This window comes from Adiantum capillus-veneris, chromosome 27, assembly GCF_014529385.1.
Source record: "Adiantum capillus-veneris isolate H3 chromosome 27, ASM1452938v2, whole genome shotgun sequence".
NCBI classification, from domain to species: Eukaryota; Viridiplantae; Streptophyta; class Polypodiopsida; order Polypodiales; family Pteridaceae; genus Adiantum; species Adiantum capillus-veneris.
In genome coordinates this window covers 124,396,576-124,468,664 of record NC_140957.1, presented here as the reverse complement: position 1 = coordinate 124,468,664, position 72,089 = coordinate 124,396,576, and the positions used below count along the sequence as shown (strand labels likewise).

At 43.3% G+C, this 72,089-nt stretch overlaps 1 protein-coding gene across 1 annotated transcript; it reads left to right on the top strand.

Moving 5' to 3' along the window:
• The first annotated feature begins 26,584 nt into the window (after window positions 1-26,584).
• PPDK (pyruvate orthophosphate dikinase) lies at window positions 26,585-61,901 on the top strand. Its single transcript, XM_086502486.1, has 20 exons — window positions 26,585-26,860; window positions 26,985-27,041; window positions 27,142-27,375; window positions 27,516-27,653; window positions 28,367-28,529; window positions 28,612-28,847; window positions 28,996-29,124; window positions 29,781-29,960; window positions 30,120-30,257; window positions 30,347-30,511; window positions 31,090-31,251; window positions 31,367-31,456; window positions 31,540-31,678; window positions 31,759-31,936; window positions 56,593-56,722; window positions 59,586-59,714; window positions 59,891-60,028; window positions 60,171-60,248; window positions 60,659-60,750; window positions 61,586-61,901. Exons 1-20 carry the CDS (start codon window positions 26,588-26,590, stop codon window positions 61,629-61,631), a joined length of 2,895 nt encoding a protein of 964 aa, XP_086358612.1. The 5' UTR covers window positions 26,585-26,587; the 3' UTR covers window positions 61,632-61,901.
• The last annotated feature ends 10,188 nt before the right edge of the window (window positions 61,902-72,089 follow it).

Genomic DNA, 72,089 nt, shown 5'->3' with positions numbered 1-72,089 from the left:
CCTAAAGTTTCACAAGTATGAACTTTGGATGTAAAGAAAAGTCATAGAGTTCCTTTCAAAGGTAGTCATAGAAGTACCATGATAGTAAAAAGGCTTTTTAGGTACAATGTATCTTTGAAAGAGTCTAGAATACCTCGCAAGGGTAGTCTTGAAAGTACCATGCAAGTCTAAATGGGTTCTCTAGGTACTTTGGAGGTACTTTGGAGGTAGAAAAAGTTCATAGAGTTCCTTTCAAAGGTAGTCATGGAAGTACCGTGACAGTAAAGAGGCTCTTTAGGTACTCTGGACCTTTGAAAGAGTGTAGAATACCTCGCAAAGATAGTCTTGAAAGTACCATAGAGTTCTTTTTAAAGGTAGTTATTTACCATGAGAGTGAAGAGGTTCTCTAGGAACTTTGGAGGTAGAGAAAAGTCATAGAGTTCCTTTCAAAAGTAGTCATGGAAGTACCATGATAGTATAAAGTCTCTTTAGGTACTCTGGATCTTTGAAAGAGTCTAGAATACCTCGCAAAGGTAGTCTTGAAAGTACCATGCCAGTTTAAATGGGTTCTCTAGGTATTTTGGAGGTAGAAAAAGTTCATAGACTTCCTTTCAAAGGTAGTCATGGAAGTACCATGACAGTAAAGAGGCTCTTTAGGTACTTTGGATCTTTGAAAGAGTCTAGAATACCTTGCAAAGGTAGTCTTGAAAGTACCATAGAGTTATTCTCAAAGATAGTCATGGAAGTACCATGACAATAAAGAGGTTCTCTAGGGACTTTGGAGGTAGAAAAAAGTCATTGAATACCTCACAGAGCTTTTACTTTGATGGGTTTTACTTTGAAAAAAGTATGAGCCTCTCATGGGTTTTATTTTTTCTTGCACAGGAAGAGATTTATAGGAGGTTCCAAATGCAATATCCACACATCAAGATCTCACTCAGATGTATTGAGGGATTGAAACCTTGGTTTGTTCGTAAGTTGAAGGACCGTTACACATGCTAATGTATTGCTCATATTCAGATGATATATCTCAAGGAAGCATTCAATGTAATGTACATGGCCTTTGAACTTTGAGAATAGCGGAATTAAGATAATTAGAGTGAGCATTTTTGTGAGATTACTTTGAGAACTTGGAGGGTGAACTTAATTGATGGTAGCAACATAAACATAGTACTTAATTAACTTGGCATGAACAATACTTTTGCAAGAGAGAGACTATTAGAGAACATGACAATAGATGAGGACCGGATCTACTTGGAGCCGGTCCACCCTTGTATTATATATTCTCCCATCAAGAGAGACTTTGTTACAATACAATCTTTGTGCTCCTTATGACCTTGGTGATGCTATGAAGATGGAAAGCTTCATGCATCACGAGCTTAACATAAACTTTGCAAAAAGCATTAACTATCCCAAGCCTGAATACCAAGGCCTCAAACACCTTCGAAGGTGGAGAGAGCTACCGGGAAATGAGGGTAGGAAAGAGGAAAAAGAAACATTTCATAGGAGAGAAAAATAGTTCCTCACTTATCATCACTCTTCTTGTTTAGCATAGCATAATAGCATAGTAATGAAGATGAAGAAGATGGCAAGCTTAATCATTGAAGCATGGCTCTTGGTTGGATTTGCATTCCATAGCCAAGAGTGTTGGTGTAGGCTCTCCACTTCAACAAACTTGGAGAAGGAGATGGAGCTCTTGCATTTTGCACTCCACACAATGACAGAATGTGTGTGTGTGTGTGTGGGGGAGAGTATACCCCCCCTCTCATACTTGGTCCACCTCTCTCTCTCTCTCTCTCTCTCTCTCTCTCTCTCTCTCTCGCGTATTATTTTATTATTTCATTTGGACATGTGTCCTCTTTTTCCTCTTTGAGAGAAAGAACTTAATTATTTATTTTTATGTATCTAAATTCTCATTGGACCCCTTTAAAACCTATCCAATAGCATTCAAACACATCATGAGGGCCATATGTGAAGGATCATTTGAACATGTGTCTTTTATGCTTATTAAGTCATTTGGTTGAATCGAATACTTCAAAGAGTTAGTCAATCAAGCATGGCGCGTTCATGTCTCTTGAGAGTTATCTTTGAATTGAATACTTCAAGAACTTTAGTCTTTTAAGCATGTGAGAAACACCTCAAGCTTTTGGGTGAAGTTCCCACTAACACTTAGCAAGCCAACAAGCACCTCATGCTTGGGTAGGATTCCCACCTCAAGGTCAACCCTAGCTTGCCTAAGGTCAAAGGACTTTTGAACACTAACTTTTGGAGGTCTTTATATGAAGCTAACCCTATGGTCTTCAAGCTCCATTAGGTAGCATTGCTCTTTAACATACCATCTTTCATTTGGACCCCTTTTATCCTTGGCCCCGTGTTGAGACAAATCCATAAACACACGTCTATATTCTAACCCTTGTTTCTATTTATTCTCCCACATTAAATGATCAGTTTAATATGAAAAAATCATTTGGGTCGGTTAGATATTAGATTTTATGACATTAGCTCTCTCTTGAAATCATGGTCATCCTTGACTATGAGGTAGAAGAGATAAAGTCTTAGTCATTAGTCTACGTTTCTTAGTGGGTAGAGGATCCATTTTTGCCCTGTGATATCATTCCAGAATGGATGACTAGTCCATTTGGTGCTTGGGAGACATAGCTGCCGCAAGCATGTCTGCTCTTTAGTCCATATCATACTCCTAAAGTAGAGTGACGAATTCTACTTGGTGTTTGAGTGACATCGTCATCACACAAACATGATTCTAAGCATGCATACTATTTAAATTTGTGCACAAAAGAGGATTAATCTTATAAGACAAAAAGATTGTTCATTAAGAAAGCATTTATATTTGCTTACTCTAGTACAACATTGTAAGCATTGACAAGGTTCATACTATCCTTAAGATGTATTCCTTGCATCCATCTAGCATCTTCAAATGGATAATTTTTAACTTAATAAGATATCATCGGATAATCTTACCGTGCCATAGTACCTTGTCTTCATGCCGAAGGATAGCTTCGGGTTGTAAAACCTCTTCTTGGTCTTCGATTTCTGGAGGGTCTTCAATAATTGGTTCTATTGAAAGTGGCTCTCCTTGTAGGGCTTAAGTAGGCTCACATGAAAAGCATTGTGTATGAGCCAATGGTTGGGCAACTTGAGTTGATAAGCCATGTCATTGATTGGCTTCAAGATTTGAAAAGGAACATAGTATCTTTTTACTAATTTAGCATAGTTCTTTTGATGGCCCATAGGATTTTTGCCCGTTGTTTGCCTCAATTGAGCCTTGGGAAACTTAAGTAAGACCCAATCACTTTCTTTGAATATTAAGGCCCTTCTGTGCTTGTCAGCAGTAGCCTTTTGCCTTTGTTGAGAGATGGATATAGCCTCCTTAACCTTTTGAAAAGATTCTTGTAGGTCACGGCTATACTCATCAGCAGCGAAGATCTTCCCATGTACTTTAAGTAGCAAGGGACTTTTAGGTCTTCCCTCTATGATCTCAAAAGGTGCTTTCTTGTAGTAGTATGGACAGTATTATTATACACATACTCTTCAAGGGGTAAGTACTTCTCCCATTATGATCGTTGATCTACTTCTATAACATAAGTCTTTAGTAGATCGAGTATCGTAAGATTGGCTATCTCACTTTGGCCATCCGTTTGTGGGTGGTAGGCCGAAAGAGAAATTCAATCTTGTACCTAGATTTTCAAAGAGACCTTTCCAAAAATTACTGGTCATTCTAGGATCTCTATCTGACACGACAAGCGGTAAGTACTTCTCTCATTGTGATCATTGATCTACTTCTGTAACATAAGTCTTTTGTAGATTGAGTATCGTAATATTGGCTATCTTACTTTGGCCATTCGTTTGTGGGTGGTAGGCTGAAGAGAAATTGAATCTTGTACCTATATTTTCAAAGAGACCTTTCCAAAAATTACTGGTCATTCTAGGATCTCCGATCTGACACGAGGGATATTGGTAATCCATGGTGTTTGAAAATATGAGATATGAAGATGGTTGCCATTTGGTGTTCCTTAATAGTCTTTTTGACAGGAATAAAGCGTGCTTGCTTGCTAAACCTGTTGACTATTGTTCATATTCCCGTATTCCTATGGATAGACTTGGGTAATCCAAAGATAAAATCCATGGATATACTCTCCCATGGTGAATTAGGGATGGCAATGGCTGGAGTAATCCAGGTTTCTTCCCTCTATCATATTTAGTCTTTTGGCATACCACACATTTTGAACATACTCTTGTATGTCCACTTTCATGGTAGGCCAATAGAAATATGTCTCTACTCCTAGAAGAGTAGGTTGAATGCCTCTATGCCCCGTATAGGGAGGAGCATGGGATTCATACATGACTTTCTCACGAAGAGAGTGGGTAACAGATAGCCTATTTCCATGGAGAAGATAACCATCCTGTAAGGTGAATGGTTCCTCTTTCTTTCCCAAAGCAAGGGCTGGCATTATGTCTTTAAAGTCAGGGTCAATAGCATGCTCATCTATAATAGAAGATAGATCATTGTAAGTTGCTATAGACACAGCATTAATTTTTGGTCGTTGTGATAGTGCATCAGCCACTTGATTGTGCTTACCAGCAATGTGAGCAATATGAAAATAAAATTGCGAAAGAAAAATTGCCCACCTCATTTATTTGTCAGAAAGCTTTGTTTGCGTCATGAAGTACTTGAGACTTTGATGGTCTGTTCGTAAAATGAATGGAGTCCCCAATAAGTAGTGCTTCCATGTGTCTAAGGCATGTAGAGCAGCTAAATGCTCTTTCTCATAAATGCCCAAGACTTGTTTATCGTATTGAGCCTTCGGCTCTCATATGCTATGGCATGCCCTTCTTGAAGCAAGACTGCTCCAAGGCAATCACCACAAGCATCACCATGGGACCTCAAATGGCTTTGAGAGATCCGAAAGCATGAGGATTGGTTGAGAGGTAAGCTTCTCTTTGAGCTTCTCAAAAGCTTTTTGCTCCTTAGCAGTCCATGAATACTTAACGTTCTTCTTTGTTAAGTCATGTAATGGTCCTGCTATTTGAGAAAATTTTTCTATGAAGCGTCGATAGTATGCACACATACCAATAAAGCTTCTTAGCTCATGTAGATTCCTTGGATTAGACCATGCTTTTATTACCTCTAATTCTGATGGATCCATACGGATACCATCTTGAGAGATAATATGACAAGTATTGAATCTCTTGAAGGAAAAATTTGCTTTTCTTTTGGTTGACAAAAAGCTTGTTCTCCCTCAATTCTTGAAAAATCACTCGGAGATGTTGCTTGTGTTCCTCCAAGGGCTTGGAGTAGATGATGCTATCATCAAAGAACACTCCAGTGAACTTGCGGTGGGGTCTAAATATTTTCACCATCAAACGGTTGAATGTGGCAGGTGCATTGGTCAAGCCAAAAAGCATGACTAGATATTCATAAATACCAAATGTTGTACGAAATGCGATCTTTAGGATATACTCCTCCACTATCCTTATTTGATGATAGCCACTTTTCAAGACAATCCTACTGAAGTAGGTAGAGCCTTGTAGCTTATCAAAGAGAACTTCTACCCGAGGTACGGGAAATCTGTTTTTGATAGTGATATGGTTTAGTGTATGATTGTCCATACACATGTGGTATGTTCCATCTTTCTTTTGCACTAAAAGGACTGGAGAACAAAAGGGAGATGAGCTAGAACTCACCATCCATTTGTCTACCAATTCTTGTACTTGCCTCATAATCTCCTCTTGTTGAGCTTGGGAAAACTCGATAAGGAGGCTTGTTAGGCGGTGAGCTTCTTAATAGGAGCTCAATTCGATGGTCATCATCCCCTCGTTTCGGAGGTAAGTCCATAGGGATATCATGGATGAATACATCTTGGAATCCTTTTAGAAAGTTAGACAAGTCTAACTCTTCTTGATTCCTACCATTTTCATTTTATAAACCATTAGTGTCATTAGTGGATTCTTTCCCAAAAATCATGTACGCAGAAATCGAGCTTTTCATTGACTTATCAAATGCTGGTGAATTTACAAGTGGTATAGTACGACCAGACTCATTAGCATCTATATACATGTTCTTTCCCCTGTAGGTGAAGTAGATTCTCCTCTCAGGGAACTTCATGTTGGCAGCCATGTGATCAAACCATGGCGCCGCTAGGATAGCATCCTCATGTTGGAGAGGAGAGATGAAAAGTCTTCTTTGTCAACATAGCTTTGGACATGAAGCCTCAACTTCCCAATCAAGGGAGTAACGGAGGCTTGCTGTCCCTTGAAAGCTGTGTCAGCCGTTACAATATCTCCCATCTTAAAAGCTTGAATGCCCAACATGGTGGCCAACTCCATTGATATGAAGTTGTGAGTAGAGCCAAGGTCAAACAAGATGAGGGCATCATGCTCCCTTACCTTTTCCCAAGCATAGGAGAGAGATGATCCTTTGCAATGAGCATCCTCTTTTGGAGCTTCGATGGTGGAAGCCCTAGGAGTCTCATTGCGAGCATTTTTCTTAGGGCAAGAACGATAGCCATGTCCTTGCTCCCCACACTTTAAAAACTTATGGTCCTTGCGAAAAGCTTCAAGCTCTTCATGAGAGAGTTTGTTTTTACCTTTGTAAACTCCCTTCTCCTTGGACCTATTGTTGTTGTTGTTGTTGTTGTTGTAGGAAGTGCCTTGGGAAGAATTTTGGGCATTGGTTTTCCCCTTTGCATCATTTTTGTCTTTGTTTTCCATGGGTTTGACATTCTGTCTAGCCCCTTGTTGGAAATTGATGCAAGAAGCAACCATGGTGTGGTCGATTACTTCGGCTATAGAACCAGGCCGTTGGGAGTTGACATACTCGGCCATTTCTTCAGGTAATCCCACACAAAATTTTTGCTTTTGCTTGGCGAAGTCTATCTTTTGGAAGACAGTAGCCTTGAGATGTAAATCCCAAAACTTGTCCACATATTTGTGAATAGACTCATGTGAGAGAATCTTCAAACTGCGCCATTCGATAAGTACTTTGTCGTTTGCATCGCTTGCAAGGAATTGCTTCATGATGGAAACTCGTAGAGTTTTCCATGTCTTTGGGGCTTCACCGTTGCCATGAAGGCTACCCCACCATTGACGAGCTGATTTTTGGAAGTGCAAAGCTACATGGCGTAGCTTGGAGGACTCCGTGAAGCCCTCGTCTCCAAAGGCCGCATCAAATTGTTGGATGAAGGGCCAAGGCCAATACTTTGTTGGTGGCACCAAAGATGCCATCATAGGTGAGAAAGAGATACTCTTTCCTCCCTCTTTGAACTTCTTGAGCTTTTGTGATCTTCGCCATGCAGGGTACGATTTGCTATGTCCTCCCCTCTTGTATTCTCTAGGAGAATATCCATAGATTTCATCAAGAGAGGAAGGTGAAGAAGAGGGAGAAGAGGGTGACCTCTTTCTTGACCTTTTCTTCCTTTGTTTCCTCTCTTCCCTTTTGGAGTGACGAGGGGAAGGACTATGTGTTGACCGTTTCCTCATGGGAGGAGTGTGCGATCGTTTAGACCGCCATCTTCATGGAGCTGCATCTTCAGAGGAACTTAGGGATTCATTACTTTCTTGTTCTTTGGATTCCTCCTCTCGTATGGGAGAGTCTCTTCTTTTGGGGGTCTCATCAAGAGGCCTCCTAAGCTCTCTCTTCTCTTGGAGAGGAAGGAAAATCCCATAAGCACGAAGTTGTTGAGTAACTTCGGCTGCCTAGCTTGATGCAACCTAGTAACAAGATAATTGATAAACATGGGGGCATCATCATTAGCACCTTCATGTGCAAAATCAAAGTTATTAATGTTCATTCTACTCTCTTGGTTATTGTTAGTCATGCTAATTTTTCTTATGTGTTTACTTAGTGTATTATTTGGCAACTCAAAATCTTAGTTGCTACTCCTCTTAGACTTTGAAAATAAGCACTTAAGTATCTACACCCACGGCTCGAATTGGTTAATTATAGAGAGTAGTGGGGTGGGTCTAACATAGCAAAATTGTCGATGGATAGCTCCTTTCAGACTTCTTATGGCTCAATAATGGTGGTAAAGCCGTAGGCAAGTCTAAAAAGACCCAATTATTAAGACCAAAGGTCCCGAGGTGTGCACCATATCCCACATAGTGGGCTCAACAAAATCGATAATAGATCCCAGTCCCACTTACCCTAATATAATTAACAAAATCAACCATGAATAGGCTACTTTTAAGGACCCCTCTTCTTAAGCAAGAAAAGAGAAACCAAATGCTCTGATACCAATGTAATGTAAATGGCCTATGAACTTTGAGAATAGCGGAATTAAGAGAATTAGAGTGAGCATTTTTGTGAGATTACTTTGAGAACTTGGAGGGTGAACTTAATTGATGGTAGCAACATAAACATAGTACTTAATTAACTTGGCATGAACAATACTTTTGCAAGAGAGAGAGTATTAGAGAACATGACAATAGATGAGGACCGGATTTACTTGGAGCCGGTCCCCCCTCCAAAAGGCGTTCGTATTATATATTCTCCCATCAAGAGAGACTTTGTTACAATACAATCTTTGTGTTCCTTGTGACCTTGGTGATGCTATGAAGATGGAAAGCTTCATGCATCATGAGCTTAACATAAACTTTGCAAAACGCATTAACTATCCCAAGCCTCAGTCCCAAGGCCTCAAACACCTTCGAAGGTGGAGAGAGCTAGCGGGGAATGAGGGTAGGGAAGAGGAAGAAGAAACATTCCATAGGAGAAAGAAATAGCTCCTTACTTATCATCACTCTTCTTGCTTAGCATAGCATAATAGCATGTTGAAGATGAAGAAGATGGAAAGATTAAGCATTGAAGCATGGCTCTTGGTTGGATTTACATTCCATAGCCAAGAGTGTTGGTGTAGGCTCTCCACTTCTCAACAAACTTGGAGAAGGAGATGGAGCTCTTGCATTTTGCACTCCACATAATGAGAGAATGTGTGTGTGTGTGTAGGAGAGTATACCCCCCCTCTCATGCTTGGTCCACCTCTCTCTCTCTCTCTCTCTCTCTCTCATATTATTTTATTATTTCATTTGGACATGTGTCCTCTTTTTCCTCTTTGAGAGAAAGAACTTAAGTATTTTGATGTATCTAAATTCTCATTGGACCCCTTTAAAACCTATCCAATAGCATTCAAACACATCATGAGGGCCACATGTGGAGGATCATTTGAACATGTGTCTTTTATGCTTATTAAGTCATTTGGTTGAATTGAATACTTCAAAGACTTAGTCAATCAAGCATGGCAAGTTCATCTCTTGAGAGTTATCTTTGAATTGAATACTTCAAGAACTTTAGTTTTTTAAGCATGTGAGAAACACCTCAAGCTTTTGAATGAAGTTCCCGCTAACACTTAGCAAGCCAATAAGCACCTCATGCTTGGGTAGGATTCCCACCTCAAGGTCAACCCTAGCTTGCCTAAGGTCAAAGGACTTTTGAACACTAACTTTTGGAGATCTTTGATGAAGCTAACCCTACGGTCTTCAAGCTCCATTGGGTAGCATTGCTCTTTAACATACCATGTCTTATTTGGACCCCTTTTACCCTTGGCCCCGTGTTGAGACAGTTCCATAAACACATGTCTATATTCTAACCCTTGTTCTTGTTTATTCTCCCACATTGAATGATCATTTTAATATGAGAAAATCATTTGGGTTGGTTAGATATTAGATTTTATGACATTCAACCACATGAGACATAGTAAGACTGGCATGCACCACAATGGGTGTGGCTGCATGTGTGCTATATGCTTGCCAAAAGAGGCTCTAAGTAAGTGTGAAGCTGCCACGTACACATACACTAGCGTAAGCACATTGACTGAAAGTGTGTTATATGCAAAACCAATGGACTCCGCATTTCATAAGTTGCCTTGCTTGAAGGGAGAATGTCCTCAATGTGGGTAGAAGAGATTAATTCTTTGTCCAAATGAAACACTTGAAAGTGCAGTCCAAATTTTTGTTAAGGTGTTTGAAGACGTTGCCTCAACCAATTCTCAAGGCAAGAAGCGCAAGGATCTTCTGGTGAAGGAAATGGGATGCAAGGATTTCACATCTTTTCTTCAAAAGCATCTAACCACTTACATCCGAAACAATTTTATTGCCCGGTGGCAATCTCAGCAGTTCAAAGATTGCATTCATAGGTTTCCTAGAGATGTAGTGGTCTCTGTTATTGACTTTGCGGAAAATTACTCATTTAAGGAGAAAAATGAAATCCAATCAATGCATTGGTACTCTTCACAAGTCACCATCTTGGTGCACATTACATACACTCAAGATGAGAAAGACCAGGTGTTAAAATATACACATTTTTACATTTCTGATGATAAAGATCATGACACGCTCTTTGTGCAACATTGCTTGCAACTGCATAGTGTTTGGCTTCAAAATCAGGGATTCAACTTCTTGAAGCGGCACTGGGTGTGGTCATCTGAATGTGTTGCTCAATTCAAGTCATATAGACTGTTCTTCTTTGTGTCAAGGTATGCCAAGTTTTATTCCACCTCTAATGAAAAGTTTCCAAAAATTTGTTTCTATCCAGCATTGAAGGTGGGTCATTGTTTTAGGTACTACGGTATTGGCATTGAAATGTTGTGGAGTTTCTTTGCCTCAAGCCATGGTAAAGGGGAGCATGATGGGGCAGCGGCAGTTGTTAAGAGGGCTTTAACACATGAGCAGTTAAAGCCTGATGCATGGCATATGAAGTGTGACAAGGATGTTGTTGGCTTCTTGAAGCATAAATTTAATGATGAAAGTGGTCTCAAAGGGGTGAATCGGATTTTTTGGGAGATCCAAGCAACTGAGGTGCCAAGGGAGAAGAAGTGGAATTGCAAGCGAGTTGAAGGCTCACGATCGATACACTGTGTCAATGGATACTCCAAGAGTGAACTCCGTTGCAAATTTCTATCTTGTTTTTGTGAATTTTGTATGTCCTAGCATTAGAGGTGATGCTTGAACAACACACATGTTGAGAACTGGGAGTATCTAACCCTTGAGGCATTGGATGGTGACAATGCAGAAAGTGAAGATTTCAACGATGACAAAGGATCAGATATGTCGATGTATGGTGGGCACCATGACACAATTAGTGATGCTCTATGCATTGGTGATACCTTTGCCACCAATGCCAATGAAGATGGAGCTGACTTCTACCTTTTGAGGTGCTTAGAGGAGAAATACAAAACAATAAGAGCCTTGAGTGATTCCTAGGGAAACATACTTTCTACAGGGAACTATTTGGTTAAGGGGTACTATTACGAGCTAGTGGAAGGTGCCGAGCATATCTATTACAAGCATGCTAGTCAACCAAAAAGTACTTCTGGCATCACACTTGGTTAGATCGATTAAGATACCCTTGGAACCCTTAGAAGGAGAGCCACATAGTTCAAACTCTCTACAGAGGTATACAAAAATGTGTACAACAGTATGACAATAGTGATATAGGTTGCTGCCCAAGTAACTTGTAGAAGTACCAATAATTAGCTTCAAAGTACCATGCAGCTATTCCATAGGTGGTTTTTTTAGGAGCCTATCATAGGTTTCAAAACCTCTTGCAAGCCAGTCCAAACAAGAACTTGTAAACATTTTTGTCTACTTGAGTAACAAAAATAGCATTTCAATTATGGAACACAAAGTACCAGTCTGCCAGCTTAAAGTACCTTACAGGTAGTTCACAAGCACTTTTGTCAAAATCTGTAGGAAACAAGCACTTCTAAAAGTTTGTCTATCAGCCCAAAGTACCTTTTAAGGTAGTCCTCATGTGGTTTCTATATGTTAAGACAAGCACTTATACAACTTTTTGTATGCCGTCCCAAAGTACCTCAAAGGTACTTTATAGGTCTGTCAGCACAAAGTACCTTAAAGAAAGTCTACAGATGATTTGTGTAGAAAACTGTCTGTGAGCTTATGAAGGAAAGAGGCACATCTAAAAGTTTTTTGTATGCCAGCCCAAAGTGCCTTATAGGTAGTCCTCAGGTGGTTTCTGTAGGAAACTATCTGTTAAAATATGTAGGAAATAAGCACTCAAAAAAGTTTTGGTTTGCCAACCCAAAGTTTCTTACAGGTAGTTCACAGGTGGAAACTGTCTTAAACTATGTAGGAAACAAGGACTTGTAAAAGTTTGTGTAAGCCAGCCCAAAGTACCTTATAGGTAGTCCTCAGGTGGTTTCTGTACATACCAATCTGTTAAGTTTTTGTATGCCAACCCAAAGTAACTTACAGGTATCCACAGGTGGTTTCTTTAGGATATTGCCTTAAACTGGGAAACAATAACAGAATCAGAAAAATAACACTTCAATGCTAGAACATTTCAACAGTTTTAAACTACTTGAATAAAAAAAATAACATTCCAATGGTGGGATACAAAGACAACACATCCAACCAAAAGGAATATATTTCATCTTCATCAATTTGACATCAAGTCATTACATGAGTTACAATGGCAATCAAAATGAAGCCAAAAAATTGGTCTCCACATGGAAAGTAGCATATAAATATACCAGGTTCTGCCTCGGGTTTAGTTTAGTTACAAAAGGTACATAAAGGAGAAGATCATCCAAAAAAAAGCAATGGATGTCATCGTCGTTTGCACTCTATGGGCATGAGCTGCGGCCCACATAAGTACGCATCATACGATGTCTTTTCAAATCCTTTTGCAATTGCTATGAATACATACTTGTCGTCATCAGTAGGTTTTGATTTGCTGAATGTGTCCGCCAAGGCACGGCGATCTGTAGCATGTTGCCACCCTTCCAGCCAGGCCTTTAGATCTTTTGATAAGTATTGGTTGTAGCGGTGCTCAAAACCAGGCACTATGATGTAAGTACCACAGGGATTATAATGACATTTATAGGAACTGTTGTCAATTAAAAGGACATTGCAGGTATCATAGCACTGCAACTTCACCAAAAGAATTTGCAATACCTTGAAAAATGTTAGTCTTCCACCACCAAAACAGTAACTGTCCACATCACATAATTGTTGTCCAGCCCATCCACTAATATAGCTGTGAACCTGGGAAAACATCTTTGAATTCTTGAGCCCACTATGTTGAGCATTGCACTGCTCCATATGTAGACTTTTGTCCATGTCATAGTCAATGCAATAAAATCCTATGCATCTTTCGGAACAAACAGGTACCTGCCATCCGCCTCCTCATGCTTGACAAATGATGTAGCCTCAATATCGAGGACAGACGAAGGGTCACACTTATCAGGTGTACATGTAAGACAAATTACACCATTAAGATCTAATATGAGGGCTGGTCGGTTTGGATCATCAAATGGCAAGGAGGAGATAGCTGGGGGAATGTACGTTGGGGGATCTCTGATGATGATGATTTCCTCTACGGGCAGCTTGAGGGTCCCCTTTTCCTTTGGACACTCTGTAAAAGACAACATTCAACATTGAAAAAATAAACACGAGGTAATATTTGACATAAAAGCGACAAAAACATAGAGGCCGATAAAAACATAGACATTGCACTTATGAAACATAAACGCAACAAAAACATAGAGGCTGACAAAAAAGTTTCTTTTTCATTCAAAATCAAGAATCACAGATTCTTGTATTACAATTGAAGAGTCACAATTTCTTGCAAACTCGAGGCTTGGGAGGGTGGGAAACATTAGAAGGATTGCGGAGGGGAGCACTCTTTCTGGGAGTCTTCTTCACGGTAGGAGGTGATTTGGGTGCTTCCCTCTCTCCCATATCTCCATGTGCATGTTGAGCATGCTGCTTTGAACATGTGGACTCCGAAGGTCTATTCTTTTTGGAAGGTCCACCTATGTCATAAAACAACACATCAGCCCCATGCAGACATTGCCTAGAAGTTGACAAGTCCAATACCATTACCACTTACCATCACCGTTTTTCTTGTGCTTCTTTGACACCCTCACCATGTCACTCAGATTGATGGGAGAATCTGGATTCTCATCACTAGCTTGCATGCGCTGTACTGCATCCACTCCCTCTTGCGCTATTGCCTCCGCATCATCAACCATTGCATCTTCCTTTGGACTGCTTTCTCTTGGTTGTGGCTCAACTACTACTGTCCTTACGGGGGGGTCTACCTTCACAGCTGGAATCCACACTATGGGCTTCAGGGGTAGCTTGTAGCACAACCTTTGGCACGTCATCCTGTATCGGTGCCACACAAGGAATATGGCCAGAACCTGAAAGCACATCAGTGAAGTTCAGACTTGTGCAATCAGTAAATACTTGAAGGCAACCTGAACATTTCTTGGATTTATATGAGATTTGGAGCAATGGCAACCAACCTATATGCAAGAGCATTGATTTAAGTGAATCTAGAATACTCCTCTTGCAAGAGGCGTCCGCACATACCGTCTATGATCCAAGCCAGGCAGCAAAACACCCACAGAGCATGGTATACATGACCACATGCTAGTGTGTATACACAAACCACATGGGAAGCCATAAATGCAAGACCACATGTGGCACATAGTCCTAGAACAGAGATTGTAGCCTGCAAGTGGCTCAAGTGCTGGCCAGCTGTCGAAAGCAGTAACATTGTGTCACCAGCCTTCACCTCTCTAGCTTGGGTTAATTGAACCTTTGACATCGTTATCTCCATATATTGTTCGTTTTGCAGGTCAAATTTGTCTATTATATATGCTCTCACAAAAGTTGATCTGTTGCACACACGTACTCGCTGATGCTTCCAAGTTAGTCACTTCTTTTTGCATGAAAAATGAAGAACAAAAAGCCCACAGGGATCAGATCTCAGAAGCACCATTATAACCCAAAATACAATAACAAGTACCTTTAAGTGAAAAAACTACCATAAAAAAGTACTTTGGACACTCCCACGTAACAAAATATCTGGCACTGCAAAAAAACCACCAAGGCAATGAAAAATACCATGGCAAGTAGAAAAGTACCTTGGACACTACCACCATAACAGAAAACTACCATTCCATTAAAAACATTAGGGCAAAGGCTATTACCATAACATGAAAGACTGTCATGATAAAAATGCCACCATGACAAAAAACAAAGCACAATGACAGGTACCTTGGGCACTACACAATAATCGGCAATGACCTTACAACCACCTTGGTAGAAAAAACTACCTTTACAAGTACCTTGGGCACAACCACCATAGCAAACAAACTTCCTTAAAGAAACAATCAACCATAACAGAAAAAACCCATGAAAAAGTACCTTGGGCACTGCCACCATAACAAAGATGGCTTTCCATGAAACCTCTAAGGTAATGACATATACCATGGAAAGTAGAAAAGTACCTTGGGCACTACAACCATAGCAAAAGAAAAGTACCATAACAGGAAATATTGCCATGAAAAAAACACCACCATGATCAAAAGAAGTACCATGACAAGCATTTTGGCCATTACATGACACCTGGAAATATAGCCATGACCCTTGCACCTGTCATGGTAGAAAAAACTATCATGACAAGTACCACAATAACAGACAAACTTCCATGGAAAAAACAAACACCCATAGCAAAAAAAACCACCATGGAAAAGTACTTGGTCAATGTCACCGTAACAAAAAGAGAGCCATGTTAAAAGAAACTACCATGCCAAGTACCTTGGGCACTATTACAATGATAGAACTAAACAAGAGTGCAAAACCAAAGTATAAAAAAAGAAAAAACTACCATATAAAGTACCTTGGATTCTACCACCTAACATAAAAATAGCCATGTCACAAAAGAACCCCACAATAGAAAAAGCTACCTTGTCAAGTAGGTTGGGCACTTGGCACCATAACAGAAATAACTGGCATGACAAAAACAACCACCTAAATAAAGAGAGTACCATTTCAAGTACTAGGGTATTACCACATAAACAGAAATAACTGGCATGACAAAAACAACCACCTAAATAGAAGAGAGTACCATGTCAAGTACCTAGGGCATTACAATATAAACAAAAATCCTGCCTTGACTTAGTCGACACATACCTTGAGACAATCCACCTCATCTCTTATGTTCGAGCTGCTTGCATCGGCCCCAAGAGCTGTGAGTGCACTAGTTAGAGCAGCCATCTTTCCTTCAATCATAAAAAAATCAGGGTCGGTATCGATAGCTCCCTTCATGCTGAACCGCAATATATGGAGCTCCTGCAATTGCTCCTGAAGCACTGCCGCAACTGAAGATGTCCCTTGTATCTTCCACACATTTTGGTTCCTATCTTGTAGCTCTACTCTCACATTATCCAATGATGTGTTCAAAACCGTTAATGCATCCCTTTTTGCATCTAGAAACTGCTCCACGTGTGCTTTTACTTACTAGTTTATGAAGGAGGCACTAATTAGAGAAGTGCTGCCAAAAAACAGAGCATTTTTCCCACTTTTCTGACTTGCCCCGACATTGTCAAGACGAAGGGGCTGCAGTGTTGTCCCCTCATTGTTCTCCAACCAATTCTTTACTTTCTTGTCAATGCCACCCAAAAGCTTCTTGCAATGGTCCAAAACCTGTTCACCAAAAGTAGCCCATGCAACCTTTTGACCTACAGAATCTTGCCGAGCAGTTGGGCATCGCTCGTACACAAACAACCATGCAAACTTGTGTGTGATCTCTTTGGGCTGGCATGCTTTGGTAGACTTTATGAAACAGTACCCTGCATTCGTCTACAAACTCAGGTCGCATCATATGCAGAAAGATTTTAGAGCCCTTCTCCCTTTTCTTCATGAAGACCGACAACCAATCCTGATCTGTGAAATCAGCCTCACGAAGGTGCTGGTAGAGCTTGCCCTCCAAGCTTAAGCCATACTCCTCATGCAACTCCTCTCATGTGTAGCAGAATCGAGTTTGCTTGGGGTATTGAATCTTCCAGGAAGATCTTGCTGCAAACCATATTTGACAGAGTAAACAAGCATAAACAAACATTGAAAATAACATTTCTACAATTGAAGAGACAGAGTTAATATGTACCAATGCTTTTGTTGCCGATAGTTTCAGACTTTATGCCCAATGTTGTGGAACTCCTAGGCTTGCTACTGGATGAAAGCACGGTAGCTAAACCACCATCAGTTGCTGCCATGGTGCACTTTTGCGGTGGAGTCTTCATATCACTATACAAACAAAAAAACACAATCCATGATTCACAATGTCCTCAAACAAACACATTGCTCAACTGCAACAAAAGAGAGAGAGAGAGAGAGAGAGAGAGAGAGAGGGATTACAGTATTCGTTGAAGATTGAGGTCGCACAAAGAGGGCAGGCATCCGTAGTTCTTCCTCGCTCTGTTCATGCAGGGTGCATGAAGATGGAGTAGCGTGTGGGTAGCTTCTTGCTGTGTAGACAGGCATGCAGCAAAAGTCATAATCACCCTCTACCCGTAAACGATGTTCAAAAAATGATGGCATTCTTGAAGTGGAGGCATTTTCCATTTCTTGCAATTTCCATGTCCTCGATACATTATTTGAAGGGAACAAATAAAACCTGAGAACTACTTCAAAAACCACCTAGAAAAGCCCTTAAAACTGACCACCCTTTCATGCTTTTAGCCACATATGTGTGTTGTATCCCTTGTTAATTTGCACACAGACTTTTGTGAGCATAAAATATTTGGCGCCTAGTGCTTAAGTGTGTGGGCACACTTACTCCCCCATTCATGTATATGGATGGAGCAAAGTTTCCAACTATTCAAGTCATCACTTGTCATAGGAGAACCATGTGTAGTTATCCTTTACAAATTTATCTAAGTGAGAGAGATCTCTCCTTTGCATTATACTTCACACCTTAGAACATGATGGATCATGCTTACAGGTGCCCTTAAGAGATTTCAATAGCTCACCAACTGACTAGGTGAGGTTGAGAGCATCATCTCAAATATTCTATTTAGCCTTATATTGTTTTTTAATGTTTATTGTAGCTTAAAATCATGCTCCTTTAGTTGCTCTTTCCATCTAGCTTTCTAACTTCTGATTGTTTGTCTGAAATCATGTGATACTCTCTTGATCAAACATATCTCAAATTGTGCACCATACATAAAGTCGTGTCACTAACATAGAGCATGAATAATAGTTTAGGATCCCTTTCATTCTGGCTCAAAAATTTGGTCGAGCTTTATATAATTTCTTAGTCTCAAAAGACATACGTCTATCCTTTTGAAGTAAATGGCTTAGCATTTGTTTTCAACATAAATAATACGTGGATCAACCAATATCTAGAACAAGATTTGTATCTAAAACTACATAATAGACACAAGAATCTTAGAATAATCCTTGATAAAGTTGCAATAGTAGCCAACCCTCCCAAGGAAAATCTATAGTTCCTACAATAGTAGCCAACCCTCCCGAGGAAAATCTATAATTCCTACAAATTTGTGGGTTGAGACCACTCAAGGATGATGTCATATATGCCAATTTTTATCTCCAAATACACAATTTTATGCAACGTATCATGGAACAAGATTTGCAAGAACTTGTAATGAAAGTCTCACTTGGAGAGTATCACTATGAAACCTGGAGTAGAAGATAGACTTTGCTCTTTATCATGTTTGTTTGGATTGTTTCAAACTTGTCCAAGTTGATAGAAAAGATATCTCGTCCATTCAATTGAACCAAGAGAATCTCGATGGAAACCAAGGGGATTGTACTATTATTGTCCAATGCCATATGAAAATTTCATCATTCTAGCTTTTTGTTTGTCACCAATGGCTTAGAAGCTCCACAAAGAGAAAAGTCATTGGATTTGTAGGAAATGCTTTTAAAATCAACTTGGAAAATGTTTTATGTAGGCAACTTTAAATTGAAGGGAGAGGGAGCGTGAGCTTATTCAACCTATAGTGGGATGACTAGGGTCAGAACACCCCCCCATTCCATTCTTGCAGAATTAAATTCCTACCAAATTTCCAACGTATAGAACTCCCTCATGGATGCTACAAGTCTAATCAATAAAAGAAAGCTTGTAATCAATTGTTAATTCTAATCTAAGGTTTTTTGTTAAAATAACTTACATGCACCATTCCAACGACACATGCATCCACTCATGGTGGCATAAAACCCCTACATGCAAAATATTGAAACAAAACTAATTTTACTAAACTCATCTTTGAAACATTTTTGCTTGCTTTGGAGATGATTTCTCCTTGCATATGATTCTAATTGCGTGCAACTATACCCAATGATTAGGAAAGCAGTAGCAAGAAATTTAATTACGAGTGCAATTGGATAAGAAAAGATAAATAATGATGATTGTTAAGAAAATTAAGAGTATGAATTAAGATTTTTTTAAAGAAATAAGGCCAAATACATGATTAGACATGCATTAATCATATGTCATTCATGTTGCCAAGCCAAATCCTATTTGACGAGTTAGCGAATATGATCCACTAGCACTATTCCATAGTTTTGATACCAGCATGAGGACCCCAAATAGAGATCACCATGGCCGTGACCTTTGAGCGGCTCCCTTGATTCCTCATCCCTAAAACCATTGGCTAGAGTTTGATGAATCACCACTTGCCTAGAACCTCCCCTTAGGGTGTCATCTCCCACATGATGCATGTCTTGACACCATAAATAACAATAAAGGATTGCAACTTAGTTTGATGTCCTTATATCAACATGACAAGGTTGGTGTTGATGCATTTGGTTTTGAAGGCCCTATAATGTGTGGAAGAGGGTGGGAACCTTGATCTATGTCATTATTAGGAAAACGTTTTTTAAATTTCATGATTGGTTAGTGTCTATGTATGCTCCACATAAGCTGCATTCAAGCTATGTGACATTCGTTTGAGACAAGCAAGGACCACCATTATGATCATGCACGTTTGTATGGTTTTTTTTTTCCCAAAAACCATATCGATTAATGGATGCAAATTGGGTTGGTAGAGTTTTTGTGAAACGGCATGCTGATGATTCATCTTGAAAGCATTGCTATTACTAGGAGGAGCCAAATGCAATCCATAATGCATTGGCCTAGCACAAAGATAGAGTATTAAGAAGATGTCATAGCAGCATGTGAGGTCACTTGGCTTTGCAAGCTACTAAGTGATTCCAAGCTTTGAGTTGGAGAAAATTTGTTGAATTCTGGACAACCTTAGCAACAAACAATTAGCTAAGAACCCAATGTACCATGCACAAACCACACACACAAAGGTTTTCTACCATTTCAATCAAGAGAGAGTCTTAGCCAATGCATGAACTTGGTCCATGTTAGCATACAAGGTTAGACATTATTCAACATCTTTAAGAAGGGTGGGAGGTTCGAAGCTTATGGTTTCATTGTGTCCTAGGAGTTTCATCAGGTAGAGTTGAGCTCGAGAGGGAGTGTTCACAGGCCAACTCAAGATGAGTTTCCACTCACAACATGGACATTTGACCATCATATACATTAATGCGATATGCTTCCAACACCAGCATATCTTTAGCAAGATTTCTATACTCTAGAAACATTTAGGTCTATTGACTTACCCACATCTTTCTAGGATGTTCACATTTGGACTGAGTCATACATCTCATTTTTATCTAGTTACTATCCAAGTCAAAATGGAGGAGCAGTTGAATGCTATCTCTAACAGTCTATTTTCATCTTTGCGATTGTGTGTTAGGTATGTGTGTTTGTGTGTTGGAGCTCCCCCCCCCCAAAACAAAAAAAAAATCTTTTCATGGAAAAGGCCATTCAAAACTATAACAACAAAAGAAGTAATATGGAAACCTTGCTTAATCGATTTCATACAAAGCTATAGTGAGAACCCCATTAATAAACTGTAAGCTTTGGTCTATGAGCTTTTATCCTCGAGAGGACCAAATCTGATTACACTCCAATTATAAAGACTAAAGAACCATTCAAAACTATCACATGCTTTGCATAGATCAACCTTGAAGAAGCAAAAGTTATAGTAACTCTTTGGCATAATAGCATATAGGAGGATATTCTTGCTTTGAAGAAAATCTTACAAAATTGACATACTTAATTCAATATTTTCTAAGCCACAAGAATCATTAGTAAAATGCTCACTTTTGTTTTTTCTATCTTGAAAGTGATGTTGCTTAATTGAAAAGCAACATTTACATGCTCTTAGGGCTGGTAAATTAGTATAGGTAGCAAAGTCTCCTTGTTGCTTAGCTTGAACGTGGGCGAGAGTTTAAACATTGAGCAATTTCCTACATCTCACACAGGTTTATTGATTGCCTTTCTTTTTATGTTCTTTAATGACGAGTAGGCGTGTTTGAAGAATTCACAACAACCGATATGAAAAACAAGTGAAGAAGTCACGAGGCTCGTCGATTAGCAAGTAGAGAAATTTCGAACGTGGGTCTTAGGTTACTCTATAGTGGAGTTCCTTACTTCCTATAGTCTGAAGTGATGCATTAAATAAAAGTGATGGTGCCCTTTTATTTGATGAGTGAACACAACAATGTGAATAACAATGGATAGTGGATGCGACTATGTTTTTATTTCTAAGGATGTCCTAATTTTTTAATCTTAAAAATTGGGCCTAAATTTGTGACATGGTGCACTATTTGATGAATGGTTCCGATCTGAATCATTAATTAATTTATTTTTCATTGAAAACAAGGCAAGATACTCTTTTGAAATCCAACAAAACATAAGATTTTAAATGACAATGCATAAAATGTTTTCAACCAATGACATCTTTCTACCAAAACAAATAAAGAAAGGTATTGAAGATTGTGGAAAGAAGAGCATCCATACCTTCCACCACTTTTATATTCATTGCCCACTCTTTTGTGTCCAATCAAAATTTTCTCTTTTTGAAACTCCTTTTAGCAAAAGCCAGAAAGAGTGAAGCAATGCTAAGATTGCGCCAGGCCAAAGATACAAAAAGAAACATATCGCATACATAAACTTGTCAAAAAACAAGTAATATGTTGCGAGCTATGTCTAGTATGCTACATAACACCTTAAAAATTGCTATGCACACTCTCCATTGAAAACATATTCATGTCCTCCTTCCTTAAAATTGCATGGAGGGACAAAACTTGTGTGCAAAAACACACATGATCCATCAGTAACTGCCGTGGTGCAACATAGACAATGTGTGTGTCTTTTAGTTGTGTGGCTTGCGCCTTGCAAGCCTTTGTTGTTGTATTGAAGAGGAGTGGAAACAAATTGCGATATTACCCAAGAGAAATAAATGCGTACAAAGTAATATGTCATCATGATTCTAGAAATCAAGTGTTTAATAGGAATCTACAAAGATACTCTTTGTGAAGGAGAGATGCAAACGAAAAGAGGGAGGCATGTTGCGGGTGAGCATGAGCTAAGATGTAAGGGCAACTAGTGACGTAGGGAAGCAATCCAAGTGGCAAAGCCACGGAGTGCGAGACGAGGACATCTCTATGGTAGCAGATGATGACGGATGCCCTTGCCAGCTGAACGCAGTAGAGCAAAGGGGAGGAGTAGGGCAGGCCACGAAGAGGGGGGATGCCCTAGTATTTTTTTATACTGTGTATGTAGCCAATAGACAACATCGAGGCCATTAGCCCAAATGGCTTAGCCCAACATGTTTGGAGTTGTCCTCCTGGGTCCGCATGAGTTTGATCCCTTAAATCCTTTTACATGGAAAATCTCCTTGACCAAAACATGGGTTCAAATCCCTTCAGTCTTGAGTCCTCATGGGTTCAATACCTTCAGCCCTTTTACAAGGGAAATAGCCTTGACCAAAATAGAATCATTGAAGATTCTATCTAATAAATGTGAAGTGAAGGAAGGTAATATGGTCATAAAAATTTTGGGTTCATTTGTTTTAATAGGAATCTAGCTAGATCCCAATGAAACACTTGAGTAGTAAGCAAAGAAAATGAAAAGAGGGGAGGGATGGGGTGGGTGCAGGTGGCGAGACAGGGAAGGTTTGCATGGTCGCCCCATCAACAACATGATGCAAGGTTTGAGTGAAAGCAAAGGAAATGAACAGAGAAAAGAGTAATTTAAGTCCTGAAAGGGATTGCCCTTTCACCAAAATGTACTTCGACTCTTTGGTCTCAGGCGTAGTAAACTAAATAGAACCATCCTCAAGAAAGGGGAAAAGAGGGGGGGGCGGGGGGGTCATAGGTGGCGAGACATGGAAGGTTTGCATGGTTGCCGTTGACAACACGCTCGAGGTGGCAAGACCCAATAGGCAAAGACATGGAGATGGGTTGGAAGGAGCGAAAGGGGGACTTGTGTCCGAGGAGCCAATGTACCTGGAGGTAGTTGGAGCTCTGTGGTGGAGCTGTGTGCGCGATGGAGCAAGGGAGAAAGTTGATTTTTTAAGAGCTGGTGAAGGTGCTATCGAAGAGCACAAATGGCTCTCGTGCGGGTTGGTTAGCGCAGAGGATGGAAGTTCTTAGCCGCAATGTACTGGTTCAAAATGTCATAAAACTAATATCTAATTCTCGTAAGATGATTTTCTCATGAGGATGGAAGTTCTTAGCCGCAATGTACTGGTTCAAAATGTCATAAAACTAATATCTAATTCTCCTAAAATGATTTTCTCATGTTAAACTGATCATTTAATATGGGAAAGTGCCAGGGGAGAAAAAGCTAGAATATTGGTTAAGTTGGTAGACCGCCGGCCATAGTAGGGATCCAAAAGAGGGAAAATAGGGATCCAAAGGGGAGGCCATCTGCAAAAGAGCCCATTAAGACTTCCAAAATGCTAAGGTTCCAAAATTCAAAGGTTGTGTCCAAAGGTCAAACATTAGGGAAATTGGATGCTTTGTGTGTGTCCCAAAAGTCTTCATGCATCCCTACATAGGAGGGGGCGAGCCCTAGTTGTAGGAGATGAGAGAGAAACTCTCTCTCTCTCTCTCTCACACACACACACACACACAAGCTCCCTTTACACAAAGGGAATGAGGGACACATGCCAACTCCCAAAGATGTACTCAAATCCTATTGGATGACCTTGGAGGTGGACCAATGAGAATTAGGCTAGAGTAAATCTAGTTTAATGAATTTCAAAACACTTAATAAAAGAACCAATAAGAATTAAGCTCTCTAGAAGACTATTGGACAGTCTCCCAAGGGGTCCAATGAGCATTCAACAGCCCAATGGTTTGCTTGATTCCTATTGGCCAGGAGACAAAGGGGTCCAATGAGAGTTTAGTTGCATTTATTAATTACCTAAAGCTCTCACAAAAGGGGAAAGGGGGACACATGTCAGAAGGCTATCACTTATGCTGCTTAATTTCCATTGGCTGAGACTGGGGAGGTCCAATAGGATGTGAGCATGAGCAAACAGCAAGAGGGGTCGACCAAGAGAGAGAGGGGGCTGATTTTTCAAAGGCATTATTGACTTACACACTCACACAATCTATGTATGAAGCAAGAAGACTCTCTCTCTCTCTCCTTCTTAAGATTTAATGGAAAGCTTACCACCTACTCCAAGCTTGTGAGAAGGGAGGCCTACACCAACAACTCTTGGCTTTGTGATGCAAATCCAACCAAGAGCCAAGCTTCAATGCATGCTCATCTCCTCTACCATGATAATTACTAAGCTAAGCTATGCTAATAAGAGTGATTATGTGAGGAGATGTATATCTTTCTCGTAAGAATATTCCTTCTTCCTCTCAATCTACTCTCATACCCCGCTAGCTCTCACCATCTTCGAAGGTGTGTGAGGTCTTGGGTCTGAGAGCGTGAGGGAATTGATGTTGTGTTTAATAAGTGTTGTGCTTAGTGCTTGAAGTTTCCATCTTCATAGCAATAGCTAGTATTGAAGGAAAATTGCTTAATTTTGTTCATGCTATCTAACTCGGTGTTATACTTTTTGTTGCTCTCTCCACCCAAGCACTCTTGTTATTCTCATTAGGAATCTATTCTAATGAAATGCTCACTATGTTCATGCTATTTCGCTACACATAAGTTACTGGGCCATTAAATGTTACACAAAACATGCTACTCAATGCTTGTGATTTTGCTCTCAATTGGAGAGGAAGGGAAAGGTTGTGACATAATTGCGTTTGGAAGTGTGAAAGACAAATTTTCTATCAATAAAAATGGGTGGATAAGGAAATGTGGACGTTTTTGGGGGGGGGGGGGGGGGGGGGGGGGGGGGGGGAGAGAGAGAGAGAGAGAGAGAGAGAGAGAGAGAGAACTTCCCATGCACTTGGAAGGCCATAACCTTTCTATTCCAAAGTTCATTAGGCAACCGATTTCATGAGAGGAAAGGGCATCTAGAAAGCTAGGGAGATGAGAGACAGTGGCGAGACCTTTTCAAAAGGGAAGGGTAGGGAGGCTCCCAAGAGAAGTGAATGATTGACTTTTGTGGAATAGATAATTCTCTTTTTTGTTGCAAGGACCAGCAATGCTCTCCCTTAGCCTTTAATTTCAGTGGCAAAGGGCCTCTCCCTCATCACACAAAGTCCCTTCTCCAAGGCAACACAAAGCATATGAGCTAAGCACTTCCCTCACTTTCAAAGTGGGGACACTATAAGCAACTATGGTCTTACTTTACTATCACTATAAGTAGGATCCACTCACTTGCCATTGCACTCAAATTCTATCATATATATTTGAAATACATTTATTTATGTGCTGGCCATTCCACATGTATTTGCTTGTTAGACATAAATAATCAATAGGAAAGACATGTACTATGTATAGACATTTCTCATTAGCTCTTTCACTATCCCACCCATCCCCATCCGAGTCGACCTGCAAACATGTTGGGTTCAAACTAGGCGGTAGTTGTAGCAAGCTCATAACGAAGAGGAAAATTCTACAATGGTCGAGCAATCCCACCCACCCTCGCAAAAATGTAAAATTGCAATGTAAAAAACTGACACCAACTCACTAAGGGCTAATTCGATTTCGAGTTTTCACATCTGACCATGCTAGCAAGACTCTCAATTGTTTCTTTTGCTGCACCAGTGCACCTTGTGAACATAAAGCTCTTTTTGGCAACAAAAGCCTCCCCTGCACACTCATACTGCAGTCTGCAATCCCTTGAATCCCCAATATTCATTTAGCACACACATATTGCCTTAAGTTCTCTTCCTCTTAGTTGTCCTATGTGCACTCATACTCTTTTAGCACACACATACTGAAGTTCTCTTCCCCTTGGAAACACTGGCTTATAACGCCTGACCTGTGACTACAGGCGGTTACCAGACTCTCATTCCTGGGTTTCATATTCTATTGTGTTGTTTGTCTTCCCTCCTCTCCCTCCAACATCCTGCTCTCTACTACTGTTCATACTTGCCTTTCACCACCCCTTTGAAGAGACATGTCTGTCTTCTGCTCCTGATTGGGTTTGTACGTACTCTTTAGCTGCCATCCCCACTTGGCTTCTCTCTCTCTCTCTCTCTCTCTCTCTCTCTTCAGCTAATTGTGCGCTGCTCTTTTTCTGCTAAAAATTGAAGCTTAGCTCCATTTTAACAAGCCAGGTCCAGCTGCTCTGCTACTGCCCATTTGCTCGATTTTCTGTCTTTGCGATTGCCGATGTGCAGAACTTCACAGCCGTTGATCGCTCATTTGAGGTAAAGCATTGTTATGTACTCGGAGTATTGTGGGTTGGTGCAACACCCACCGCAAAGCCTGAATTGCGCTTCCGAGCTCACTTTCATCACTCACACACACACACACCCCCACGCACACGCACGTACGCAGCTTTTGTTTCTGCACACGCACACCCCCCCTACACCCATGCAGGCGATGGCTGCTGCAGATGCCTTTTCGAGAGCAGTTACTCGTAACCTGCCCTCTTTCCAACAGAAGGGAGGGAAAAATGACACTCTATTGCCAATGGTGCCAACAATGAAGCACTCAAGTGCAAATGGATTAGGTACCACCTTCCTGCCTTCTGTCGAGTCCTTGAAGCTCCCACAGGCACCGCCTCCATCTGTCGCTGCTGCCATTTACAAGCCCGTACCTCAGAAGATCATAAATCAATCTGCTGTTGTGACTCCGCCACTGCTTACAAAGCAGGTCACCTCTATTCTGCTGATCTTTCTCTCTGAGTTCTTGATTGCAGCATTATGTGTATGGATGATAGGCCTATGTTTGCGTTGGAGATGTAAAAACTGCTAATTGTTTCATTAATTTTCCACAGAGAGTGTATATATTCGGAAAAGGCAGGAGCCAGGGAGATAAGAGCATGAAACAACTAGTAAGTCTAAGCCAAACCACCCAAACATGCATGAACGAGAGAGAGAGAGAGAGAGAGAGAGAGAGAGAGAGAGAGAGTTTTGATTAATTCTACTTTGTAGCTGGGAGGTAAAGGAGCAAATCTCGCAGAGATGTCTAGTATTGGCTTGTCAGTACCACCAGGTTTGACGATCACCACAGAGACTTGCCAGGAGTATGAGAACAATGGCAAGAAGTTTCCTAATGGTCTGTGGGAGGAAGTTCGGGATGCACTTCGGATTGTGGAGGAAGATATGCAGGCAAACCTTGGGGACCCATCCAAGCCACTTCTTGTATCCGTACGATCTGGAGCAGCAGTATGTGTTATGGTTTTTACGGATTTTTTGCTTGCAGGCTCTTTTAAAGCATTGTAAGCTGCAGCCTTCGTTATTCAGATTGTGTTCTTAGCAGAGACAGGAAAAAGCTTTGGGGTTGAGTGTGATTTCTATGGTAACAGATTTCGATGCCTGGCATGATGGACACTGTGCTAAACCTTGGACTGAATGATGATGTGGTGGTCGGGCTTGCTGCCAGAAGTGGGGAGCGGTTTGCTTATGATTCTTATCGTCGCTTCTTGGACATGTTTGGAGATGTGGTGAGCTCCAAATCTGAAAATTTCTTGTGATGTTTGATTGCTTACATGCGTACGGAAAGTTCAGTTAAAGCATTACTTTTTACGTGCTTTGAGAGCACGTTCACTGTTTGGACTCTAATGTACATGGAGAATACTGTTTTGCTTTTTACCTGATGTTTCTGGTCCAACATACTGTAACAAGTGAGTTTTCTTGAGAATTTTTCATGAGATACTGTACGTGAAGGGGGGTTTGGTACTCACTGCCAAATTGCACTCAGATCTTGATGGATGAGCACCAATGCTCCCTTTTTTGTTTTGCAAGAAAAGAAGCGCTTGACCCTTTGTATAAGGTAAACAAGTTACAAAACCCATAGGTATCACATCAGCCCATAGGCGACAAGTAAACGGAACTTTTAGTGAAAGAACCTTGAAATTTAACAGTTACAACAAACCATAGGGGAAAAACTACCAGTGATACAGAGTTACAAAAGATGGGTCATACATCATAAACTGGAGACACGGGAAGATAGGAAAACTGTAGCAGAGAGCTGAAGCAGAAACAGGCCTCCTAATCTTTGATGCAGAAGCCGAAAACTCCATCAGAGAATTTCACTATCAATCTCCGCAGCTCCAAGGCCAAAGACGCACCACAGCAAATAAAGCATCACCACTGCCTATCCACTCTGCTCCTGTTTTTTTGGTTACTAATTCTTTGGCTTCGTTGTAAAATGAAGGTGATGGGCATCCCACATTTGCTATTTGAGCATGAGCTGGAAAGTCTAAAGGATCAAAGAGGTGTAGCTCAAGACACAGATCTTACAACAAATGATTTGAAAGATCTGGTAGAGAGTTACAAGGCAGTTTACACGAAGGCAACAGGGAAGCAATTTCCTGCTGGTACGATTTTTATTATTGCCACCTTGCTCCATTTCAAAACTTTTTGAGACAATGACTAGTACAAGTTTTCTGGGCCTTGAAGATCCTGAGGAGCAGCTTCGTCTTGCTGTTATTGCTGTCTTTGAGTCATGGAATAGTCCAAGGGCAATCAAGTATCGCAGTATCAATCAAATTACAGGCCTCAAGGGAACAGCTGTAAATGTGCAGACGATGGTGTTTGGAAACATGGGGCCCACTTCTGGAACTGGGGTTCTCTTCACAAGGAATCCAAGTACAGGGGAGAAAAAGTTGTATGGAGAGTTTCTCATAAATGCGCAGGTGAAATTCTTGATCTGTCTCTTGGTAATCAATGTTAAAATACAATTCTAGGTTTTTTCATGTCTCAAAGAATGGTGGTAATATCTCTAGTCGCTACTAGTACCACTGTTGCTCATGGTTTGTACCGGTTGGTGGCATGTTTTTTTAGGGTGAAGATGTAGTTGCTGGTATTCGCACGCCTGAGGATCTTGATACTATGAAAAAGTCCATGCCTGAAGCTTACAGGGAGCTTGTTGAAAATTGTGAAATCCTAGAGAAGCACTACAAAGATATGATGGTAAGCTTTCGAGTCACCTTGCGGTCCCAAGCAATAAGAGTGCTTGACATTGAGAAAGATGTGACTTTTTACAGTTTATTCTTTGCAAGTCCTTTGTGTTGAGTGAGAATTGAAAATGTGTATGAGGCCATTAGTCTCTTTAGTGATACAGCTTTTGTGTTTTGGGGGCCGGGGGGGTGTATGTGAGGTGGATGCTTTTAGATTTTACGAGAAGCGTTGGTCACTGACACTTCCTAGCCATCTATTGTAGAGATTTATATGTTCTTGTGTATAGACCAAAGTGCTCACTCAGTTGGGTTGGGTTGGGTATATCTCCCCTTCCAAATGTTAGCCATGTATCATGGTCAAGCAAGGGCCTCAAAACTGCAAGGGAAAAGTTGCAGACAAGCAAACGGGAATCCCCCCATTACCACCACCATGGAAGCATGCTGGACAGTTGAGAGCTCTCGCAGGGATTCATCTTCTTGGGTGATCCACCCAAGGAGGAGGAAGCACTCGAGCATTCAAGGGCAAGAACCCTAGTAATGCAAACACTCCAAGCGAACATAGGTGCCCCATTGTTTCATCAGAGAGCCTAGATGCTAGAGCCCCCACGGGCTCAACACGTAGATTGTTAAACAGAAGCCTGCAATAACTGATCTGGGATACTACTGCAGGATATTGAATTTACAGTTCAGAAAAATCGGCTTTGGATGCTGCAATGCCGCTCTGGAAAAAGAACTGGTGCAGGTGCTATAAAAATTGCTGTTGATGTTGTTAAAGAAGGGCTTGTTGACTCTAGGACTGCTATAAACATGGTGGAGCCTGGGCATTTGGATCAGCTTCTGCACCCACAGGTAAATTCTGGTGCTTTAACATTCATCTAAATCTACATGCCTTACTGGTGTAAACGTATGCTAATCATTTTCTCTTATCTGCTTATTCTCTTGCTTTCATGGTCGAACTATGCCTATTTGACTTCGTCTTCTCTTTTCTGTTTCTTCTCTTTTATGCAGTTTGAGGATCCTTCAACTTACAAATCAAGTGTTATTGCCACGGGCTTGCCAGCCTCTCCTGGGGCGGCAGTGGGTCAGATTGTATTCAGTGCCGAAGATGCAGAAGCTGCTCACACGCAGGGAAAACAAGTCATACTGGCAAGCTGCTCTCTCTCTCTGTGTCACCTATCATCTTCAGAGGTTCAGCATATACCTAATCTGGCTTCTTCTCTGTTATCTCAATGTAGGTCAGAACTGAAACCAGCCCTGAAGATGTTGGGGGTATGCATGCTGCAGCTGGTATCCTGACTGCAAGAGGAGGCATGACTTCACATGCAGCTGTTGTTGCACGTGGTTGGGGAAAATGTTGCGTGTCTGGTTGTTCAGACATTCGTGTGAATGATGCCAACAAGGTAGACTCTCTAATGCCAGCTGGGCATTGCCTTTTGGGTGGCTTATTGACATGGCATACTTCGTCACAATTGGCAACCGATACTGAATCGGTTGCTAATTATGAACTCATAAAGATATTCATTTAGAGTTTGCCTTCTCTAGTGGTCACTTGACACTAACCTGGTGAAGGATCACACTAGTTCCACATGGAACCTATAAAACCTCATTACTTTGGGCATGATCCAAGAAGACTTGTGAAATTTATATCTTGAGCCTGCTTTGGAAAACTGAATGTTTTGGAAAACGTTTTCAGTTTATTGAAATGATTCTTAAGGAATGTGCAAAGAAATTATAATTTTATGTTAAGCCTTGACTGGAGCAGTGTAGTCCTGTCTACAACTTGAGAGAAATTTAGTGTAAAAACCTTGAAATAAAGTCATTTTACCTCTAAAATTTCTCATGTGTAGGTTTTCCAAGTTTTTGAAAAAAAAGTTATTTTCAAGCACTGGACTGGAGGAATGAGAAGTCTTCAGAGGAATTGTTTTATTTCATGGAAATTCAATTATACTGAAAAAATTTAGTTGTTCTCCTCATACAGACATTGACGGTTGGGGACACGGTCTTGAAGGAAGGAGATTGGATCTCTTTAAATGGTAACACTGGGGAAGTTATATTGGGGAAACAACCTATGGCTCAACCTGCTATGAGCGGAGATCTAGGAACGCTAATGGCTTGGGTGGATGAGTTCCGGAAACTTAAGGTTACCTCTACTTACTTCCATACTTCCATGTTCTTCAGGCATTTATTGTGATCAAGGGCAGCTGCTTGTGAGTTTTGGCTTGGTGAACTGTCTGTTTTCATGGTATTTCTTTAAGGTTATGGCAAATGCTGACACACCAGAGGATGCCATAAGTGCTAGGAACAATGGTGCAGAAGGTATTGGGCTCTGCAGAACAGAGCATATGGTGAGTCAACATATAAAATTTCAAAAATGTACACATAAGTTTTAACTGCTCAGAATTTTTTTTGCAACTTCACATGTTTTCAGTTCTTTGCATCAGATGAGCGCATTAAAGCTGTGAGGCAGATGATTATGGCACCAGACATAGAGCAGAGAAAAATAGCTCTTGACAAACTACTGCCATACCAGCGCTCTGATTTTGAAGGCATATTTCGGGCCATGGATGGTAATCCATGAGTATTACAATTATGTGATCGTAGGATGCTGTATACCTGCATTTACTCCTTTTTATTCCCACTTCAACAGGACTTCCTGTGACCATTCGCTTGCTAGACCCACCTCTGCATGAATTCCTTCCTGACGGTGACTTAGAGGAGATAGTCACCGAGCTAGCCAAAGATACAGGGGCTGATGAAGAGGATGTTTTTGCTCGTGTTGAGAAGCTATCAGAAGTCAATCCTATGCTAGGATTTCGAGGTTGCAGGTGGGTTCTATAATCTCCCCAGATTTCCTTGTTTGGACGTTTGTGGAAGATCTCTGTCATTATTAAGGGCGTCAGATATTTGTCGTGTGTCAACTGTCACCTTGAAGACATGCATGCTGCCTAATCTGTCTCTCTTGGGTTTTGTTTAGGGGAAAACAAGTCTTGATATAAAGGGGCAATATGGTTCTAAAAGTGGTATAAAGATCTAAGGTACGGTACAAGACAGAAATATGCATAAGGTGGCTAATAGGAAGAGTGGGTTATGAATTAATTAGGTGGCGAGAAATGCCACTCCATACCTTTCGCTGCTAGCCTGATAAATGTACAAGTCTCTAGGAAATTTTAAGCCCGCTGTTGCTGATTCTGCTACTGCACCTAGATATTGCAAAGACTATGAAACAACTTATACAATTCAAGAACCAAGCCTCAGGCTGGAGGCCCCTGGCGGCCTTCGACCAGATGGATTTTCACAGAGATGCGTAGAGTTGGCTTTGAGCAGGAGACTGGAGGACCGCTTCGCTGTGAGTTTGCTCCGATCTTGGGAGCAACTGTGGCGAGGCCTGGAGCAGCGTTAGCCCTTGCACGGAGGAGCGCCTGAGACAGCCCGTTGTTTGGAACCCCATGGTTAGCACTCAGAGAGGCCACTTGGTTGGTAGTCGGTCTCATGTTTCCTGGGGTCCCAGGGCAGAGGGTCCAGCACGCTCTTTAGGTGACTGGTTACAGTTTCCAGGCTTGTCAGAGGAGCTCCAGGGCTTCCAGCTACATGGCATGAGAGGGGTGCAGAGCATGTGTCAGGACATCTCAGAGGCAGTACCAGCTGAGTGGCTCACACCTCTCGAGTCAGCAGCGCCCAGGTGGATGGGAGCCTTCACGCGACTGGAGGTTCTCATCTCAGTACGGGCTTGCTTAGAGACTGTACCTTCCTTGTTTTTCGAACTACAGGGTGAGGGACGCTTACACCGAGTTGCAGTAGAGGCCCCGTAGGTGGCAAAGTGTTGTTTTCAGAGGATCCGAGTGGTGGGCATTTGTGGGAGGACTTGTGTCATCGATCCCGACCCAGCAGCTCTTGAGACTGGACGTTGGAGACTGTGGGCTTGGGAGAGCTGTCCATTGGCACAAGTACAATGGGATCCTGGAGAGTGGCTTTGGAGGGACCCTTTCTCCTCTTCAGACCACCCAGGTGTCCCTTTCTTTCAGTACACTGTTCAATTGGGACGTCACATACTGGCAGCACACAGAGAGGCTCGCCGTGCTGCAGCACCTCATTGGCAGGAGGAGGGTCTCACAGCTGAGTTCTTGGCAGCTTTTGGGGAGAGGTTGTGGGACTCCAGACAGCCGAGAGGAGTCACTTTGTTCCAGTGGCTGGTCGCACACAGAGCTACAACAGTTGGGAGCTGGCTTGTACATAGTGGTCTCTCGGCCGCATGTGCAGCTTGTGACCATCTTGTGGAGAGTCAGCGTCACTGTCTTTGGGACTGTCCTTTGGCACAGTAGGTGTGGCTTCGTGTTCTTTGGTTGATGCTAGCTCTTTCCACACCTCGGCAATACACTTGGGGGGCAGCTGCTTGGTCCACCCTCACGGGCCCGGCACTTCAGTTTGAGCTATCTTCCACCAGGAGGATGATAGTGATGCAGGGGGGTCGACCTACACTCCAACCTGTCACAGAGCTTACTCCACAGGAGTGGTGCAGTGAGAGAGAGGAGTGCTGGGAGTTCATCAGTGGCTTGACACTCTGGTTCATCTGGCGGGCCCATTGCTTCCGCATTTTCGAGGCTCGCCCCGTACCACCAGCAGAGACTGTTCGGGATCTTTGGCTAGAGCTGATCCATACTCTCAGAGGACAGCTCGAGAGACTCTAGGGAAGCTCCGATTGCATGTGGGAGCGCAGAGAGGCTTTCTTTCGACTCTGGCGTCCCGGGCCTTTCTTCATCATGGTCCAGGGTGTACTCAGATGGCATTACCGTCCACCTGTGTGGCTTTTCCCTCCTCCCATATCTTGATTTAGCCTCATTGTACATATGCTGTTTTTTCATTGGGAGAGTCTCCCCATCATGATTGTTGTAGCCCTCTCTTGTAGAGGGGTTTGTAGCCCCATGGGCAGTTTCATTAACTTATAGAAGGATCTTTTTCTCGGAAAATAAATAAATTCAAGAACTAAGTGTCTACAAGAAAGAAATGCAATCCATGAGCATTTCATGGAACAAGCTATAATACCAGCTCATTAGAGAAGATCATTTTTTTTGGAAGAAAATCGTAGCTGACATTCTATTACTTGACCCCTTGGTGCGCCCAAAATGGTGCGGACCCCAAGGGCAAGTAAAAGCAGTTACATGAGACGCCCATAGGCAATTACAAAGGTCAATGGCTAGAATCATAAAAAATTCGATATATGCAAGGGGGCAAATGTTAAAGTTATAGCATCTCAAGTGAACAGCCCAATGCGATCCCAAGCGGAGGATAAGCGCTCTTTTCTTGGAAGTTTCCCCCTTGCTTTCACTTTTCTTGTTACCTGCTTGCCAAGCCTTTGTATGCACTGGCGCAATAACCCCCATCATAAACATGAGTTCATTGACCTCTTCCTCAACGTTATCTTGGCTTTGAGGTCGGTAATCCATTTCTCGGCCTTATCCGCTTTCTTTTAGTTTTTGTAATTACGTCCACCCAAGAAGTCCGTCATTTCTTTATTTTGCTTCTCCCCTTCTTTGATGACCTGCACTTGCTCTTTTATGGTGTTGAGCTCTTCCAGTACCGATGGTTGGAGCTCCCCTTCTTCGAGTGCACTTTGTGAGCGCACCTCTCCAAGGTCCTTCCCCTCTCTGGAAGCAAAGGACTTTTTGAAGAAAAGACCCACTCTTAAGAAGATTGGTATTTTTCTTATGGACAACCTCACACTCTCGCAGATTGCTCTTATGAAGGAGGTAATGCCAGAATTTAGAGTGGCAAGGAAAAAAGGGAAGATTGCTTTTTATAGAGATGGGAGGGTCGTGATAATGGAGCGACGCTTCACACGACGGTGCGTGACCTATGGACTAAATTAAAGGTGGGATCTCTACGCCTTGATGTAGGTGCCTTTGAGGATAGCTTCATTGGGAGGGACATCATTTTCTATTTCGAGACACATCAAGCTCCTGGGTAGTCCATGCCATAGGTGAGCGGATATAGATGGGAGACAGCTTGCAGATAGGAGATCCGATCAAAGCATCTAGGACGTGGCTCAGGGGGGGTGACAATTTTATTGATGGAGGAGCTACAACCATTGATACATATAGCATGCAAGGATGAGCAGGCTAGGTACATGTGGGGGAGACTGAAGGCAGAGACAAGCAAATATCTCTACATTGCTATTTGCTATTTCCCTCCTAGTACGTCAGTATATACACCACCTAGAGGACAATCCCCGTTTTCTATTTTGGATGATGACATATGGGAGTTTTCCAGGGATGGCGACATTATCAAAGTTGGGGATTTCAATGCTAGAACTGCCCATCATCAGACAATATTCTATGATACTTCAGAGGAGATCCTTAGGGAGCTTGATGCTATAGAGATGGGCTTCTCCAGACTATCACAGGATTGAGTATGGCAGATACTTGATAGATATGGGGACTGCACATGGATTGGCCATTTTGAATGGTCTCCAGAGATTTCCTACATTGGGAGGTTTCACATGTTTTCTACATCAAGATGGGGCTAGCATAGTGGATTATCTTATGGCTGAGTCATGTCTCATTCCATCCTTTCACGATTTCATGGTGGGCACCAGGCCAGTTGGAGTAGCAATTGATCATGCTATCTTGTCTTCTACTCTCACGTTTTGGTTCAGTACAGCTCCACTAGGAGTGGTCTCCATGCATACTCGGTATATCTTCATGAGGGAGACGGATTCCGTGTACATGGATGAGATATACAGGGATCTATGCACTCTGGAGCCATGACGGCCACTAGATGAGCTCACTTACATATTGATAGAGACGCTCCATGATGCAGCATCAGAGGCATATCCCCACAGTCAGCCTACATGGAGACGATCGGGGAGCATGCCCCAGAACAGTTGGTATGATGAGGAGTGTAGAGAGACGAGGATCAGATTGCAGAGGGAGGTGATCATGGGTACTACCACACATAGACAGTGACGGATTGGCTTTTACTGGCTAGTGCGACGAAAGAAGAGGGCTTTTATTTCTCAGCTAGAGCGGGATCTGTATAAGCTGTCTATGAGCCAGGACTCAGGCGAGGCATGGAGACTATTTTATGAGCATTCACCACCAGTCATCACCTCCACAGAGTCTCTCTGCACAGCATTAGGGCAACCACCTTTGCCGGACCCACCGTAGACATGTACTTTCTTTACAGCTAAGAGGGTAAGGAAAGCCATTGACAGGATGAAGACAGGGAGAGCACTTGAACATGATGGCCTGGTAGCAGAGCACTTCATCCATGCCAGAGATATGTTTGCAGAGCTTCTTGCTATGATGTTTAATCGAGCGATGTATGGGGGTTTTCCTGAGACTTGGAGTATGTCCACAATTGTAGCTATTTTCAAATCAGGAGATCCCATGATTCCCAGAGATTATTGCACCATCATGGTTGGTCACACATTGGCTAGGCTGTATGCATGAGAGGGAGTTGAGTAAGTGGGCAGAGAGAAAGGGTATATGAGCATCAGGGCAGGTGGGATTCAGGAGAGGCTTCTCCACTCTCGACCAAATTCTGACACTCAGAGCTATGATTGAGGAGGGTAGACACCATGGCAGGAGGATCTACTGTAGCTTTGTGGATTTCCGCAAAGCTTTTGACACAATGCCGAGAGCCAGACTTATACGCCGACTACAGGACATTGGTGTGTCCACAGAGATGATTTGGGGATCTTGGCTTTATACAAGAGAGTAGTAGGGCGGGTATGCACTACTGAGGGTATGTCTGACATAGTCAACTCCACTATTGGGGTGAAGCAGGTATGCCCCCTATCTCCGACTCTTTTTGGGATGTATGTGGATGAGTTTTCAGACTATGTAGAAGGAGAGGGAGACAGGGGTGCTCAGCTAGCAGGGACATGGATTCCAATGCCATCATACGTTGATGATATAGTGTTGATTTCTGACTCTCTAGAGGGGATGGAGCACCATTTGGATGCTTTGCACACATTTGCTCATGATAGTTGATTGTCTGTCAACCTTGGGAAAACCAAGGTTATGGTGTTCAACGCCACATCAGAGTGGGCCAGGAGGTCAGCACCCACATTTATGTAGGCCAGGAGACAGTGGAGTACACAGATGCATACACTTATCTTGGGGTAGTCTTCAATGGACCGGTGTTTTCTTTGAGGAGGGCAGACTAACGAGAGCTTATGCCGCCTTTGGAGAATTGGAGAGGATGTGTTCGCAAATTCAGTTTTAGGAACCGCGAACAAAGCTCTGGCTTATTGACACTCTAGTGGCTTCAGCTATGCTTTATGGAGCTCAGATATGGGGACCCTCAATAGACCACCATGGCAGATTTGGTAGCACGGATGGAGGCCTCTGGTCTCTATGATCTCTCGGATGAGGGCTAAAGCCTCAGTGCCGCATGAGATTATCCGAGCTGAGCTAGCCGCCCCACCCCTCGTGGTCAAGGCATTGACTAGATCAATATCCTTTATACATAGTGTATGGGACCTCCCCAAAAAGATACGCTCCGCTAGCCTTGGAGTCATCTCGACAGCTAGCACTGCAGGGTGACACAACATGTTGGTATGCGTAGATGACATCATGGTTTCAGTCACATGGTTCCAGCATGGATAGATTGCCTCCGTTCAAGTACTCCTTGGATGCACCCTCCCTATCTCTTACACAGACAGAGATCACCAGACTCATATGTCAGGATCTGATTGAGCTGGATACCAGGAGCACATGGATACAACCGGCACAAGAATTGGGTACGAAGATGGCTTTCTATAGGGAGCATCTTCTGAGGACGGGTTTGTGACCAGGCTTGCATACATGGATACACACTTATCTCATGGGATACGATGTGCTATTGGGTAGATACGCACATCCTCACTTCAACTTAAGACTGGCCGATTTCAAGGGGTACCAATAGAGGCTAGGATATGTTATTTATGTTGCCTAGAGCCAAAGACATAGCTGCACTACACATGTCACTGCCCGGTATACTATGAGATACGAGGCCGCTTCCATTGTCTGTTCAAAGAGGGCTTTGGACCATTTTCTAGAGTCATGAGATACGAAGATCAGAGATGTCTTGGATTGTTTCTACTAGAGCTGCGCAGAAATAGAGAGAGCTTGCTGAGGACTTCCGGGAGAGCCAGTCCCAGAGACAGATCACAGATTTCTTTACACCAGTTAGGGGACAGCGAGAGGAGTATTCTTCACAGCAGATCTGAGATCCCACCCACACCAAAGGTACGCGGATCGATCGAGCCATTGAGCTAGGTAGATCCAGGCGTCCACGACCATGGGGGGCCTCACATCATCGACGGAGGTGGCAGTAGAGGATCCAGACCATCCTAGCTCGACATGCGAGACGACTAGTCAGAGTATTGACCATGGAGGATATTGATGAGATTCGGCAGCGAGACTGATGAGGGATCTCATATGATGATTTGTATCTCATTTGATCCATCTTTGTTTCAGCTTTGTATCAGCTAACCCATTATATCAGCCCTCAGCCCATCACCCCTCCCCACCTATTTCGTTTCAGTTTCAGTCTTTCAGCTCTTTGCACTTTTTGTACTCAAACATTGTACCACCAATTGTAACTTTTGGTCTCATAGGTGACCTTGGCCTCTTGAAGACGTTAATATAACATTTCATTTCATTTCATCTCTCTCTCTCTCTCTCTCTCTCTCTCTCTCTCTCTCTCTCTCTCTCTCTCTCTCTCTCTCTCTCGTGTATTCTCCCCTACGCTTCTGCATCGTCAACTTTCACATGGTAAGAGAGTACAAGGCTCGTTGATCTTGGGTGGAGATTGTTGCACAGAGAAGAGGAATGGAAGGGAGGAGGGACGTTTTTGCAGTGTTTTGATCGGCAACGTTTTCGGGCTCCATCGGCGTTTTCCTTGATGGCGTTTTGAGAGGCAATAGGTTGTGGAGGCAAATCGAAAGCTTGTTGTCTTGGTATCGGCAACTAGGGGCTATTACATCGAGGCATATTTAGACGTCATTGTTTCGTCTAGCTACATCAAGTACGTTGCTTGATGAGACCCAATTATGCGCAGCTTTTTGAGATGCTGACAGCGAGAGGTGGCCAAAAAGGGGTTGCGTTCTAAAACTTAGGTGAGCTGGCAGTTTTGGCCAATGCTAGCTTTTTGGATACGTTGCATGACTTGGAGAGAGCTTTTGCGTGGTGGATAGGTAGTTCCTGATTGCATTCTGAGACGCCTTTGTCGGCGATGTGCTGTTGCAGTGAGCATCTTAAAACGCATGGGGCAAGAGTCCATCGGAGAATTTTTTAAAGTCTCTTGGGCAAAGTTCCCGCGTGGCCTTGACCAACAGAGATCCAACTTGGCTATGGAAAGTGATTGATCTTTCACTTTGTTAGCTTCCTCAACACCATTGAAGTCCACAAGCAAGATGGGGCGATTGTCGCACGAGTGCAAATCTAAAGGCAAGGGCAAGAGCTCGCAAAAGGATAGAGGCACAGGAAAGCTTGACGAAGATAGAAAAGGCAAAGATAATGTTTTTTGCATGAAATTTCGCCCTCGAATGACCAACACCAACAAATGCCTATGGAGAGTAGATCGACTAGTACCTAGTTAGCGCCCTATGCACGGATTAAGTTCTCAAGGAAGCCGTCCATTTGTTTGGCTCCGGAATTTGAAGCCAAAGGTAAATGCATGAGTTCGCTAGAGGACAGAGGCAAAGGCAAGTTTGATGAGGACGGCAGGGCGAGAGCTTAGTTAGTTGCCTCGGTACCTGGTACCCACGAGGTCGGAGAGCCGTTGTTATAAATGGGAGAGGACACTTTGTTTGACTCGGGAATGCGAAAAGCAAAAGGCAAAAGCAGGAACTCTCAAGAGGACAAAGGCACAGGCAAGCTAGATAGAGATAGCGATGGTAAAGATTTGACAGAGGAGATTGGCATGGAAAATGTGGCGGTCACAGTGGCCACGACGGTAAATTTCTAGTTGGGCGGCCGATGCTGCAACTAGCTTCAACCAGAGAGAGGCTTGTGAGAGCGACAGAGAGGGGCAGAAAGAGCTCTTTACAAATGATTCGAACCCATATGTCGGAGTTAAAGTTATCGCTGTTTTAACCCGTGGGTTGGAGTTCCAAGGCACATGCATGTGGCAAGGAACCAACGTGACGTATAAAAACACTACGGATGTGCACGCCAATCCATTGTTGATGTGTTTCAAAGTTTATTGTCTAGGAAATTTTGGACGTGATGTGGTCATAGCTTGCAAATGGGGACTCTTGGACGTAGTGTGGTCTACAATTCAGTTTTCTATGAGGTAACGGATGCTCAAGATGGCATTCTTCTAAGGTAAAAAGTTGGTGGTAGCATATCCGCCGAGGTGTATCCATTAGTAGACGTCACTACTGGGGTGTCCATGGTAGCTTCTTCATCGACTCGGTCCTCCTACATATGTCGACTATGAGCTGCAGAGGGTGTGGTAAAGTTATAACATCTCAAGTGAATAGCTTAATGTGAGCCCAATATTTATTTTGGCTTTAGGTATTTATTTTACTTATTCCTCAAAGTCTTGGGCATGCCAATTTTCTGAGGGGGGTACTTGAGGGCCCCTAGGATAGCATATAAACAACACCTTTCCCCCATTGTAAATCACTAATTCATTGACCGGTTGGTTGGTTCAACAATATTTCTCTCTCGCTCATATGAAGGTGGTAATGCCAGAGTTTAGAGCGGCAAGGGAAAAAGGGAAGACTGCTTTTTATAGAGATGGGAGGGTCGTGATAATGGAGCGACGCTCCACATGACTCCCGAGACACATCAAGCTTCTGGGCAGTCCATGCAACAGGTAGCGGATATAGATGGGAGACAGCTTGCAGACAAGAGACCCGATCAGACCCGATCATTGCATCGAGGACGGGACTCAGGGGGAGTGGCAATTTTATTTAGGAAGAAGTTGCAGCCATTGATACATATAGCACACAAGGATGAGCAGGCTAGGTACATGTGGATGAGACTGAAGGCAGAGACATCTCTACATTGCTATTTGTTATTTCCCTCCTAGTACGTCAGAATATGCACCACCTAGAGGATAGTCCCCCTTCTCTATTTTGGATGATGACATATGGGAGTTTTCCAAGGATGGTGACATTATCATACTCGGGGATTTTAATGCTAGGACTGCCCATCATTAGACAATATTCTATGATACTTAAGAGGAGATTCTTAGGAAGCTTGATGTGACAAAGATGGGCTTATCGAGACTATCACAGGATGAGAATGAGTATGATAGATACTTGATAGATATGGGGACTGCACATGGATTGGCCATTTTGAATGCCTTTTGGAAAATCACACATGCTCGCACAAAGGCATCCACATGTCTCCTCAAAGTAGGCCAATAAAAGAATGTCTCGACTGCTTTCACTGTCACATCTATACCACGATGCCTTGCATACTATGGTGGGACATGGATTTCTACCATAACTTTATATTCCAATGGCCTACTGACACATAATCTGCCATGCATCATCATAAAGCCATCCTTGAGGAGGTAGTGCTCATGGCGTTGCCCATCTTGCAACTCTGTTCAAAGATCCTTGCAAAATCTTCATCAGTAACATATTGTTTTTTCATGTCATAAAGCTCATGATGATAAGGAATTGACAAAGCTAAAATTTGTGGCTTTTTGGATAACTCATGAACCACAACATTCTTCTTGCCTTCCACATGCAGAATTTGAAAGTGGAACATAGAAAGAATGTTTGCCCATCGCATATGCTTTTCAGATGACTTTGGTTGTGTCAAGAAGTATCGCAAGGTCTGATGATCTGTCTGGACAACAAAATCAGCACCTAAGAGGTAGTGCTTCTAGCTAGAAAGCGCATGAATCACAGCAAGTAGCTCTTTCTCATAGATTTGCATAGTCTTTTTTGGCCCTTGCAAGATTCTGCTCTCATAAGCTACTACCAATCATCTTGCATTAGCATTGCCCCAATATTGTTGCCACACGCATCACACTGGACCATAAATGACTTCGTGAGATCTGGTAAAACAATTACTAGATCCGAAGTGATCTTTTCCTTTAAGAGATAAAAGAAGAAATCTCTTTTTGTGTCCACTTGAACGTGACCTCTTTCTTTTGTAGAGCATGCAGGGTTGAAGCAATCTCAACAAAGTTCCTGATAAGCCTTCTGTAGTAGGAGCATACGCCCAAGAAGCTACGGACATCATGCACAGTCTTAAAGCTGGCCATGTTCTAATTGCTTCAACCTTGGCAAGATCCATTCGGACACCATCCTTTTATACTATGTGGCCAAGAAAGTGAATCTCTTCCAAGAAGAACTTACCTTTCTTAGAATTAACAAGCAACCTGTGGTTGCGTAGCTCTTCGAAGACGATGGTCAAGTGATGCCTATGCTGCTCTTTATTCTTTGAGTAGACTATCATGTCATCAAATAATGTGCCAACAAACTTTTGATGTGGATGGAAGTTCCAATCCATCATTCTGTTAAATGTAGCAGGAGCATTTGTAAGACCGAACGGCATCACTAAGAACTCATACAAACCAAACGTCGTCCTAAATGTAGTCTTGTGCACATCCTCTAGCCTGATATGAATCTGATGGTATCCACTCTTAAGGTCTATCCTGCTAAAAATTACAGCATCCTCTAATCGGTCAAGAATATCATCAATCCTTGGGATAGGAAACCTGTTTCTTGATGGTATTCTTATTCAACGCACGACAATTAGTACACATGCGCCAAGAGCCATTCTTCTTCTGCACTAGAAGCACTAGGGAGCAAAAGGGTGAAGAACTAGGTTGAATCAGCCCTTTCTCTAACAGCTCCTCTACTTGGCCCATAATCTCTTTTTGCTGAGCCGCACTAACCTTGTAGGGAGGCCTATTTGGTGGGCTACAACCTGACACCAAATCTATCGCATGATCCTCAGGCCTCTCCGGCGGCAACTGAGGCGGTAATGAATCAGAAAAACGTCACTAAACTCTCGCTGTTAACATGGATAAATTTGACTAACAATTGTCTGAAACATCACGTGTAAAAATCAAGTAGACAGAAATCTGATTCTTAATTACAGAAGTTGCTACCATACATATCTGGTAGTGATGTGTGTAAACCGTGAACACACATAGGACCGTCGGGGCAGTTTTTCCCTCACTAGGAGGTTTTATCCCCGTGCATTGTTTATATGAGAGCTAACTTATCTGTCATTGTGCACCAAGCAACACATACTCTTTGTTGTGTGCCTTGAGCTTCTTTGGCTTCTCCAAGCTGTGTGTTTCCCTTCAACCCTATTTCCAACAATTGGTTTTAGAGTAGGTTGGGTCTTCCCGGGCTTAGTCTCCATCATCGCCAGCACATACCCACTCGCTTTTTCAGATTTCACTGAGCTTTGGTGAGCGTCAGCAAGTCGACAAATACGTTGGGGGAATTTGAAGAGCCTAGTTTGCTCAAATTTTCCATTCGGGCTCATTTTGGCCTCCGTTTTCACTACATGTAGTAATTCACAGGCAATTTTGTCCTTTTATGCGATTTTTGTCAGTGCCGTTTTTTGCATGGCAAGTCTCTTACAGTCTTGTTCGGGTGGTTGCTATATAGCACGCATTAGTCCCTCTTCGTACCTCCTCTTTTCGGATAGTTTTGACATCAGGTACATGCAGTCGCCGTGGTGCAACAAAGCATCAATAAGCACGCCAACAATGTCATCAGCCATGGACAAACCTGACCCACTCTCCCAACTATGTAAAGTGAGATCCTCTTCCAATAGATCCTGTACCTCTTCAACAGCACAGAGCCACACTTATCAGCATCCCTTTCAACCACCATTCACAAACCTCCTTGGAAAGCTTGGACACCGTCTCGGAATCCGCATCACCTGTCATAGAGTGCACTTGCTGCATTGGAAGCTCCTCTATCTTAGGCTCCACACGCACCTTCTCACCTGCCTTGCACTCAATTCCAGCATCATCGAGCTCTTCTTCGTCTACTGGCCCTTCAAGGTCGATTAGCACGACTTGTTTGTTGGCTTCAATCACGTGCTCTTCAAGCACCTGCTCCTTAAGCACCTCTTTTACCGCTGCATCATGCTCCGCCACCATAGGCAAGGTTTCTCTATCTCTCTTGGCGAGATTCTGCACCTGTTGCACTACCAAAGCACATTCCACCGCCACTTTCACCAACATGGCCATTAGCATGGTGCCACATATCCTCTTCATCTGCATATCATCGTCTGTAGGCCTGGACTGCTCCATTTGGTTGTCTTCAGGCATCTCTGCTTGCACTTCATCTTGCTCCTCGCACAAATTCACTGTTTCTCCACTCACATGCAAGAGATCATACTCATCATACCTGGATTGAGACGACTTGGTCTCCCAACTTGTGTCGGTATCCATAGAGCTACTGTCACTCGACTCAATCTCTTCCTCTGTCTCAAGCTCGGGAATCTCCTCTAGCTTCACCACTTTGACCTCGTTTGCAAACCGCACTCTTTGGCCTTTACCACACTTCAATGGAGCTTCTACAACTATATTTGAGCTTGGCAGCACATCTTTTGTCCGATCTGGAACCACCTGTACATCCTCCACAACTGGAGCCTCTCTAGCCGGCATTCTCGGCATAGGAACCATCCTATCTCTCTGTAGCCAAAGAACCCTTGGTTCTTCTCGCACATGCAATTCCCTTTGCACCACTTTCAACTCAACTACCACTGCATCACATTGCCTTGACATCACCGCACTTGGCAAACCCCGTCTTGCTTCGCGCTTCTTCAGGATTGTTTTGGTCTGCCCTTTCGCTAGAGCTACCGCTTCTTCATACGACACCGGGCCATCTATTTCGACCTTGTCTTGCACTTCCTTATGCAGGCAGTCCATGAAATTTACTCAACTTTAAAAAACCGGCATCCTCTACAGCAGCTACCTTGATTAGCCGTCCCCAAAGGACTTCGAACTCCCATATGAATGCTTGAAAATCCGCTTCCAAGCTCTGCTTCAAATTGTCGAGCTTTCTCTTCACTTCGTCGACGCAACATATCTGCTTCAAAAAGCTGCCTCTAGGGCCTCACAATCACTCTTTTCTTCTTCACGTAGGCCCATCGAACCATAGCCTCGCTTTTCCGCGAACCAGGAGTGGGAACACCTGCACTGCACCTTCTTCTCTTGATAAACCGCTCTCCGGCACGAACAATCCGTAGTCTTGGAGCCAGGTTTCTGCATCTTCGACCCCAGTGAAAATGGGGAATCTGGACCACGCCATCTCTAGCAGCACCTGCTCTTCAAAGGTTGCACCTTTGACATATCCGAAATCACCGCTTCCACTTTAACAAGGAGCATCAGACCGCTGTCGAGGGTTATGTGTTCGAAACGTGAGCCGGGCAGGCACCGGGCCTTTGGCTGTGAGAGGTGTGAAAGAGAGAGAACGAGAACAACAGATGCAAATGGCTCTGGCAATCACCATAGTCTTCATTTAATAAATTCAAGTGTTCAATACAATGTAATCGGTAGCCAAGGCGGGCTGTTAGCAGCACCAACACTTGGATTAATTGGTAAATAGGAGTTTAAGCTCCCTTTATAGATTAACTGGCGGGTTGTTAACGACACTGGGGTTTAATAAAACTATTAATTAATCTTCAGACCGATGACGATGAAGGAAAATTTTGCCCGTCGCTTTATCTGCTTCAACTGCCCTTGGATTCTGCAAACTATAATTCTGCTCACTGCCTCAATCCTCATGTTTCAGTTATTATCAATTATTCTGCAGCTTCCTGCTCTATTTGCTTTGCACTGTCTTCATTGCCGCTCGCAAGCTTTGACTTCCTCCTCTAAGCGACTTGCCTTCAAGCTCTGTATGCTGGTGATTCCTCTTATCGAGCCAGAGAGAGAGAGAGAGAGAGAGAGAGAGAGAGAGAGAGAGAGAGAGAGAGAGAGAGAGAGAGAGAGAGAGAGCGCCTTTTTAACTTGCTCAAGTCCCTTGCTTGATCGTTAACCCTTGCTTGGCCGCTACACTTCTCGATTATGTCGCAGTTACTTTGTTGCTTCAAGGGAGCTTCGAGTCCCGAACTGATTGAGAGAGAGAGATCGATAGCCTAAATTGTCGCTCCTTTGGATTTAACGCCTCCTTCGAGAGAGAATTCGAGATTAATAGACCCGGCTTCTACCCTTCTTCCCCGCCTCAAGCTCCTTCTTGTTTACTTGTGCCTCCTCTCTAGAGAGAGAAAGAGAGAGAAATGAAATGAAATGAAATGTTATATTAACGTTTGCAAAAGGCCAAAGTGACCTATGAGACCAGAAAGTTACAATGCGGTGTATCTAATACAAAGTCAGATTAACAAATTAAATTAAACTAGGATAACAAAATATAAATACTGCGGAATCCTAAACTAAGCTGATAGGTGTGAAAGGTGAAAGGCGTGAAATGTGTGAACTAAGCAGTACAATGTGTAGACAATATGGGAGGGAAGTAGAGATCCATCTTCATAGAGATCCATCTTCATCTGCACTCTGGACGACGAAAAATTATGGCTCGAATCCTTTGCTGTAGCCTCCTTCGAAACTGTGTAGCTCCTCTTCTCCATTGGGGTCGTCTAGATCTCCCTAGCTCCAATGCTCGGTCTATGAGAATGCCAGTAGTGCGGGCAGACCTCTACACTGTTGGCTGCTCCTCTGTCTGTTCTTCTGGGTGTACAATATCTAGTGTAAAGAAATCTGTGATCTGTCTCTTGGGTTGTCTCTCTTCAGCTCTCCTCAGTAAAGTTTCTCTATGTCTGTGTAACTCAAGTAGATATAGCCCAAGACATCTCTGATCCTCATAACTCATGACCCTAGATAGAGGCCCAAAACCTTCTTTGAATAGACAATGAAAACGGCCTCGTATCTCATAGTACACCGTGCAATGACATATGTAATGTACCTCTGTCTCTGGCTCTAGATGGCATAAGCGGCATATCCTGCTATGCGCTGGTGTCCCTCTGAATCTGCCAATCTCAATCTCGAGCTGATGTGAGGACGTGCGTATCTAGCCAATGGCACAACGCAGACCATGAGAAAGATGCGTGTCCATATAGCTAGGTCGAATCACAAACCCATCCCCCGTGAGGTGGAGAAGATGCTCTCTATAGAAAGCCATCTTTGTGCCCAACGCTTGTATCGGCTCTATCCATTGTCTTCCTCGTGTCCAGCTGGATCAGATCGTGGGATCAGATCTTGACAAATGAGTCTATTAATCTCTACCCGCGTCAGAGACCTCAAGGGTGCTTGTAGAGAGTATTGAAAAGGAGGCAACCTGTCCATGGTGAAACCATGTGTCTGAAACCATGATGCCATCTGTGCATACCAGCATGATGTATCCCCATTAAGAGCTAATTGTCTGGAGGACTCTAGAGCCACCCTGGCATATCTGTCTCTGGTAGTATCCCACAGACTGTGTACAAAGGAGACTGATCTGGTAAGCGCCTCAATCTCCATAGGAGGGGCAGCTAATTCCGCTTGAATGATATCATGGGGTACGGAAGCCTTGGCTCTAATCAGTCGAGAGATCATAGATATCAGGGGCTTCTCCATACGCCTCCAACCATCCTGGCCTACAGAAGGTCCCCAAACTTGCACCCCATATAACATAGTAGAGGCAACCAAAGTATCAAAGAGCCATAACTTTGTCCTAGGTTCCTGGAACTGAACCTGCGAACACATCCTCTCCATTCCTCCCACAGCCGCACCAGCTCTAGTTAGTCTAGTCTCTGCTGCTCTTCTCAAAGAAAATCTCGGCCCAGTAAAGACTACCCCCAGGTAAGTGTATGCATCTGTATACTCCACAATCTCCTGACCATATTTGAAAGTAGGTACTAATCTCCTGACCCATTGCGGTGTGGTGTTAAACACCATAACCTTGGTTTTACCTATGTTTACACACAATTCACTATCCTCTGCAAAACTGTGTAGTGCATCCAAATGTCGTTGCATACCTTCTGGTGAGTCAGATATCAACACAATATCATCAGCATATAGCAACAATGGGATCCACGTCCCTGCCAGCTGGGCACCCCTGTCACCCTCTCTGTCAATGTAATCAGACACCTCATCAACATACATACCAAATAGAGTAGGAGACAATGGGCAGCCCTGTTTCACTCCAATAGTAGAGTGAACTAAATCAGACACCCCTTCCGGGGTGCGTACATGTCCCATCACCGATATGTACAAAGCCATACTCCCCCAAATCACCTCTATGGGCACCCCCATCTCCTGTAGTCTGCGCATCAATCGAGCTCTTGGTACCATGTCAAATGCTTTGCGAAAATCCACAAAGCTACAATAGATCCGTTTCCCATGTGCTCTGCCCTCCTCAATGATGGCCCTGAGTGTCTGAATATGATCAAGAGTGGAGAGACCCCTCCTGAAGCCGGTCCGACCCTTTGCTCGTACACCTTCGCCCTCTGCCCAATTACTCAAGTGTTGCTCCAGAATAGATACATACAACCATGGCTATGTGTGTCCAACCATAATAGTGCGGTAGTTCCCAGGCTCTGTAGGGTCACCAGCCTTGAGGATGGGCACAATATTAGACAACCTCCAAGTCTCAGGTAACCCCTCACACATGGCACGATTGAAAAACACTACGAGAACCTCCATCACTGGGCAAGGTTTGGTAGGGTCTAGAAGGGGTTCCTGTCCAGGAACCGTATATAATGATGTCGCATATTGGCCCCACACATCAGTGAAGTAATCACTGGGGGAGGGGAGTGCTCATGGAAGAGTCGCCATGCCTCTCCTGAGTCCCTACTCAAGAACATCTGATATAAGTCTCGCTCAATCTGAGCTAGGTAAGCTCGCTTCTTCCGTCGCACAAGGCATCGGAAAGCAATCCAAGACTGTCTATAAGTGATGACTCCTAAAAGAAGATCCCTATGAAGCTGGGCTCTCATCTCTCTGCACTCCTCATCATACCAACTATTATGGGGCATGCTCCCAGAATGTCGTCTCTTGCCCGGCTGAGTGTGTGGGTATGCCACTGATGCAGCCCCATGTAGTGTCTCAGTCAGTAGAATGTGCACTCCTCCACTGAGAGGCCTGTACTGTTTGTGCCAGCTGTGCCTTCCAGTAGACGGTCCCAGATCTCCTCTGTATAAACAAAATCAGTCTCTGGTGTAAATGTATAGCGGGTGTGTGACCTGCCTCCTGATGTCTGGGTTGTACTATACTGAAATTTTACGGACAGTGTCAAGAGAGCATGATCTACCGCTATGCCCCCTGGTCTGGCTCCCACTGTGAAATCCTGAATGCAGGGGACAAAGCTTGGTTGTGTCATAACATAATCCACTGTACTGGCCCCATGTCTTTGTGGAAAGCATGTCAAACCGGCTGCTCCAGGAAATCGCTGTAAACCGTTGAGTATGGCGAATCCGTGTGTGGTCGTCATTTCCATGAGGTATCTCCCGTACTCCGTATGCTCTCTGTCATCTGAGCATCTGTCAAGTCCCAACTCACCCACATCCTGCTCTCTAAGCATCTCATCTGATGTGTCGTAGAAGACTGTCTGCGAGTTGCCCGTTCGGGCATTGAAGTCCCCTAGGAGAATGATATCACCGTCCCTAGAAAACTCCCATATGTCATCATCTAGTATAGAGAAAGGCGACTGCCCTCTAGATGCAGCATACACTGATGTATTGGGAGGAAAGTAACATATGGCAATATATAGGAATCGACCTGTGTCAGCTCTCAGTCTCACCCACATATATTCAGCATGATCATCTCTTCGTAGAATATGCAGTAATGGTTGTAGTTCCTCTTTGAATAGCACTGCTACTCCTCCTGAACCTCTACTCCGATGCTCAGATCTCGCATTTGTCTTGTGAGTTGTCTCCCATCTGTATCCCACCACATGTGGCATCACCTGTCCAGGGGCTTGATGAGTCTCTGAGAAGAATACAATATCCTTGTCTTTGAAACTATCCTCAAATGCACCCACTAGAGGGGGAGCGGGGGGGGGGGGGGGGGGGGGGGGGGGGGGGGGGGTGCTTTGACTTCATACCCTCAAAAGATTGGGCGCCCAATCGGCTCGCGGGACTAGGCCCTTAGGGCGGGCTGCCCTGTCATCAGTGCGGGCACCCGAATGCCACCCGACGACCACCAGGAGTGCCACCATTGGCTGGCTGCCAACTACTGCTGTCAAAACCGTCGTCGTGCTGCCTCGAGCAGAGCTTGCATAGCGCCAGCGCTGCCAACTCAACGCCATAGCCATGAGAAGGGAGCTCATTCTCCCCAGCTCGTCACACCAAATGAGTGTCATGCCATAGCCTATATAGCCCTCTCTTCGGAGCCTGTTCCACGCATGTGGGCTCAATGGCGGGCCACTTGGCAGCATATGGAGCGCCCTCCCTTGGGTGGGTTGAAAAAACCCCCATGAACACTAGAAAAACTAATTTTTTGTTTAATTTTTCCCACCTTGTCATTTTCTACGTGAAGCTCCTAGTGCCAAGCCACAAAGCACCCATGAAACCTCATAGTACCGGCTTCAAAGTCCACTATCCCGGCCCCATTCCGACCTCGCCAAACCCGCAACCCAAAGCCATCAAAAACAGGGAAAAACATATGTGACCCCCCTTCTTGGGCAACAAACTTCATCGGACCGCAACTTCGCAACTGCATTGCCATCACTGAGCCGTCAATTCTTGCTGAGTCCCCATGATGCGTACCTTGCTCTAGAACCCTGTCGAGGTAAAAGAAAACGCCAGAATGGCACCTCTCCGAAATAGTCAGGTGGGCACAAACCGGGCCCTCGACAAATCTTCAAATGTCCATAACCTACAATCCAGAGCTCCGGTCCGCAATCCGAAAAGACGGGCATGCTCCATAACTTGAGCTTTACACATCTATTCGTTGACGTCTGCCCAGGCCGCATGTCCCTAGTTGCCCTATTAATTGCAGATCTGCTAGACCTTCTCAGCTGCAATATCTTGCTCACCGAGGCTCCGTTTGACGAGCCGTTTGACCCGGCTTCTAGAGCACCTCGAACACTACATTCCATATCACTGACTCGGCACTTCGAGCATGTTTATCTGTCATCCCAATTGGACTAGTCTTGGAGCCTTTTTGGCCTAAAAAGCCACATTAGGCATACGCTTCCACTAGCACCTGCTTGCCCAGGTCTTCCGTACTTGCCTTAGCCCTTTGTCCTGCACCTACTAGCACCCATATCTTGGCATAGAGGACTTCCCTGCACAGACCAACTTTGGCTGCACCAACGTGTGTCCAGCCTCTTGCGCCTGAGGAGGAGTGTGGGAGGGGTCGGGAGATGAGGCTGAGGGTCTACACCGGGGAGAGAGGACAGGAGGTGGGGGTGAGGGTGGAGGAGGGGGAGGGGGTGGAGAAGGTGGAGCGGCCGCGTCTGAAGGAGGAGGAAGAGGCGGCGGAGCTGAGGTGGGTGGAGCCTCCTCAAGGGGGTCCTGTTGAAGGGGTCAAAGCGGTTGCTTGTCGGAACCCAGTGTTGTTGAGCTGAAGGAGATCTGCCACGAGGGGGAGCCGTGTGACGAGCTCGTCCCTGTCGACGGCGGCTAGGCGCCTATTGCTAACCGTCAGCTGTTTGATCGTTGGCCTCTGTCAAAGTACCAGTTTGCGTGTCTTGAGTATTTGACTACTGGGCATGCTCAGCCTTGGGAGGCTGCTCATGCGTTGTGGGTCGGGATCTCCTGCGAGGACAGGCCTTTGCAAGATGGCCCATTTGTCTGCAAATGAAGCACTGATTCGAGAGACCCGAGTACTCGACACTCTGTCTGATCCAACCCCCACTCACATGAGGCAGAAGTATCACCTTCGGGAGTGAGTGCGTGTCTTGAACAAGAACCTGCACAATAGGTAAACGTGCGGCCTTGGCCGTAACTGAAGCTGCAGTGTGCGGTGACTCCAGAACAATTTTAATTGTGGAACCAATCCTAGGAAGTAACGAGAGATACTGCCTGGGAAGCAAACTGAGATAGGCAAGTTGGCCTCCTCCTTAAGCATATCAAGAAAAAGTGGTAACAACGATGTAGCCACTTCTCATGGTTCTTCTACGAGTGGTAAATCACCTGTTTCTAATGCTTCTACTGGCAGCACTTTGTCCGGGAATTCTGGTGAAAAGGGCAAAAAGAAGATGCGTTGCCATTATTGTAAAGCTAATGATCACTTGATCAAGTAGTGTCCTAAGTTGAAGGCAAAAGAGGCTAAGAAGAAAGAGGCCGGCTCTACTACAAGTGCAGCTATTGTAGAGTCTTCTATGAAAGGAGATTGTGATGTTGATGTAGATGCAAAATGGGCTTTAGTGCAAAGTGCACTTATGATCCTTCTGTCCATGATGCATGTATGTCAGTTGCTGCAGATGCTCATGTGTGGTACTGGCGTGTCATCAGCTGCTACACAATAGTTTCTGTGTGTGGTCTTGCTTTATTTAATCCCTTTAGGTCACTTGGGCCCCATCAGACGGGGTTCTTCAAGTTGGTAAAACTTCTTCTGCTGCTTCTTCTAGGGTTTAGGCTCCTCGGTCGAGATCTGCAGGTTGGCTCTGTTCTTCAGTGGCTTGACACGTAAGCAGTTTGTGACACTCCAAGCCCTTTAGGCAGCCCACAACAATACTTCTCAATCTGCCATGTCAATGCCACAAACCTGTAGGAGGTTATTGAGAGCAACGCTTTAGAGAACCTCTGATTGTAGGCTCTTGCAAGTAGCCGCAGTAAGTTGGTGCCAATTCGTCATGACATCGGCTTCAAATTCATTTGACAGCCACGCAGATGCAAACATGTGCTATACCCATGTGGCAGGTTCCTGTCCTTGCATTGCCTTTCAAGAAAGTGGCAGCTTTCTTGACCTTGGAGGCTTCTATAAAATTCCCCCCTGCATAAGCTGTATCAAACTGCTGAAGGAAGGTAAGAGCCTTTGCCTTATCCTCAAAGCCGTTGAAAGTATCAAACTTCATAGCTTCACCACCTTCTTTGTAGGCTTTTGGCTTTTCAAGGCTCCCAAATTATCATAGGGAATTGTCTGCAACATGGGCACTGTAATAGGGATCATCGGCGCTCCTTGGTCATTGACATTCCGCGTCACTGGTGCCATATGTGCGGAAAAACCAGCCATGCCAAAATTGCCATGTGGCACCCCAAACTGGCCCTAATTGCACTGAAACCCTTGCTGTATATCATACATGGGGTTTGGCATCATGCCTTGCATACCCCCAAAGACTGTTCCTGGCATATATTGTTGGTTTCCAGGCGCATAACCAACCACGCTCTGAAACGCAGATCCACACTTAAAATACCTTGGATGTATCGTGGGTGGTGGAAAAACGTGTTGCATAGCCTGGAAACTGGTTCCGTGTCCATTTAATGTAACATTTGGACTTTGAAAGGTGGTTGGCTGAACTGGCAAAGCCTATAGAATAGGCGTCCTAACCACTTGGTCGTGGATAAAAGGAAGTTGTCTTAGAGCCCCAACTAACTCCGTAACATGTGAGTGCTCCCTGTCCTGCTGAGACGCACAAGGGACTCTGTTTCTCAACAAGCTCTATTGCATGAGACAGTTGCCTTGTCTGTTGTGACATTGGTGGCGCTTGCAGAAATTCCACAACCTAGGATTCTGCACCAACCGAGGAAACACGTTCACAGCGGCAACCAACCGTGTCCTGAACGCATCCTTGTGTAGTTGCTCAATCATATACCCTTGACCTTGTGGAGCATTCAAATCAACAAAAGGCACAGACAGGGGTGGCCGTATGTAAACTCTGGGCAGGTTCAAACATTGGAGGAGGAACAACTTCTCTGTCCTATGAAGAGGAACCCTTTTCCCTGCCGTCGTTTGTCCTGTAAGCCATAGTGTAATTCCGAGTTCCTATGCTGTGTGTCTGCGCTGCAAACCAACCAAGGCTCACTCTTTAAGGAAAGAGTTATTCTGTCCCGACGACGGAACCATGACACCGGCCCGTAGGGCGGTAGACTTTGGCTTTCACCCAAATCTTCTCTTGAAAAACTTTACTTGAACTTCACGACATAGAGAAACCAAACCACGGCTTGGCAGCTAGAGTGCTACCAAGTAGACAGTGACACCCTGTAGGCCCCAAAGACTGACGTCCCCTTGGGTATTTCCTTGTTCTTATAAAACTTGAGATAAACCCTGCAAATACCTACAAGCTGTCTTGCTTTTACTGGGCTGAAAATGGCCTACTCTAGCCGGATTTTGGTAGCATAACCGCAGTAGGAGGCTTCATAGATGAAGTCCCCATGCCAAAGGTGACTATCCCGGTGCATACGAGCACTTTTCCAAACCTGGCGAGAATCTGCAGCACGCTGAATTCTCTGTTTTCCGCCCGGAACATGCACCAGATCATGTGTACAATGATCCCCTCGCTTCCCGAAGCTCCTGGGGGTATTAGGGATCAATTAGAGTCGAAACCCTAAACCTGTAAAAATACACAATAGGCTGTAATTCATTGTTTTGGGCTCCGTTTCGCGTGCTTATCGCATCCTTAGCAAGCCCTCATCCTCCCACACATGACATACTCCCACACATGTAGGGCTACTTGCCCTTGGAATCGGACGAAATTTCTCGCGTGAAATCTCTCCAAATTCACTTGTATCTGCAGGGGATTAGCAATTAGCTAATCCAGTACGTGGACAAGAGGCTCTTGCCTCGACATATGCGCATGAATTCACACAACTATACATATAGATGAAAAGCCCTCGAGCGGGGCATCACGGTTCTCTTTTCAAAGGGGGAGAGAGATGCACGATAGCGGAATCATCATGCTACATAAGACAAGGGAGAAGGCAAGCTTTCCATTAAAGCTGTGATCACCTGCACCCACTACTCACACACACTTGAGTTCACTTATGGAGCAAAAATCAGCCTCCACTCTCAAATTGGGCGCCCCCTCTTCATGCAGACTTGGAAAATCAAGCTGGAGCCGCCAAGTGTGCACCTTGCCTCTTTTGAGTTAATTTCCTAGTACCCACCGACTTATAATTCTAGCGAGGGGCCTAAATGACTATGAACTAAGCCTAGAGTCCTAGACACCCTTTTAGTGCTCGGATTTGAGTGCCGAGTGGCCCAACCATCTCGTGGCGACCTGCCCTTCGTCATTGCGGGTGAAACTCTCGGTCGTCGCCCGTTTCATACCGGCCACACAAATGTTTGGCCATTTGTGACTTCAATGAGAATCCCAAAAATTAAATAAAAATCCAAGGAAAGAAACCAACAACTAAGGTTAGTGGTTGCCACAACCTCGTGACAAAATTCCCCGCCGAAAATTTGCCTAAATCTCCGTGGTTTTGTCAGTTCCTGCGCCGAGTTTCCACTTTCTTCACCTCCCCGCAGAGAGGTGGTCTCTGTTAGATTTCGCCGCGAGAACCCATCTGTGCTGCAAAAGGGACATCCGTAGAAGAAGAATCTTTCTGAGCTATGATACGACTGTTGGCTTCAACATGGACAGCTTGCTTCCCTTCCAATACTCCCTTGATGCACCATCGTTGTCTCTTACACGGATAGAGATTACGAGACTCGTTTGCCAGGACCTGATCCACTTGTGGATACCAGGAGACATGGATAGAGCCGACACAGGAGTTGGGCACGAAGATGGCTTTCTATAGAGAGCATCTTCTCCAACTCATAGGGGATGGGTTTGTGATTCGACCCAGCTATATGGATACACATCTATCTCATGGGTTACGGTGTGCCATTGGTTAGATACGGACATCTTCACACCAGCTTGAGATTGAGACTGGTAGATTCAGAGGGATACCAACAACTAACGAGATATGCCGCCTATGCCATACAGAGCCAGAGACGGAGATGCATTATATATGTCAGTGCACAGTGTATTATGAGATACGGGGTCGCTTCCACTGTCTATTCAGAGAAGGCTTCAGACCCTTCTTTAGAATCATGAGCTATCAGGACCAGAGATGTCTTGGATTGTATCTACTTGAGTTACACAGACACAGAGATAGTTTACTTAGGAGATCTGGAGAGAGACAATCCTAGAGACAGATTACTGATTTCTTCACACCAAACACCGGACAGATAGAGGAGCAGTCACCACTGCAAAGCTCAGCTCATACTCACACCCGCGGTACTCTCATTGACCAAACATTGGAGCTAGGGAGATCGAGACGCCCACGACTGAGGAGAGTAGCTTCATAGCATCGACGAAGACTACAACAGAGGATACGAGCCATACCATCTCGACATCCAGAGTACAGATGAGGATGGATTCATCACCCATTGTATCAATCATGACACATACCCCATACAGTTCCAGCTAGTAGCACTTCTAGATTCAATGTAGTATCTCTTTTATTTTTCCTTACTCAGACATGGTATCAGATTCAGCAGTTTGTAACAGATTGGTCACATGGGTCATTTTGGCCTTTTGAAGACATTAATATATCATTTCATTTCTCTCTCATGGTCCCCCCGGTGTAATGTAATTGTTTAAGCTTTGTGTGTCTTGAGAGATTTTGAACAATCTATATGCTTGGCTCTGCAGGCTTGGAATCTCGTACCCGGAATTGACACACATGCAAGCAAGGGCCATATTTGAGGCGGCAGTAAACATGAGCAATCAACGGATAACAGTACTTCCGGAAGTTATGGTTCCCCTTGTGGGAACGCCTCAGGTTTGAAAACTGACTTGCTGAGCTGGTTCTGTTTTCTGTCCAGTTTCTTATGCTGTTTGATTCTTTTCAATTGGGCCGTTTAATTTGGGTTTTTGATACGAAAAGCCTTTCCTTTTCCTGAACTATGTATGGAAGCAACTCTGAACGTAGTGTTGAGAGGAGTAGAGCTTGATATGTGGATGCAGTCACACAAAGATGACAAAATAAATGGGCGATCTTCTCTTGCTCAAAGAATGGCATGCTGGTTTGTGAATCTTGCCCTATGCAGGGAGCTCCTTCAAAGGAAATTGAGACACTAATGCTAGAAATAGCTATGAGTTTAAGACAAGATAAAATTGCACACTTATAAAGGTTTAGAGTACACACAATAGATCAAAGAGGAGATGGAGATACACAGGGTCAAGAACCGTTCTCATTGTCAGCACCAAGGCTGGTGGATACTATGGAAAGAGCAGGAGAGTGAGGAGATGTGGAGCTCTATGGTCCAGAGGAGATAGACAGGCCCACATGTATGGGGGCAAGCCTTGACCCTAAAATTTATTCAGGATTCAACCAAATTCCCTAGACATACAAAAATGGGGTGTGCTTGAGGAAGTGGCCAAAAGAGGATAATCAGAGGCCTGTTGGGTGGCCAATGGAATAGGTCACTAGGCGTTTGTGTGCAAAACAAAACCACTGTGCAGTGTATGCATTGTCAGCTTACAACCAAGGCTGTCTATGCTACAAAAGAAAGCGGGAAAGCAGAAATAGAGACATTTGTGAACTTATAACACCTCCTTTCACAATAAATGCTGAAGTTGCAGAGGAAAATGCTGCATTTTTAGCATGTGGGTAAGCAAGAAAAGGCTAACCATACAGCCAACGTGACACTTTCGTGCCATGTTAACCTTTGAACTTACATGCAAACTTGGTTGATTCGTCTTCAACAAAGGCCAAATTTAAGGAATTTTGGAGAACAAGCCAAGCAGTCCAAGTCAAGATTCTCTATCAGATTGGGAGGGATGGGCAGAAATAGAGAAGGGCTACAGCCATAGTAACATGGGACGCCCGTTTTTGGGCTTCTCGTCCCCACTCTCCTCCCATTCCCCATGTCTGAAGACCGTCGACGGCCTTGTTTCGAATCCCTCCTGGAAACAAGGTACCCCTCTGTCCTGGACACGTCCCGTGATACTATGGCTAAAGCAAACACCATTCCCCGCTGTGAGAAGGGACTAAAGCATCCCTTTAATATTTGCTTCTGTCCATGAAAATTATGGTCTGCAAAAGATGCAAGGAAGATCACACAGTACAGCATCAAACCTTTGGATTGAGAAATTTGAGCATAGTCCATCACGTCAAAGCACCTCCTCCACTGGGATCTGAACAAGACACAAGAACAAGAGGGGTGACATGTGTCATGCTCTATGCCATACGAGGAGATTGCAAAAAGCATAATCACCAGCAATGTTTGGGGATTTTGAGGTTTGGGAAGGAAACACACCTCCGCCTTTATTACAAGCATGAACAAATTAGTTCGTTCGACAGTGTGTGCTCTTGCTTGCATCATAGCTGCAAAGTGGCCAATTATTCCAAAGATGTTTTTTCTTTTCAAAGGATTTAGTAGGGTTTTGCGTTGCATTGGTGGTGTGTAATGCATTGTAAAAACCCTTGAGAGTTTTGCTCTTGTAGCCTTGATAAGTTTAAAAGGTATCGAGGGAGAGACACTATCATGGGGGTTATGTGAATGCAGCATGTGTATTGGCATGTCATGTGAAGAGGTTTTGTCACTGATTGTAGACCTTATCGCACTTACATTGCATCCTGTGTCGTCATCTCTCACTGCTAGAAACTGCTTGAGAGGACGATTTTTAGAGGTCCTCTCTTTTTCAGCAGCAAGAAGCCAGCTAACTTATGGGGCAGACGGTGAGGTTTTTGTGAGTGATGTGGCATTAATGTGTGTTGTGAGATCAACGGTAGGTTTTAATATATCTGATACTAGATAGATTGTTTGTGACCTGGTTTTCCTTGTAGAGCACATTGCATGAAAGTCTTCAGTCATGCAAACCAAAAGATGATGGTGTTTGTGCATCAAGATCCTTCTTTTCCTAATGTCATGGTGAAGGTTGAAGCTTGAATACAGACTCTGGAAGATTACTTGAATGAAGTTTTTAGTAACAGAATTAGAATGAAGTTGAAACATAGTGCAACGTTGAGTTTTTTCTTCTGCTAAGAATGGAGTTGTATTCGAATGTTGAAGTTGAATGGGGACTTGGCTCGTTTTCTGAATGCTGCAGCTGATCTAGGTCTTAATAAGTTGCCCTTGTATTTGCAATTCCAAGTCCCAACGCAAGGATCCCACAAATTTTCCTGAAAGCTGCTGCTGATCTGGGTCTTTTTAAGCCGTCCCCTGTATTTGCAGTTCCAACTGCCAAGACGAGGATACCAAAAATTTCATGGTTTGGAAGTCCGTGTGTGCTAGATAATGCTCCAAAATTCTGCCATTTTTCCATTATCACCTGAAAGGCCCGTTTTCATTGTCCTTTCACCAGAGCACCAAACCAAGATTGGCTCTTGTTCGGTGCTGCTTTAACAAGTATGGAAATGAGACCAGCTAGAGGTGTGTTAGGTCCATTGTTAGTATTAGTCTGTTTGAGCTGGAGGAATAGTAGCTTCTAAATCACCACTTGCTCATCGAAGTGTTCCTTCAGGCTTCCATGATAGGATTATATTTAGAACTAGCTGCCTACTCTCTATGCTGCCTACTCTCTATGTGCAATGCTGTAACAGTGATCTGTGCATATGTCAAAAAATTGACTTCCTAAAGAAGTTTTCGATTGTTTTTCGAAAGGATTTGAATGCTGAGTGCTACTTATTTTTGGTCCAGGAGTTGGCCCATCAGGTGTCGGAGATTCATAAAATAGCAGAACAAGTTTTTACAGAGACAGGAACACGCCTCACTTATAAGGTTGGGACAATGATAGAGATACCGCGGGCAGCCCTGGTAGCAGATGAGGTAGATCAGTGTCTGAATGTTGATCTTTTCTTCTTTCTGTAAGATATATTTTTCGTACGCCACAGAGTATACATGACAGTTGTAAAATATGAAAGGAATTGTAGATTGTACTTTTACTTTCAGTCAAGCTAGGCCAGGAATTATACCAATCTTTACTGAGTTTTTATATGGTACAGATTGCCGAACATGCAGACTTTTTCTCTTTCGGGACTAATGATCTAACACAGATGACATTTGGGTACAGTAGGGATGATGTGAGCAAGTTTTTGCCGAGCTATCTAGCTCAGGGCATTCTTCAACATGATCCATTTGAGGTTTGTAGATTTTGTGCACAAATGCTTATGTTTGTTTTGTGCTGATATAGTCGTAGGGACAACCAGTGACATTTTCTGGTCTAGGCAGGGATGATTGTGTTTACTATTTTAATTCTGAGGTCTTTTTTGAATTTTCATAAAGGTACTTGACCAGAGGGGTGTTGGACAACTGATCAAAATTGCGACAGAGCGTGGCAGAAAGACAAAACCCAATCTAAAGGTGATGTGTTTCATGTTTCTGGGCACTCTATGTAGTGGTGGTTCAACCGTTCCATGGGGTTTTGTGTGGATGTGATTGGTTGCAGGCATAGTTGCATTCAAACTCGTTTGAACGATTAGTAGACGTATTGGAGTTGAAATCGTGTTTCAAACTTGCCCCTAATTGGGTTTTAAAATTTGGGTTTCTTTCGCAATGGTCAGCAATTCACGATTCATTCTAGAGCATAATGCTATATTATCATGAAAATGTTGCTTGCTTGCAAATGCTCTATTGTAATACTCGGTGGTTATTTGGACTTGAATGCTACTAAATGCTCCGAAAATAGAATAGTGTTTGAAGTGCCATAGGGGTTTGAATGAAACTCGTTTCATACTTTCAGGCTCGTTTGATTGGCGTTTGAATGGTTGCAGGTTGGAGTTTGTGGTGAACAAGGTGGAGAGCCATCATCAGTAGAGTTTTTTTTCAAAACCGCTCTTGATTACGTCTCTTGCTCACCTTTCAGGTACATACCAAGTTTTCTCTCTTCCCTTACTTGATTCTGAATGAGCTGCACATTGACACATTAGCCCCTTGCTTACTCATTGCTGCTCTAAAACATACTCTTCTACATGCTTTATCTCATTGCAAAGCAATTATCAGGATGATAAAGTGACCTAAATTCATAGCACATTCCTATATGGCATCTGAGAAGTTTTACCTGCAGGAGAGCTCCTCATTATGCCATGCAAGAGTAGAAAACACCAAGATTAAGTGCAACTTTTCCGTCACAGCAGTATTTCCTGTTGGGACAAAATAAGATTGGTATCAAGTATCTGCAAGTTCGGCATGATCAGAGGGGGTGTGTAAGCCCAAAGCCATTTCTCTAGAGCATTAGTAAAAATTTAAACTCTGAGGACATGCATCCAAGGTTGCTTTTTGCCGGGCATGGTAATCGTTTTGGGGTGTTTTGCCCAATTTTTACGGGTGAAAATGTGAGCTACCCTTAAAAAAATACACACTAAAATATCAGAAAAATCATAAAAACTTGGGAATTTGAAGGGCAAGGGTGCCCATAAAAAAACAACTCTGGCAACATCTTATCATTGAAGGCAGCAGAAGTTCCATAGGGGGTCAGAATCAAGATTCTTGGTATTTTCCAGGGTCCATAGAACTGACGAAGATGCGTCTTTCAAAGTGCTCCCTTACTAGCAAGCACTTTCCAGTACACAATACATGTCCTTTGGTATTGCCTTATTCTTAACAGATATCCTTGCCCTGAATGCTGTATGCACAACGCCCCTTCAGATTTCTGTAACTACGTTTTTGGAATTTAAACTGGCTAATGTCTTTTGAAACAGGGTACCCATTGCAAGGCTTGCTGCAGCTCAGGCAGCCAACAAGTAGGACAGCTGTTTCACCTTTTCAAAATAACATCCAATAAAGGCTACAACTTCAGAATTGTAGATAGCATGCATCAAAAGCCTGCAATCATTCTACCATGTCATTTCTGTACAGTACTAAAAGCTGGTGCCACTAGATATCAGACGATATCTCAGTCTGCTCTGCTCAAGGCGGACAGAGACCAATTGGCTGTGATGATTGTGTGGGAAGAGCACACACATTGTTTTCTTCTGGTTAAATAAAGCAAAAAGCCTAGTAGGCATGGAAACATCAGTTTGCCTTGTGTTTTGAGTTTCTTTTTCTTTAATGATTTTGCTTTGGTTTGCAGTGGCATGCTACTGCTACTTTTGTCATAGCCTATGCCTATGTTATCTGTACTTTCTTTCAAGGTATATTCCTGTTTCTAAAAGAGGCGAGAGACAAGGAGGACAACTTATCAGGATCTTTTAGAGGTAACATATTAGGTAACACAGATATTTATTAATGTCAGTGGAAGTCAGCCTAATGGAAGGCAATGCTTGTGGTTCCGCAAAGAGTATAAGATGATTCAAGCATATGAATCTGAAGGCTATCTAAGCTATTGACTTCATTCTACAAGGAGTTACAAATTCAGTGGTCCCTGATGTGGTGGTTCCAAGCCCAAAGCATAATGGGTTCGGTCGCTGCATCTAGTGTCAGATCTCATGATTGAGCACTAAGCATGTAGTGCTTGCTACATCAAATATAGCTCCTCCATTTCTTGTCCATCTTCATTTACCGGGGCCTTCCTCTTGCCTTCCCTCCATTGATACTTCTCATACTGCTCTGATCTAAATTATCCATTCTTGAGAAGCGAAGACCATTTTGAGGTACTTCTGTAGAAAAGAGTGGCATTCTTCGGAAATTTCTTAAATCTTCAGGTAACAAAGTCAATCTTATGTGACACCATTGTCTTTCACCTCTATAGGTAAGTCTTAGTTTCTTAAGTTCTTGCTGAGCATTATCAGGCTCCTATGTCTAGCAGAGGTAAAACATCTTCTGATCAATCTCATGATTATGAGTGATAATGGGCTCAAATGTGCTGCCTCTTAACAACATGACCATTTACACACCTCTAGTGGTCCCATCTCATATATCCCTTCATCTTGGTAACTTTTATCTAGTAGTGATTTGTCTTTTGGAGTCATTTAGGGTTTATGACAAACTTATTCATGGGGTTCGGTTTTGGATGGGATAGAACTAAGTGGCATGCTTCGAAATATGTGCAAGCCGAACCACTCATGTCATGCAATGCTTAACCATGGTAGACTAAATGGATCATGTATATCATTAGATTCAACTATGAGCAGCTTTTTCCAACAATTAAATGTTGTAAAATAGCTGAATAAACATGATTTTATTTTTGCACGCATTGCACAAAAGTTGAAATTGCATTTACAAGCTAAAAAAATTGAAGGGCTTCTCCAGGAACCAAACTAAATTGTTTGAACTTGGTAAAAGTTCTGCAATCCTAATGAGGAGTCTTCATTGAATCATGAGATATTTTTGCTGCATGAACCCTATTTTTATTCAGCTTGAGTTCATTAGGTTCAAGTGTACTTGTCTGGGTCACAATGGAGCTTCATTAGCTTGGCATGTGATGTGCAATTGTCCTCTTCATTGTATCTTGTTGAATTGCAGCAATGATGAAAACAATTTATATTAGCGCAAGTATCATAATTAGAAGTTGGAAGTGTGCTTTTCTCACATAAATAAGAGGTCCTTGTCGATAAACGTTTATTCAAGACCTTTGGAAATTATGATTAAACAGGATCAAGTTTCTCATGTCCTACTATTTAACCAAATATTCGCGTTTGCATTTTCTTCAAGTGCACTCGAGTGTTGAAAGAAAGCATAATTATAGAGGAAGTCATGCTCTCTGTTAAACTCCTCCAATTGTTTGAATAATTGGAGCTTCAATCACGTTCAATTTTCTTCAATGTAGAACTAATGTGTATTAAAAGTGTATTCACTCATGCATGGATATTCAAAATGGTGAGAACTTAGCCAAATTAAGATTGTATGAGCCCAATTCAGCTCGTGTCCATCAAGTTCAGCCAGACTTATCTGGTCACAATTGTACTGAATCAACTTGGCCCTAGGTTATGTAGCTCAAGGAACAGAGCCCATGAGACTAGTCTGCATACTAATAGTGGTTGAGCTCGATATTACTTGTAGAATACTACTACGAAAATCATGATGACTACAGTAGGAATGTGATTAAGTTGATCATAATACAAAACTAAGCAGCTCAGAGCTTTGTAGCACTATAAAATGTGTGAGGTGAAACAATGGGTAGTACAATGTCAGTGTATGATGAACATCAATGTCTGCGAACGTCCGGCATTGGGTGTTGTTTGAGGATGTACCGCATCGTGTCATTGTAGAATGTCGCAAATGTCCACCATGGTAAGTACTCGTATTGGATGTCTCACATGTCGAGCTTAAGTGATTTGTATCCTCTTTCGCAGTCTTCGTCAATGTTGTGAGGTACCCCCAATCGTGGTCGTCTGGATCTCCCTAGCTCAATAGCCCGATCGATCAATGTAGCTTTGGTGTGGGTGATCTTTAGTCTCTGTTGAGTGGTATGCCCCTTTGTCTGCTAGTAGGTGGAATAATGTATAATCTGTCTCTATGTTGGTCTTCACAACATGGTCTCCTCGTGTTTATGTAGCTCAAGTAAAAATAAAATGTTATATTGATGCCTTCTAAAGGCCAAAATGACCTATGAGACCAAAGAGTTACATCATGGTGAATTTGAATACAAGGTCTAGATAAAAAGAAAGAAACTAATCAAACAGAAACACTACTAGAGCTTTAAAAGGTGGGTATCAAGAGCTCGAGGGGTACATATGCAAAAGTTGGGTGTGTACCACAAAGAACAGATACAAAATGTTGGATATGTGTGTATTATAATTTGGAGATGGCTCGCATCGATCGATGTGTGATCGTATCGGTACTCCATGGTGGGAGTTTGCATAGGGCGTTTTCCATGTCTCACCAGTATAGAGCTAATCATCAACTGCAACCTACTTTGTCGATGGGAGCATGCATTCATCTTGGGCTCCTGGATCTCCCAAACTCTATTGCTCGATCACTCAATATACCTCTACTAGTGATATGCCATGTATCCCTCCTCTCCGGCTGCTCTTGTCTTTGCTCAATCTTTTGATGGAAGAACAATGTGATTTGTCTCTCTTGGTGTCTCTCCCAATGTGTGAGCATCTCTTTGTTATTTGCTCAATATCGTTGAATCTCTAGTAGATAGAGTCCAAGACATCGCTGATCTTGGTATATCATAACTCTAGATAGAAGCTCAAAACCCTATCTAAAGAGGCAGTGAAAGCATATCTCATAGTATGTTGTACGATGGCATATATAGTGGAGTTCTGTCTCTAGCTCTCCCTCGCATAGCTGGCACAACTTCACCTCAGCTGAGATGCCTCGAAATCGGCGAGTTTGAATCTCCAACTAGTGTGATGATGTCTGGATCTCTCTAATAGCGCATCGTAAGCCATGGGAAGAAACTATCCTCTATGAGTTGAAGAAAATGCTCTTTGTATGTAGTATCTTCGTTCCTATCTCCTGTATAGGTTTTATCCATGTCCTCTATGTATCCAATTGAAATAGATCCTACTAAAAGGGGGGAGCCTGCCCATAGAGAAACCTTGTAGCTCAAACCATGTTTCCATCTATAGAAACCAACATGATGTATCTCCGTGTGCTTTCAAGTGCCATGAGGACTCTAGAGCCAACCAAGCATAATGATCTTGTGTGAGCTCCCATAAGCTGTGTATGAATGCCACTGATCTCGTAAGAGCCTCCACCACGAAAGGAGCCCAGCCTAGGCTTGATCATCCTGGAGATCATCGAAATAAGTGGACTCTCCATGTCTTGCCACCGATGTGTACGTTCATGCTAATGACTACGATGATCTACGGAGAGTCCTCATATTTGCTATCCATATAGCATAGCTAATGCAAACCACCCCAAGGTAATTATATATATCTCTATACTCCATTTGATCCTGTCTATAAGTAAAAACCACCCCAAGGTAAATATATATATCTCTATACTCCATTTGGTCCTGTCTATAAGTAAAACTGGGATCAACGCTTGATGCATTGTGTTGTGCATTAAACACCATAACCTTGGTCTTTCCAAGGTTAAGAGGCATATTAGTATCCTGTGTAAATGTGTGTAAAGCATCAAGATGGCACTGCATCCCCTCCGATGAATCCGAAATATGCACAATAGCATCCGCATACAACAATTGGGGTATCCATGTCCCTGCCAATTGTGCTCCTCCGTCACCCTCCCTCTCTATGTAGTTTGAAGCCTCATCGACATAGATGCCAAAAAGAGTGGGGAATAGTGGGGAACGAGTGAATAATCTCTGACATCATAATTGTACTGTACAAGGGCGAAGGGCCGGGGATGGCCCATTGGGGAACCCAGCCTGTCTATAAATATAGATAGGGATGGCAGAAGGTTCCCTGCCCTTATGCCTCACTGGTATCAAAGCTAGGATCATGGTTCTATTTCTATTTTGGGGTGTGCCTTTTTGCATGCATGCACCAAGGCGTGAAGAAGACGAAGAAGGAAAACTTGCTCGACTGTGTGTCGGGTGGGCATCGTCCCTAGCACACGCTCCAGCAGGCGACCTGCATCGATTCGAGCGCGAGTGATCTTGGTGGATTCGCGACGGCTTGAGGACAAGTTTTTGTCTCTGCGGTGCTCTCTCTCTCTCTCTCTCTCTCTCTCCCCCCTTCTCTCGCATCCCTGCTCCCGCCATCGCTGCCTCTTGAGGCCTTTGAGTTCACACTCACAGGCCGATACCCTTAAAGTTTTGGTCTTTGGAGATACACAAGGGTTGATCCCCAACTACCGGAAAACCACGAAGGCAGGAAGTGTTGGAGGCATTAAAATCTGAAACGCGGTGTTTTTTTTCCCTCTCTAAAAGCAGTAGATTGACAAGGTTATATACAGTTGGGCAAAGCTTCATATTTATTTATACCCAAGAAGCGCTCAGTTGGTGAGACCTTTGAGATGTAACCCCAAGGTTGAGGGTTCGAGGCTCACAAGTTGCGTTCTCTTGGGTGTATTCTCCTCCCCTATTGGGGGAGTGGTTCTCACGGTTGCCCCTCGGGGTGTAATGTGCAGCAATGTACAATAATACATGATATGTGTATAGTTTCTCCTCCCCTATTGGGGGAGTGGTTCTCACGGTTGCCCCTCGGGGTGTAATGTGCAGCAATGTACAATTGTAAATACATGATATGTGTATAGTTTCTCCCTACTTCCTTCCCCGCGTTGATGGTAAAAAAAAAAAAAGCTTCATATTTATAAATATGAATGGTAGCTTCCAAGGTTTGAGATCTGCTATAAACATATGAACTTGGGGGGCTTGAAGGTGTATATGAATGGTTACCTAATGGTTGGCACGACGTGCCATTTGGTGAACTTCATTTCACTAATGAAGACTTTCTTACGCTTTCGCTAAACCACAATATACTCTGTCCACGACAAATTGATGACTGACAAGGTCGATTCTACATAAGATAGGCTCTATGCACAAGGTGCATACACTAAACAGCATGTGGGAAATTTATCCCACTTAGAGTTTACAACTATGGGATGTTTCTAACTAGATACAAGGCATTACGACATGCCCACCACTACTTGTTACTGTCATATTTGATAGTAACAAGTGTCAAATTGAGTTGTCCATCACTACTTGTTATTGTCATTTGTGACAAGAATTAGTATCAAATTGAGTTGTTTTGCGCATGGAGCTTCATTTCTATACATGTTATAATGTTTGGGCACGACCCACTTGACAAGCATGGCATCTCCATTGTGTCTACTTGCAGAACATCTTTCGAGTTCGCAGTTTTGCCTTGGCTATGAGCCTAGTGACTTTCATCGATTCTATCTCCAGTGTATCAAGTTAAGAACTTTATCTTAAATCCACAAGAGAGTTTGAGATGATTTCTTCTGTAGCAGATAGGTATGGCAGGTTATCAAAAACCTTGTTCATGTGATATCATGAAACTTCGAAGAGAGCCTCAAGACAAGCAATCTCTTGTTTGCCTTACAGGTCTATGAACTAGCAACCACACATTCATGATTGGGTTATGTTATTAGGCATATCTCTTATGTATATGCAAGACATATTTGGGGAAAACCTCGTGTGACTAGTTTTGTTGGGGTATTGAGATTTCTTTTCATTGTCAAATGAGATGACAAGATTTTTTTAACAATCCAATTGTGAATAAGATTCCAACTTACCAGGATCTACTGTTTAGTCTATAGAAATGATTGTATCTTCAAAAGGCCAATGACCTTTGAGACCAAACGGATACAATCTTCGTAGATCTAATACAATGTCTGGGTACAAAATAAAAATGAAGTGAAGTGAAAAAACTAAAATCATCATCAATGACCGAGGATGCCCGGCATTAGTGCTATCCGAGAAAGTATTGCATCGGTCGTTGAAGAGCATCGTCAATGTCCACCTCTGTAAATAGTCATACTAGGCGTCTCCCATGTCATGGTAGAATAGTCTTGATCCTCTGATGGAGCCTCCATCAATGTCGTGGTCACTCTCGCAGATGTGGACGTCTAGCTCTCCTGAGCTCAATGACCCTATCAACTAATATGCCTCTGATATAGGTGGGCTATGAAGTCTGTTGTGAAGCTTGCTCATCTAAGTGCCAAGTCCTTGCTCTAAAAGAAGTCAGTGATCTCCCTCTATGAATGTGTGTGTGTGTGTGAGAGAGAGAGAGAGATCTCAATTGGACCACATCCCATGGCTTTGCTATTGGAGTTGAGGATGAGTGCCAATACAAAAGAGCTAATGGCTTTTCCAGGTTCTTGTCAAGCGAGACTTGCCGCTATTTGCGCTATCAATTTGAGATCAATGTTTCCCCTAAGCAGCAGCTTACGGCAGTTTTGCAATCCATTAGATGCAGATTGTGTCATTGGTCATCTTCACATTTGTCACTGGTAGACCCTCCCCTTGTGGCAAATAGGTGCTTTTTTGGTACATCTTACTGAATAGTGCATTCACAATATTTTGTATCGACTGCGTTGTCTTATCAAGAACTTCCTTCTTAGAGGCTCGGATATGGGCACAATACATGAACAATTTCTTAGCAAAGGAAAGCAAGACGGTCAATTACATAGGGACATTAAATGGAGACTCAGAGCCAGGCAGGAAACAGAGTTTGAGGTGATGATATAGAATTGAGATGGCTTTGAGAGCTCAAAAGATTTTGTTGCATCATTGAAGATATAATTGAGGCAACTTATGCACATCTTCACTTGGTAGAGGAGAGGCTTTCTTACCACTACCTGTGCACTTCTTCCGCCGCCCACCTCTCCTAGCAAGACATTGATGCTTCAAGAGGCATGCTCTCACACGTTTATAGCATACAAGGATAGGATGCATTGGACGTAGGGTGAGCACATATTTGTTTTTTTCTTAAAAGAGTTGGCATGGATCCTCCAAGTGAGCTACCTCCCCCCCCCCCCCCCCCCCCCCCCCCCCCCAATATAGAGCCAATGATAGATATGTATTATATATGAGAGACACATACCCAAAGATGTCTTGGACTGTATCTACTTGAGTTACATAGACACAAAAATAGTTTACTGAGGAGATCTAGAGAGAGACAATCCCAGAGACGGACTACAAAATTCTCAAATCTCCACACTAGACATTGGACAGATAGAGGAGAAGCCACCACTGTAAGGCTCATATCGAGGACTTGGAATCGGTTCAAATGGATGTGAAGACAATGTTTCTTCATAGGGATCTTGAAGAGGATGTTTACATGAAACAACCAGAAGGTTTTGCGATAAAGCTTGAGAAGCCAACACAGACAGAACTGGTGTGTAGACTCAAGAAATCTTTGTATGGCTTAAAGCAAGGCTCAAGGCAATGGTACATCAAGTTTGATAAGTACATTCAATCCTAGGGTTACGTACGGAGCCAAGAGGATCACTGCTTGTACACAAAGAGGTTGAATGATGGTTCCCTCATCATTTTGATTTTGTATGCTGACGATATGCTCATTGTCGGGAAGTCAAAAGATGAGATTGCACTTCTCAAGGACGCCTTAAGCAAGCAGTTTGCTATGAAAGATTTGGGTGATGCATATCACTTTCTTGGTATGCTCTTGGTATGCGTATCAAGAGATATTGCAAACATGATAAACTTTCACCGGAAGAGTATATTCACAAGGTCTTGCAAAGTTTTAATATGCAAGGGGGGAAAGCATTGAGTACCGCAATGACAGCATACGAAAAACTTAGCAAGCATGATTGTCCCAAATTGGATGCTGAAAAGGCAGAGATAGCAAAAGTGCCGTATTCTTTGGTAGTTGGCAGTCTTATGTTTGCCATGGTAAGCACACAACCAGACATTGCATATGCAGTGGGAGTGGTCAGCATGTTTATGGAAAATTCAGGCAGAAAGCATTGGGAAGCAGTGAAGCACATCTTGAGATACGTCAAGGGATCAACTAGCAAGTGCTTACGCTTTGGGAACGGTGATGCATCCATAGTTATTCAGAGTATGCGGGTTGTGTGGACACTAGGCGATCCACATCTGGCTCCAGTTCTACATTGTGATAGTTAAGAGTGCGATTGCATTAGCAAAGAACCCCGTGTTCCACTTCAAATCGAAACACATAGAGGTTAAGTATCACGTGGTCCGAGATATTTTGGCTAGCAAACGCATTGAGCTAGTCAAAGTTCACACATATGAAAACCCAGCGGATGCTCTAACCAAGAGCTTAGCTTCAGAGCGGTTCGCACATTACATAGAGATGATGGGCGTAGGGTGAAGCTAGGGTCATGCTTCACGTTTTGTACATTTGTACATAGTAGCCCCTACATTCTTTAGCCACTTGGGCCACGTTGGCCTTCAAGTGGGAGATTGTTGGGTTTCAGGCCTCGTGGCCGGGTTGTGGCTAGGCGCCCGCCCTCTTACTTCATTCTTTGTTTAGAAAGGAAATAAGGAGAGTGAGACTGGTGGTTTCACTGATGCTCCACCAAACACAAGGTGTGCTCTCCATCCCTTCTCTACTTCCCTCTCTTGCACACTCCGCTTCCATCCTTCAAGAACATCTTCTAAGTTTTTAGTTTGGCCTTGTCTATTTGTCCTCCAGGCAAAGTGTAGGGATAATTCCCACTAGAATAAGGCATGCCTATATAGTGGAATTAATTAGCAGTTTTAACGCTTTCGCTACTACAAGATAGGATACTCAATCAAAGACATCATTGCCACCTATTGGTTAGTTATAGCCAAGAGTGTTGGTGTAGGCTCTCCACTTCTCAACAAACTTGGATAAGGAGATAGAGTTCTTGCACTTTCACCAAGTGAGAATGAGCACATGTGAGTGTGTGTGTGTGAGAGAGTCTACCCCCAAGCACACCCCCAACTTGCCTTGGTCGACCCCTCCTTGTAGCTCAAGAATGAAATTGATTGGACCCCTACAAGCCTAGCCAATCACATGCTTTAGTCATGTTAAGAGACAATGCTAGCATTATGGCAAGTGTCCTTTTTACCCCTTTGAGAGAGAGGGCTTGGTGTCAAGGCGCTCATGAATCTTGCCTTGCTAGCCATTGGTGTGAGTTCTCTCTCCCCCTCTTATCTTGGAGGTTCCCCATCAATTTGAGAGAAGCTTGCCCATTGCGTGGGAAAGTGGCCCTCTCCTTGAGAAGCTGGCCCCTGCTCGAGGTTGCCTCTTTGCTTGAACCTGCCCTTGTGCTTCTGAGAAAAATCCCTTTGGGTTACGATGTGTAGTCAGCCTGCGTGTTAATTTCATCTTAGACTATGCTATTGCAACCACACGTTGATTTCCCCTTGCATGTGGACCAGCCTACATGTTAATTTTACCCTACGTGCAAGGAAAATGAGAGAGAGAGAGAGAGAGAGAGAGAGAGAGAGAGAGAGAGAGAGAGAGAGAGACTATGTAGCATAAGAGGATGGAGTCATCCATTCTCTAGGGCACTTGGCACAAGGACTCATGCCATTACACGAGGAAGCCATGCATATATGATATGTTAGATTAAGTTGCAAAAAGGCAACCAATCGTTGTCCATAGTTGGGAGCTAAAAACTGCATCGTGACTCACCAAAATATGGTTGATGTCGATAGACAATCTCCTTTTATGTGTAGAAATTCATGCCTTCTTAACATTTAATGATAATCATCAGTAATCATAATGATTAAATTACACAGATGGAACTAAAAGTAAGAGTTGAGTTGCGCCAAGGATTAATGGGGCGAGTGGGAAGAAAGCAAGGATTCAGGTAGCACTCTTTGAATTGAAAAGGAAAGGTTGAGGTGGGAGAAAAACATGAAGAAAAGGTGAGAAGATTATTGGTTCTCTCATTCCATGAGTTAAGGAGAGAATAGAGTGAACGTACAAT

Bases quoted from the DNA above. Each gene is read 5' to 3' on its own strand.
- PPDK (XM_086502486.1), top strand. From the start codon at position 26,588: ATGGCTGCTGCAGATGCCTTTTCGAGAGCAGTTACTCGTAACCTGCCC. The intron at 27,042-27,141 runs GTAAGTCTAAGC...TCTACTTTGTAG, and splicing joins ATAAGAGCATGAAACAACTA to CTGGGAGGTAAAGGAGCAAA. The intron at 29,125-29,780 runs GTAAGCTTTCGA...ATACTACTGCAG, and splicing joins AGCACTACAAAGATATGATG to GATATTGAATTTACAGTTCA.